Raw genomic sequence first — 72,089 nt, 5'->3', positions numbered from 1 at the left:
TGTGAACGCCCGAGCTCGTTGAGTTGAGTCCGAGTTCGCTTATGGGCGGGTTACATGATTGCTTGATTGCATATATGGCACTTATGTGCAAGTTATCCGTGTATCCGAATTATATTCCGATGTGTTCAACGGGTAAAGTTCTACTCAATGGAGGAATATTCGAGATGTAAAGAGACTTATTGGTGAGTGATGTTAAATGGATATTTTGGACAGGTATGTATTTAACCCTCGGGTTGAGTATTGATACAACCACTATAAGGTAATAAGATGATGAAAAATGATCAGAAATGTGATATGTGTTTTAGTGATGTATGCTAATGTTGATTGGTATAATTGTTTGTTATGTTACTTATTATTGCATATGAACTTACTAAGCATTTATGCTTACTCCCTCCTTCTTACTCATTGTAGCTTTGGACAAGCCAGTTCAGGAGTCGGGATAGGTCGAAGGCTCAGTCACACTATCCGGAAGATTTTTGGTAAATGGCTTGTAAATTTAAGTATGGCATGTATAGTAATATACCTATTTTGTGTAAATGATCTTATGGTATGGTTGTGGAATGGTTGAGGAAATGCTTGATAATGATAAATTATGAAAATGGTTAGTTTAAATTATATTTGATGTTAAGGAAAACTATTAAGATACTTAGTGCATAAAAACTCATAAAAAGGATGAAATTTGTCATAAACAGAATACTGCAGCAACACTGATGCGAGTTTGAAAATTTACTAAAAATCATAGCAATTGAATTTGGTGGTGGAATACATATCCAATTGAAGCTTATTATGTCTAGTTTCACATGAAACAAATGAAACAGGTAAAGGAATTATATGTTAGAAGATATTTGAATTTTAGTGAAACAGGGTCATAGCAGTTTCTGAATCCCCTGTTCCAGATTTAGAAATTCACCATAAATTTTAAAGATATAATTAGGTAGTGTATTTTATATTCTCAGAATCCTTATTGAGTCTAGTTTCAGGATAAATAAACCTCATAGTCATATGGATTTTTTACAGAGAGAAATGTGGTTCGTAGTAAACAGAGGTCAGACCAGTCAAGTCCTGAAACAGGGGTAACTTTAACTAATAAACTGTACTAATTGGCCCAACCAAAAATTCTAGAAAAAAATTAATAGATAGGTATATGAGTCTAGATTTAGGGAAAATTTACGGATCTTGATTTCGAGTTTCGTAACTCGAGATATGATTTTTCTTGTGACTGTGATGCAAGTAGCTTAAAAGCTGTGAATGTAGAAATAAATAATCCAAAGTCCTAAATATGTTAAATTAAGCTTAGTAACACCTCATACTCGGCTCCGGCGATGATCTCGGGCGTGGGGGCGTTACACTTTCACCCCCAAACCGATGGTCAATCCGAACGGATAATTCAAATACTCGAGGATATGTTGAGATGTTGTATCCTTGAGTTTAGTGGTTCATGGGAGCAGTATCGCCTTTGATTGAATTAAACACAACAATAGCTTTCAATCAAGTATTAAGATGGCGCCTTACGAGGCTTTATACGGTCGTAAATGCCGTACCCATTATTCTGGACTGAACTTAGTGAAGGTAAATTCTTGAGGTTGATTTGGTTAAGGACGCCGAGCAAAGAGTTCGAGTAATTCGTGAAAGTTTGAAAGTCGCCGGATCGCCAAAAGTCGTATGCGGATTTGAAAAGAAAAGATATTGAATATCAGGTTGGAGACAAGGTCTTTCTCAAAGTTTCACCTTGGAAGAAGGTGCTTAGATTTGGCCGTAAGGAAAATTGAGCCGAGGTTCATCGGGCCATATGAAATATCTGAACGAGTCGGTCCGATCGCGTATCGTTTGATTTTGCCCCCGAACTTGAAAGGATTCTAACGTCTTCCATGTTTTGATGCTTCGACACTATAGATCCGATCCATCGCACGTGATTAGTCCATCAGAAATTGAAATTCAAGCTAATATGAGTTATGAGGAAGAACCGATTCGTATCCTATCACGAGAAGTGAAAGAGTTGCGAAACAAGCGGGTTCCGCTAGTGAAAGTGTTATGGCTCAAGCACGGGATAGAAGAAGCTACTTGGGAGACCGAGAACTCTATGAAAGAACGATATCCAAACCTATTTACCGGTAAGATTTTCGGGGACGAAAATTTCTTAAGTGGGGGAGAGTTGTAACACCCAAAATTGACCCTAGTCGGAATGTGGTTTCGGGACCACAAAACCGAGGCATAAAAATAATTAAAAATTTATTTTGATGCCTATAATATGTGTGTGCTCATGTATGACATTTTATGATGATTGATTTAGTGTTATAAAGGTGAATTTCACTAGAAAGGACTTGTGTGAGAAAATTTAGAATTGAGATAGGCAAATGTGGAAGTGGTCTATTGATGCACACTAGGAAATGTTGTCCTTGCATGTCAAATTCCCCAAATTTGACTATAGTGGCGGCCAAGGTGGGCATGATGGGCAAGGAAAACATGTTTCCAACATGTTTGGCTAGTGAGTTATGTAGGAAGTATTATAATAAAATAAGCATAAAAAATGAAAAAAAAAGAGAAAGATGAGCTTGGATGCCCTTGTTGCCGTGAGTGTGGAGAAAGAAAGAAGAATTTTTGTTCATCATTTTCATTTCCTTTGGGCTGAAAATTCTAAGGAGGAAGGAAGGAATTCTTGTTTCATGTTGGTTTGGAAGAGGTTTAGGAGGAGGTTTGGCCATACTTGTACCTAGATTAAGGTAAGTTTGATGTTTTGCCATGAGATTCATGTATATTTTAGTTGCTAGCTTGATGTTCTTGTTAGCCCATGGTTCAAATCTTTGTTATGTCATGGGAATGAAATTCGCCAAAGTGAATATGGTGTTAATGCCATTGCATGCTAAATATCAAGCTTGATAATGATTCATGTGATGGTAGATTGAGGATTCTTAGATTTTCTTTTAGCATTTTGAATGAGATACTAAGTTCTTTGTTTAACCATGACCAAATTGAAACGGTATGGTGTTGTGGTATTCGCCATGTTGTATCCATAAGTATGATTCATGCATGTTGCATGGTAAGTAAGATTTAAGCTTTGGATATGTGTGTATATTTGGATATAAGCCACTTGAGAATTGGCCATTGCACCTACATGAATATATGTTTGCACATGATGAATTGGTATGACATGTATACTATTTTAAGGTGTCTATTTGCTTGTGATGTTGTTTGGTTATGAAATAAATGAGAGATGTGTATAGAACTACAATATGTAATCGTTAATTAGGAAAATGTATGCTGTTTTTTTTGTGTAGTATTAAGTGTAAAATTAGCCTCCACATAGACATGCATATTCGGCCAAAGGAAGTAGATTGGTGTGCATGTATTAGGTTAGAGGCAACCATATTGAAGCCTTATCTTGGCTTAGATTGTTGACCAAATGGGTAATAAGTGAGGATGGTTGCGAATATACAAACATACATATGCATGTGTAATTGAATTATGAATGTTTAGCAAGAGGGTTAAACTAGTTGATTTATTGATTAAGCTCAAGGAGTTAAAGAAGGAGAATCAAGCAAGGGAAAGACGAAGGTCATCGAGTAGCCGACTTGGACTGTTTTACCCAACACAAGGTAAGTCATTAAGCGTATATTTGGTGTTGATTTAAATGATCAATATATATATGCAAATGTGTTTAAATGAGTTGGTGTGTAAATGGAAATGTATGTGTATGGAATGATGCCATTGTTGAATGTATAAAGGCAGCAAAATACATAAGGTATTGGTCTCGGCACTAAGTGTGCGGGTATAAATGGACACGGTGACAAGATTGGCACTAAGTGTGCGGGTTTAAAATTGTACAGCACTAAGTGTGCGAGTTTGATTATATAGCACTAAGTGTGCGAGTTGAATACATATAGCACTAAGTGTGCGGATTCACTATATGTTCTTGCATTATAATTGGCACTGAGTGTGCGACATTATCGAGCTAATCCCGGACAGCGGATCGGGTAAGTACCTCGAGCTCTTGACGAATAGAAAATATGTTCATGCTCGGGGTTGAATTTGGTAAGCCTTAAATCTATGTGATGATTGAAATTGTATGGTTGTGCTGGAAATTGAGTTAATGTGTAAAAAATGCTTGATTATCTTGTTGTGTAGAATATGAAATGTGGATGTATGAATTGGTACGAGATTGGACCGAAAGGTCCGAGGTATTATGGTATAGATTCGATATGGACGAGTACCTAGCCTCATTTGTTGTACATGTAGTAGTAACTTTATCGGTGGATTGACGAATGCTTATGACTTACTGAGTTGTAAACTCACTCGGTGTTTTCTTGTCACCCATTTTAGGTCTCTTGGACTCGATTGTTGCGTGCTCGGAACCGTCGTTGAAGTCATCACACGGCTGAAATCTTGTGGTATTGTTTTTTTGTTGTTGAAGAACATTTGGCATGTATAGGCTATTATATTTTGTCGAATTGTGGGTTGTAAACTTTAAGCCATGTGAAAATGGCCTATGTGGTCGTCGAGTGGGATGCTAGAACCTATAGCCACGAGTCTTAGAAACTCAAATTTTGTTAAGGTGGCCATAATTTGTGTCATGTATGATGGATGATTAAGGCCAAGGAAAAATTCATGAAATTGGCATAGTCTACTGCAGTAACTGTTGCGGACAGCAGCAGTGAGATGAGATTGAAAAATCACTAAAATAGTAGAAGTAGAATTAAATAGTGAGTAAATTATGGAACTGAACCTTGATGAATCTATTTTATATGGACGAAACAAAACGACCATATGAGCAGTATACTGGGAAATATTAAAGTTCTCGTGAGACAGGGCCAGAACGATTTCTGGGTCCCCTGTCGCGACTTTGAAAATTTACCATAAATTATCCAGAAAGAATTAGGAGTCATGCCTTATATGTACAGATTCCATTTTGAGTCTAGTTTCATTAGAAACAAACGGCACCAGTATTAAAGCCCTGTACCGAAAGATATTCAAGTTGTAACGTGCGGAGGTCAGAGCAGTCGATCCCTGTAACATGGGTGACTTTAACTAATAAACTGTACCAATTGGCCCAACCAAAAATTATAAAAATAAATCCATGGATGGGTATATGAGTCTAAATTCAGGGAAAATTTACGAAACCAGTTTCTGAGTTTTGGAACTCGAGATATGATTTTTAGGGCGACGGTGACGCAGTTTTCCAGCCTGTCCAGAAATGCCAAATTGGTCGGTACTTTAAGAGGATTTGTCTCGTTAACCCCTCGTGTCCGACACCGGCGTCGACCACGAGTTAGGGGTGTTACACTTCCACTCTGTCTCATTAAGCTTTTGAATCTCGAAAGCAATTAAATGCCTATCTTGCATTAGTACTCCCCCAATGGCATAATCCGATGCATCCGTGTGTACCTCATAAGGCTTCGAATAATCTGGAAAACAAGTACGTGCTCCCTCGTCATCACTTACTTTAATTGATTAAATACCCTCTCACATTGCGGATTCCAATCCCATACCTTCCCCTTTTTCAATATGTCCGTCAAGGGTATGGTAATTCTAGAGTAGCCTTCGATGAAGCATCGATAGTAATTTGCCAACCCAAGGAAAGATCTCAACTCCGTCACCTTGGTTGGAGGCTCCCACTCAACAATAGCCCGAATCTTACTCTCATCCATTTGGATCTTGCCACCTCCCACAATGTGGCCTAGGAATGGCACTTCTTGTTGGGAAAATGAGCACTTCTCCTCTTTGATGAAGAACTCATTTTCCCTCAAATTTTGGAACACTTCCTCAAGTGTCCCACATGCTCCTTGAGAGACTTATTATACACCACAATATCATCCAATTAAACAACCACAAAATGATCAAGGAAAGGTTGAAGTACCTTATTCATGAGGGTACAGAATGTAGCTAGGGCATTCGTAATTCCAAAGGGTATTACAAGGAACTCATACGAACCATATCACGTCACAAAACCTGTCTTTGGCTTGTCCCCCTCAGCTATCTGAACTTGATGGTACCCCTATCTCAAATCCAACTTGGTAAACCATCTAACACTACCAAGATGATCAAACAAATCCACAATAAGAGGAATAGGGTACCTGTTCTTCATAGTGATCTTGTTTAAAGCTCGATAATCGATGCACATTCTCAACGACCCATCATGTTTCTTTTGAAACAACACTGGTGCACCATATGGAGATTTAGATAGCCTAATGAATCCTGTAACACCCCTAACCCATATTCGTCGTCAGAATAGGGTTTCAAAGCATTACTGAAACTTTTAGAACATCTTTCAAATAATTTATGTAAATTATTATTCATTAACTGAGATCATTTAAAACGTCCCTTAAATGGACCTTTGAGGTCCAATACGAGCATTAGAATCGAGTCGGGACTTAATCGGGAACTCTAAGAATTTTTCGTAAATTTTCAAAAAATTTCTAAGTTACAGGGCTCACAAGCCTGTGTGGTCCGAGGGACACGCTTGTGTGACCCTGGGACACTGTGACAGCCCAAAATTGACCCTAGTCGGGAAGTGGATTCGGGATCGCTAAACCGAGTCACCGAAATGTTTGAACGTAATATTTATTGTCTAGAATATGCATTTATGAATGTGTGAAAATTTCAAGCTTCGATTTAGTCGATTGCATGTGAATTCAGTTATTAGGACTTGTATGACACTTTTGAAATGTGATAGGCTAATCTATAAGGACCTAATAGTGCATGTAATCAAAAGGAGGACTTGCATGTCAAATTTCCCCTAATAGCTAGTGGCGGCCATGACAAGGATTATGGGCAAAACATGCCATAGACATGTTATGTTGGTGCATCATGGGAGGAAAAAATAAATTAATGGTTATGGGTAATAAAGAAAGGAAAAGAAAAAAAAAAGGGAATGTGTGAGTGTTACCCCATTGCCGTGAGTTGAAGAAAAAGAAAAGAAAATTTTGTTCATCCTTTTCCTTTCTTTGAGCTGAAAATTCTAAGGAAGAAGGAGGAGTTTTTGCTTCATGCTTGGTTTGGAAGAGGATTAGGAGGAGGTTTGGCCATACTTGTATCTAGATTAAGGTATGTTGAGGTTGTGCCATGAGATTCATGCATGTTTTAGTTGCTAGCTTGAGTTCTAATTAGCCCATGGTTCAAATCTTTGCTATGTCATGGTAATGATATTCGCCATGGTATATCCATAAGAATGATTTATGCTTATTGCATGGTAGGTAAGATTTGTGTTTTGGATATATGTTTATATTTGGTTATAATCAACTTGAGATTCGCCCTTGCACCTATATGTATATATGTTCGCACATGATGTATTGGTATGACATATATACTATCTCAAGGTATATATTTACTTATGATGATGTTTGGTTATGAAGTAAATGATAGATGTGTATTGAACTACAATATGTAATGCATTAGTTAGTAAAATGTATGCCGTTCATGTGTGGTATTAAACATGTAATTGGCCTCAACATCAACATGCATAATCGGCCACATGATTGAGTACATAGGTTGATGTGTTGTTCGGCCATAAGTAAGCATGTTGAAGGCTTTATCTCGACCTAGAAAATTCGGCTAAGGAGAGTACTAACTAATGTGTTGAGTTTGGTGCATGATTTCACATGTATGTGACTTTAATGTCTAATGTATAAGTGTGGGCTAAGTGCCTTGTGTTCCTCTTTTCGATGCTCAAATTATTTAAATCGATTTATTTATTTAATTAAGCTCAAGAGCAAAGGGGATCCAAATCCGATAAAGGGAAGGAAAAAGTGGTCGAATAGCCATCGAAATCGTTCGACAACATCCGAGGTAAGTTCTTGAGTAATAGAGCTTAAATTATGATTGGATTAGATCATGTTTTAAGCAAATCGAAATCATGCTCTTTGTGTGTGGATATTGAGCCGAAATTTGCAAGAGTGATAAGTGTATTGTGTTTGAGTTTTGCTAATGAAAATGAAATGCGAATGTGTCATGATTTAGTGTTAAATGTGCATGGTTATTCGAATGATGTCCGGGCTAAGTCCCGAAGGCTTTGTGCTGAGTGACCATATCCGGACTAAGATCCGAAGGCATTTGTGCGAGTTCCCAAATCCGGGTTAAGTCCCGAAGGCATTTGTGCGAGCTATTATAACCGGGCTATGTCCCGAAGGCTTTTGAGCGAGTCGCTATATCCGGATAAAATCCGAAGGTACGTAATTCGGGAATGAGCAATCTTGCTGTAAAAATTTCAGTTAATACGCTTGCAAAATTCCAGCAATGAGGTATGTTTCGTATGTGCTTTGAATTAGTTGAGCCCTTCCAAATAAGTATTCGCTCAGTTGATAAACGAGCTACCGGCCTTTGGCTAAGTTGATCTTTCGTGTATGAACATAAGGGTTGGTAATGTGAAGTAAGTATGATATTGAGAATGTGTGCATATGAAATTATCCGTTTAGCTATATGAATGCTATGCTTTGTTGTGCTGGAATCCCTTGCTCAAAACTTACTAAGCATAAATTGCTTACTCCGTTTCTTTGTTCTCTGTTTTATAGATTTTGGCTCGTCAACTATCGGACTCGGGATTTTTGGAAGTCGAAGTCTCCCACACTATCAAAGCCCCCTTTGGGTACAATTTTGGTTGAGCTTTGAAATGGCATGTATAGGACTACCCTTTTGTTGTTGGTCATGTACCCATGAATTTTGTGTAAATTTGGATAGCCATGCGAAAATGGCTTATACACGTTTTTAGCATAGTACTATAATCGTTTTGTATGTTGATCATTAAGAGGTATGGAAGTGTTTGGAAACGATTAGCCATTGGAATGGTTAATCATGATCATGCTTTGTGCTATGTATGCAAAAAGGACTAGTGGAATCATGGAAACTATGAAATAGGTAAAGTCTACCTCCAAGGCAGATGCTGTCAGCTGCAATGACGTGAATATGAAAAATCACTAAAAATATCAGGAATGGAATTAAATAGTGAATAAATTATGTAAATGAACCTTGATGAATCTACTTTCATATGGACGAAACGAAACGGTCATATGAGTTGTATATTAAGAGATGTTTAGGTTTTTGTGAAACAGGGCCAGAACGGTTTCTGGAATCCCTGTTCCGACTTTGGAAATTCACTATATATTTACCAGAGATAATTAGGAGTCATGCAATATATGTATAGATTCCTCTTTGAGTCTAGTTTCTATAGAAATAAACAGCATCAGTATTGAAGCCCTGTACAGGGAGATATCCAATTCGTAATGCATGAAGGTCAGTGTAGTCGAACCCTGGAATAGGGGAGACTTTAACTAATAAAATGTACTAATTGGCCCAAGCAAAAATTCTAGAAAAAATTATGTAGATGTACATATGAGTCTAGTTTCAGGGAAAAATTACGAAACTGATTTTTGAGCTTTGAAACTCAAGATATGATTTTTAAGGCGACAGTGATGCAGTAACCAGCTTGTCTGGAAAAGTTTTTTTTTGGACTGTGAAAATAATTAAGTCTGTGTGCACCTTGTGTTCGACTCCGGTAACGGACTCGGGTACGGGGTGTTACAATTTTATTGGTATCAGAGCTATGGTTTAGTCGATTCTAGGACTACCGTAATGCGGTTGGGTCTAGCTATACATGCCATTTTATGTGATTATTTGATAGTGTGGTGATTTCTGACAATTGAAATGTGTTTATTTATAGTAATGGATCCCGATCCCGACCGAGCGGTAGCTGATGATCTTGAGAGTGTAGTGCCTGCTCCCGCACAAGGGATGGCACCGGCGGACTCTCAACCTAATGCTAGTAATCCAAATGATGAAGCTAGACAAGCTTTCTATAGCGTGATGAATGATTGGTTCAACCAAAACATTCGAACTAATATGGCTGTTCCACAACCTCCATTCCCAACAAACACAACCCCCGCACCTACAATGCCGCGATGAATCGACCAAATAAGGTCGAATAAGCCCCAGTTGATGAATCCGAAAACATGAGGCTACTGAATTTAAAGCTACGGATAGTGACAATGCCGAGCAAGCTGAATTTTGGTTGGACAACACTATCAAGATACTCGATGAGCTATCTTGTACACCGATGAATGCCTAAAGTGTACTATCTCCTTGCTACGCGATTACGCCTACTATTGGTGGAGTACTCGACTTACATTGTGCCCGAGAGCAAGTAACTTGGGAGTTTTTCCAAACCGAGTTTGGAAAAAGTATATCATCGAGATTTGTTGATCAAAATGGAAGGAATTTCTTGAGCTTAAGCAAGGTTCTATGTCGGTTACCGATTCTGAGCGAAAATTTGTGAGACTTAGTAGATACGCTCGGAATGTATTTAAATCCGAGGCTATCATGTGTAAACGCAACCGAGGATGGGCTGAATGAAGATATAAAAATGTTCGTTGGCATTCTTGAAATACGAGAGTTCGTAGTACTTGTCGAGCGAGCTTGTAAAGTCGAAGAGCTTAGAAAAGAAAAACAAAAAGTTGATGTGGGAACTGGAGAGTTTCGTAAAAGATCCTCGGGAAAGTCTCTTCAACAGGCATTGAAGAAATTTCGTGATGATGTGGGCCGGTCTAGAAGCACTTCGGGCCTTTTTAGACGAGATCGTGATCGACCCACAATGGGTACACGAGGCACTTGATCGCCGGTGTTGGGAATGAACGTAGAGACGAGCGGAGTGTCGACATTGTGGCAAATGGCATTCGGAAGTTGTAGATTCCATGACCGCTCTGTTACAAGTGCGGATCGGTTGACCACTTCATTAAAGATTGCCCGAGGTTGCTTGAATGAATGTAAATCGAGTGGGAAACCGGCGCTACCACCGCTCGGGGTAGACCATCTAGAAATATGGGCAATGCTAGTGGTGGTCAGAGAGGATCTAAAGATGCTACGACCAGATCCGAGGCTCGCGCTCCTGCTAGGGCTTATGCAATACGCGCACGCGAGGATGCTTCCTCGCCAGATGTTATTACGGGTACTTTCACTCTCTTTGATACTAATGTGATTGCTTTGATTGACCCTGGTTCTACTTATTCTTATATATACGAAACCTTCGCATCCAGTAAGACTTTACCTATTGAGTCTACTGAGTTCGTAATTCGGGTGTCAAATCCCTTGGGTCGTTATGTGCTTGTTGACAAAGTGTGTAAGAAATGCCCCCTAGTAATTCGAGGTTCCTGCTTTCCGGCGGACTTGATGCTTTTGCCGTTCAACGAATTTGATGTTATCCTCGGTTTAGATTAGTTGACCGTGCATGATGCGGTTGTGAATTGCAAAAGCAAGACTATTGATCTGAGGTGCACAAATAACGAGATAATCCGAGTTGAGTCTACGGACCTGAATGGGTTGCCAGCTGTAATATCATCAATGTTGGCCCAGAAATATGTAAGAAAGGGGTGTGAAGCATACCTTGCGTATGTACTTGATGATAAGGAGTTAGAAATAAAACCCGAATCTGTGCCGGTGGTTTGTGAATACCCGGATGTTTTTCCCGAAGAATTACCGGGTTTGCCACCTGTTCGGGAGATGGAGTTTGGTATTGAGCTTGTACTGGATCGCTGCCGATTTCGATAGCTCAGATCGTATGGCACCAACCGAGTTAAAAGAGTTGAAAGCTCGATTGCAAGAATTGACGGATAGAGGTTTCGCTCGACCAAGTTTCTCACCTTGGGGTGCACCAGTATTGTTTGTGAAAAAGAGGACGGAACCATGAGGTTGTGCATTGACTATCTTTCAACTGAATAAAGTGACGATAAAGAATAAATATCCGTTACCGCGTATTGATGATTTGTTTGATCAACTAAAGGGAGCCTTAGTGTTTTCAAAGATAGATTTGAGATCGGGTTACTACCAGTTGCGAGTTCGAGATTCGGATGTACCCAAAATTGCTTTCAGAACGAGGTACGGTCATTATGAATTTTTAGTGATGCCGTTTGGGCTCACTAATGCCCTTACGGTATTTATCGATTTGATGAATCGGATCTTTAGACCGTATTTGGATCGGTTTGTAGTTGTGTTTATTGATGACATCTTGGTCTATTCAAGAGATGAAACCGATCATGCTGAACACCTGAGATTAGTATTGCAAATTTTACGGGATAAGCAATTATATGCTAAGTTCGATGAAGTGTGAGTTCGGTTAAGAGAGGTTAGCTTCTTGGGTCATGTGGTATCTGCATCGAGTATTCGAGTCGACCCGGGCAAAATTTCAGCCATACTTAACTGGAAGCCTCGAGAAATATTCTTGAGGTTCGGATCTTTTGGGACTTGCGGTTACTACCGACGGTTTGTAAAAGGTTTCTCGATGATAGCCACACCCACGACGAAGCTACTTCAAAAGATTTTAAGTTGAATGGACGGAAAAATGTCGAAAAGTTTTGATCAACTGAAAACTTATTTGTGAAAGCTCAATTTTAGTGCGACCGAATCGGGCAAAGAGTTTGTCATCTATAGTGACGCCTCCCTACTTGGGTTAGGTTGTGTATTGATGCAAGAAGGTCGAGTTGTGGCCTATGCGTCGAGACAATTAAAGCCACATGAGAAGAATTATCCGACCCATGATCTCGAATTAGCTGCCATTGTATTCGCCTTGAAAATATGACGACATTACTTATTTGGTGAGAAGTGCCATGTATTTTCGGATCACAAAAGTCTCAAATATTTGATGACTCAAAGAGACTTGAATCTACGACAAAGGCGTTGGCTTGAGTTGTTGAAAGATTATGAGCTGGTCATTGATTATCACCCGGGAAAGGCTAATGTGGTTGCGGACGCCTTAAGCATGAAATCACCGTTAAACTGCGAAGCGATGAATGTACACTTGTCTGTTTCTACCCGACAATGTGTTAGTAGTGAATTAAAAGCCAAACCATTATTGATTCATCAAATTCGTGAAGCTCAAAAAGTCGATGATGAATTGGTTGCAAAAGCGAAATTGAGTGTGTTCCGAGCAAGGAATCGGAGTTTCAAATTGATGATGATGATTGTTTGAGGTTCAGAAGTCGTTTGTGTGTTCCAAGGAATTCGGAACTCATTTCGATGATTCTGAACGAAGCCCATTGTAGCCGAATGTCAATTCACCCGGGGAGTACGAAGATGTACAACGATTTGAAACGTCGGTTTTGGTGGCATGGTATGAAACGAGACATCTCCGACTTTGTTTCGAGATGTTTAATATGTCAACAAGTGAAAGCGGAACATCAAGTGCCCTCAGGATTACTTCAGCCGATCAAGATACCCAAGTGGAAATAGGATCGAGTCACAATGGACTTTGTGTCCGGACTGCCATTGTCCGCAAGTAAGAAGGATGCGATTTGGGTTGTTGTTGATAGACTGACTAAGTCGGCTCACTTTATCCCCGTGCGTACGGATTTTTCATTGGATAAACTAGCTGAATTGTACGTTTCTCAGATTGTGAGATTACACGGGGTACCGATTTCTGTTGTGTCGGATAGAGATCCGAGATTCACCTCGCGATTTTGGAAGAAATTGCATGAAGCTTTGGGTACCAAGCTGCATTTTAGCACCGCTTTTCATCCACAAACCGATGGTCAATCCGAGCGGATAATTCAGATACTTGAGGATATGTTGAGATGTTGCATCCTCGAGTTTAGTGGTTCATGGGAACGGTATTTACCTTTGGTTGAATTAAACACAACAATAGTTTTCAGTCAAGTATTAAGATGGCACCTTACGAGGCTTTATGCGGTCGAAAATGCCCGACGCCATTGCTTTGGACCGAACTCGGTGAAAGTAAAATTTTCGGAGTGGACTTGATTAAAGATCTTTGAACAGAAAGTAAAAGTAATCCGTGAAAGTCTAAAGACAGCCGCAGATCGTCAGAAATCGTACGCGGATTTGAAACGAAAAGACATTGAGTATCAAGTGGGAGATAAAGTGTTTCTTAAAGTTTTTCCTTGGAAAAAGATACTCAGATTTGGCCGTAAAGGCAAATTGAGTCCGAGGTTCATCGGGCCATATGAAGTATCCGAACGAGTCGGTTCAGTTGCATATCGATTGATTTTGCCTCCTGAACTTGAGAAGATTCACGACGTCTTTCATGTTTCGATGCTTCGACGCTATAGATCTGATCCATCGCACATAATTAGTCCATCAGAGGTCGAAATTCTAGCCGATATGAGTTATGAAGAAGAACCAATTCGTATCCTAGCTCGTGAAGTGAAGGAGTTGCGAAACAAAAGGGTTCCGTTAGTAAAAGTGTTATGGCTCAAACACGGATGGAAGAAGCTACTTGGGAACCCGAGAACTCTATGAAAGAGCGTTACCCAAACCTATTTACGGTAAGATTTTCGGGACGAAAATTTCTTAAGTGGGGAGAGTTGTGACACCAAAATTGACCCTAGTCGGAAGTGGTTTGGGACCGCTAAACCGAGTCACCGAAATGTTTGAACATAATATTTATTGTCTAGAATATGCATTTATGAATGTGTGAAAATTTCAAGCTTGATTTAGTCGATTGCATGTGAATTCAGTTATTAGGACTTGTGTGACACTTTTGAAATGTGATAGGCTAATCTATAAGGACCTAATAGTGCATGTAATCAAAAGGAGGACTTGCATGTCAAATTTCCCCCTAATAGCTAGTGGCCGCCATGACAAGGATTATGGGCAAAACATGTCATAGACATGTTATGTTGGTGCATCATGGGAGGAAAAAATAAATTAATGGTTATGGGTAATAAAGAAAGGAAAAGAAAAAAAAGGGAATGTGTGAGTGTTACCCCCATTGCCGTGAGTTGAAGAAAAAGAAAAGAAAATTTTGTTCATCCTTTTTCCTTTCTTTGAGCTGAAAATTCTAAGGAAGAAGGGAGGAGTTTTTGCTTCATGCTTGGTTTGGAAGAGGATTAGGAGGAGGTTTGGCCATACTTGTATCTAGATTAAGGTATGTTGAGGTTGTGCCATGAGATTCATGCATGTTTTTAGCTGCTAGCTTGAGTTCTAATTAGCCCATGGTTCAAATCTTTGCTATGTCATGGTAATGATATTCGGCCATGGTATATCCATAAGAATGATTTATGCTTATTGCATGGTAGGTAAGATTTGTGTTTTGGATATATGTTTATATTTGGTTATAATCAACTTGAGATTCGGCCCTTGCACCTATATGTATATATGTTACACATGATGTATTGGTATGACATATATACTATCTCAAGGTATATATTTACTTATGATGATGTTTGGTTATGAAGTAAATGATAATGTGTATTGAACTACAATATGTAATGCATTAGTTAGTAAAATGTATGCCGTTCATGTGTGGTATTAAACATGTAATTGGCCTCAACATCAACATGCATAATCGGCCACATGATTGAGTACATAGGTTGATGTGTTGTTCGGCCATAAGTAAGCATGTTGAAGGCTTTATCTCGACCTAGAAAATTCGGCTAAGGAGAGTACTAACTAAGGTGTTGAGTTTGGTGCATGATTTCACATGTATGTGACTTTAATGTCTAATGTATAAGTGTGGGCTAAGTGCCTTGTGTTCCTCTTTTCGATGCTCAAATGATTTAAATCGATTTATTTATTTAATTAAGCTCAAGAGTAAAGGGGATCCAAATCCGATAAAGGGAAGGAAAAAGTGGTCGAATAGCCATCGAAATCGTTTGACAACATCCGAGGTAAGTTCTTGAGTAATAGAGCTTAAATTATGATTGGATTAGATCATGTTTTAAGCAAATCGAAATCATGCTCTTTGTGTGTGGATATTGAGCCGAAATTTGCAAGAGTGATAGGTGTATTGTGTTTGAGTTTTCCTAATGAAAATGAAATGCGAATGTGTCATGATTTAGTGTTAAATGTGCATGGTTATTGAATGATGTCCGGCTAAGTCCCGAAGGCTTTGTGCTAAGTGACCATATCCGGACTAAGATCCGAAGGCATTTGTGCGAGTTCCCAAATCCGGGTTAAGTCCGAAGGCATTTGTGCGAGCTATTATAACCGGCTATGTCCCAAGGCTTTTGAGCGAAGTCGCTATATCCGGATAAAATCCGAAGGTACGTAATTCGGGAATGAGCAATCTTGCTGTAAAAATTTCAGTTAATACGCTTGCAAAATTCCAGCAATGAGGTATGTTTCGTAAGTGCTTTGAATTAGTTGAGCCCTTACAAATAAGTATTATTTCGGTTGATAAACGAGCTACCGCCTTTGGCTAAGTTGATCTTTCGTGTATGAACATAAGGGTTGGTAATGTGAAGTAAGTATGATATTGAGAATGTGTGCATATGAAATTATCCGTTTAGCTATATGAATGCTATGCTTTGTTGTCTGGAATCCTTGCTCAAAACTTACTAAGCATAAATTGCTTACTCCGTTTCTTTGTTCTCTGTTTTATAGATTTTGGCTCGTCACCATCGGACTCGGATTTTTGGAAGTCGAAGTCTCCCACACTATCAAAGCCCCTTTTGGTACAATTTTGGTTGAGCTTTGAAATGGCATGTATAGGACTACCCTTTTGTTGTTGGTCATGTACCAATGAATTTTGTGTAAATTTGGATAGCCATGCGAAAATGGCTTATACACGTTTTTAGCATAGTACTATAATCGTTTTGTATGTTGATCATTAAGAGGTATGGAAGTGTTTGGAAACGATTAGCCATTGGAATGGTTAATCATGATCATGCTTTGTGCTATGTATGCAAAAAGGACTAGTGGAATCATGGAAACTATGAAATAGGTAAAGTCTAACTCAAAGGCAGATGCTGTCAGCTGCAGTGACGTGAATATGAAAAATCACTAAAAAAATCAGGAATGGAATTAAATAGTGAATAAATTATGTAAATGAACCTTGATGAATCTACTTTCATATGGAAGAAACGAAACGGTCATATGAGTTGTATATTAAGAGATCTTTAGGTTTTCGTGAAACAGGGCCAGAACGGTTTCTGGAATCCCTGTTCCGACTTTGGAAATTCACTATATATTAACCAGAGATAATTAGGAGTCATTCCATATATTTATAGATTCCTCTTTGAGTCTAGTTTCTACAGAAATAAACGGCATCAGTATTGAAGCCCTGTACAAGGAGATATCCAATTCGTAATGCATGAAGGTCAGTGTAGTCGAACCCTGGAATAGGGGAGACTTTAACTAATAAACTGTACTAATTGGCCCAACCAAAAATTATATAAAAAAATATGTAGATGAACATATGAGTCTAGTTTCAGGGAAAAATTACGAAACTGATTTTTGAGCTTTGAAACTCAAGATATGATTTTTAAGGCGACAGTGATGCAGTAACCAGCTTGTCTGGAAATTTTTTTTTTTGGACTGTGAAAATAATTAAGTTAAGTCTGTGTGCACCTTGTGTTCGACTCCGGTAACGGACTCGGGTACGGGGTGTTACAGACATGCCTGTGCTATAGGCCATGTTTGACCTCGTGTAACTCTCTGACTTGTGCATAGGCCGTGCCATACGCCCATGTGCTAGGCCGTGTGGTCAATTAATTCAATTCAAAATTAGGTGCAGGTTTCACACGGCCAAGACACATGCCCGTGTTCTGGCCCGTGTAGCACACATGGAGAGACAGACGTCCGTATCTCTGCCCATGCGCTCAATTCTGAGCATTCTGTTTCTCAAAATTTAGGTGCAGCCGTACGGCCTAACCCATGTGATACGTGATATTTGTGACAAGTTTTAAAGATTTATTAATGAATCGTTCTTGAGGCTAACTTATTATCACGATTAAGGCAAGTGTACCTATCGATCAGTAGTATAGTTCAGCAAGACTGGATTGTCGAACCCAAAGGAACCACGAGTACTAGTATTTACTTCCTTTTTATTATCTAGCCTAAAAATTAAGAGGTTTGGTTATCTAAACTAATTACTAAACTAAGAATGCACAGAAAGAAAATTAGGAAAATACTTTTGGGAAAATTCAATTGATTAAGACAATACCTAAGGAAAACTCCACCTAGACTTCACTTGTTATTTGACTCTAAATCAGACGATTTATTCATTTGACTTGATCCGTAGAAATCCCTAAGTTATATTATTATCTCTCTCGAGACTAATAACGTCTAACCCTAGGTTGAATAATTGAAATCTGTTTCTAATTAACACCCTAGAATTGCATTAACTTGATCTATGAATTCCCTTATTAGGTTTTACCCTCATCTGACAAAATCTTATAACCTTATTTCTAGGCGAGCAATCAACTCCACTTAATTATGAAAAATTTACTCTTAAACAGGGTCTATTCCTCCTCTGAATAAGAGCTTAACTTGAATAAATATCCTGGAATATCAAAACAAGAATTGAGAACACACAATTATGAACAAGTCAAATATTTATCATACAATTCAGATAATAATAACAAGATCCATCTTAGGTTTCATTCCTCTTAGGTATTTAGGGGGTTTAGTTCATACTTATGAAAGAAAACATCTCAAAAGCATAAAGATAACAAAACATAAGAAAACCCAAAACTCTTGAAGGAACTTGAAGGGAGAACTTGAATTTTGATGATGAATATGGCTTCTGAGATGGATCAATCGGCTTTCTTTGAGTAATCCTTGCTTCCTACTCTGCGTTCCCCTCTTAAGTGCCTACTCAGGTATTTAAATAGGCTTTTGGATGCCTAAGAGCCCTAAAAATTGGCCTTTTCTGAATAGGACTATACTTGGGCTCGGCAGGGACACGCCCCTGTGCGATTACTCTAGCCCATTTTCAAGGCTGTTGAATAGGCATGGGCGTGTAGTCTACCCGTGTAAGTCGTGCTTCAATCCTGCCAAATAGACACGGTCATGTGACACGCCCGTGTGAGGAAGTCCAGGCTATGTTGATTTCCCACGTGGGTCCATTTTCTCCGTTTTCGACCCGTTTCTCGCTCTTTTTACTCTCTTATGCTCTCCTAAGTATAAAACATGAAATTAAAGGATTAGGAACATTGAATTCATCAAATCTAAAGTGAAACCATTCATAAATGGGTTAAGCATGGGATAAAAATATGTATAAATTACGGTTTATCAAATACCCTCACACTTAAGAATTTGCTTATCCTTAAGCAAAAATCCTCAACTCATAATCAAAATAAATTCTTCTCAATTTATAATCCCTATCAATAATATCTCAAAATAATCCATAAGTACTCATACATTCAAAATTCAACTAAATGTACATCAAAGTTTCAAACATTCCAAGTTGAGCATTTTATCACGATAACACAGGTGTCTCCCCTCATGTAAGTGATTATCTTTGATCAAAATATCACAGAGTTTAACATCCTCACTAAAGATTCACTCAAATCTCTCAAGGTGTTTAAAGACATCAATTAAAGCACTTATTAGTCAATATGAAAAGCTATTGCCATAGGCTTGCTTGAAAATCAAATCTCCACCACTATATATTGAGCTGATATTCAATCAAAAATGTCTTTTACAGGATTGTAACGTGGCTTTGGCTAGGGGGAGTGGTCACAAGCTGAAAGAAGATGTTAGAATCGAGATTGAATTGAAAAATTACCTAGCTAGAAAAATAACTAGTCATCAGTTGAATACAAGTAAGTTTCTTCTCAGAATATGGAACTAACACTGAAGCTCAAAAATGACGAATTACTACTAATATGTATGTCAGTATTGTTATTTTTTTAAGAACAAGTCATATATTTAGAAGAACAAAACATAACTAAGCAATTTGTTCAAATCAAATCTCGAGAAATATAGGGATCAAATTAGGGGATTTCAACAATAATGGGTTATGGGTTAATATTGAGGTTAAATCAATTAATGGCTTGTTAGGCTAAAAAATGGTTCACTAAGGGTTAATTATGGAGGTAGGCTATTGTGGAGTGAGTGAGTTAAACCTAAGTGCCTTTATCATCTTGACATATCAAATCAAATGGTGTGGTCTTGACATGCATAATCAAGCAAGTTCTAGAATAACAAATCAAAACTGACGCACTTATAACAAAAGTGAGCATAAATGGAATAAAATATGCTCTAAAGGCCCAAGATCTCACAAAAATTATGGCTTTTTTATATTTAAACTTGTGAATTTCAACTCAAGATAATACCTAAACTTAGGGAAACAACCTAAAAGTTTTTAATTCTTCAAAAATCAACTCATCATGCTTGATTCCCTAATGTCTTAAAGTTTAAACAATCAATGTATAATTGCCTATGTTTTAATTCAAGACATATCAATAAAAATCATAAATTAATTAAAATTCATTCTAATAGTGATATAAGTGATTCACGTGAGAAAAAGACAAAATTCAGGGATTTCTAATGATGATATGAAAGACCCCCCCACACTTAAGATGTACATTGCCCTCAATGTACAAAGATAGATATATTGAAAGGTATAGATATAGAATCATAAAAGAGGGAGAGAAGTGAAACTTCGTGAATGATGAATGGACTCCTTGAATTGGAGTTATAGAGAATAATCGGCCAAGGCAATGATGAGAGTGGAGGAGGACACTCCGTTGGTGGTAGAGCTTTGGAGCTCTTTATGACTGTGATAAAATCAGGAACTCTTTAGGAAATATAATGAAGCATATTTACAAGTAATGAAATAGCCAAAAATAAAAATTGTAAAAACTCAAGATATAATAGCATTAGCAGGAAATAAAAAGTAATTTCAAAATCTAAAGATAAAGCTAAAATAGATAACAGGTGTTTATAGAGAAATTGGGGCACACGGCCGTGGGGCACGCCTGTGTGCCTTTGTTTCAGCCCTTGCATTTTGTGGTTTTCAAAATTGGGTGCATTAGTGTACAGGCCATGTTGCACGGCCATGTCAATCTTCGTTCGCTTCTCCCACGCCTGTGTATGCAGGCACATGCCCGTGTTATTGTGACAGTGTCGACCACGGGGACTGGGCACGGGCGTGTCGAACGCCTGTGCTAAATTGACAGGTTTGCCCACGATTTCAAAGCACGAGTTTGTTGCACGCCCATGTTATTTTGGCAGTTTTGCCCAGGGCCATGTCGCATGGCCGTGGCAACTTATCTCATCCCGTGTTGGGGAAAAAAATTTTGCCCTATTTTCACACGGCCGTAGTGCACGGCCGTGTTGAATCCCGTGGTATGTGCACGGCCTACGACATGCCCGTGTGCCTGGCCATATGGTTCTAAAAATCTTGTGTTCAGTGACTCAGTTAGTGAATTAAATGTTAAAGACTAAAATTTAAAGAAGTTAGCACCGTTAGTGCTCGGGGTGCCTCCCGGGAAGCGCTTGTTTATAGTCTAAGCTCGACTCTACGTTGTGGGTGTATTTAGGAAACTACATGGAGTCGTAGCTCCTCTTTATCGTCTTTGAAATTCTCACCGTTATACATTTTGAGACGATGTCCATTCACCTTAAAAGTGCCTTGTGATGGATGACTTACCTCTATTGTACCATATGGAAATATAGTTTGAACTATGAAAGGACTTGACCATCTTGATTTAAGCTTTCCAGGAAACAATTTGAGCCTCAAGTTATATAACAGGACAAGATCTCTAATTTTAAATTGCCTTCGTTCCTTCAAATGGGCATCGTGGTGGGGCTTCGTCGCTTCTTTATATAGGCGCGAATTTTCATATGCATTGGCTCGTGACTCATCTAACTCATTCAACTACATCAACCTGTTTTCACTTGCAAGTTTGGGGTCAAGGTTTAGAAATTTTCTAGCCCAGAATGCCTTGTGTTCCAACTCAAATGGTAAGTGACAACTTTTCCCATAAACAAGTCTGTAAGGTGATGTTCCTATGGGACTCTTAAAGGCAGTTCTATAAGCCCATAAAGCATCATCTACTTTTATCGCCCAATCCTTCTTGTTTAATTCTACTGTCTTTTCTAGGATACGTTTAAGCTCTCGGTTCATTACTTCGACTTGGCCACTAGTCTAAGGGTGATAAGGGGTAGTTGTTCTATGATGAACTCCGTATTTCTTGAGGGTCTTGTCAAATTGGGCGGTACAAAAATGAGTACCCCTATCACTGATAATTGCTCTAGGTGTACCAAATCGAGAGAAAAGTTTCTTAAGGAATCGTACTACTACTCTAGCATCATTAGTAGGTAAAGCTTAGGCTTCAACCCATTTGGACATATAATCAACAGCTACTAAGATGTATTTATTCCCGAATGAACTAGGGAATGGACCTATGAAGTCAATACCCCAAACGTCAAATATTTTTCATGAGAGCATATATGTCTAAGGCATTTCATCATGTTTGGATATATTACCTGTCCTTTGACATTTGTCGCAAAAAGTAACATACATGTTGGCATCTTTGAATAGAGTGGGCCAATAAAAACCTGATTTGAGGACTTTATGTGCGGTCTTATTTCCACCGTAATGTCCTCTAGCCGGTCCTGAGTGGAAATGTTCCAAGATTTTCAATGCTTCTATCCTTGTAACGGATCTCCTAATGATTTGATCTGCACATTTACGGAAAAGAAAAGGGTCTTCCAAGAAGTAGTTTTTCACATCAGTGAAGAATCGCTTCTTTTGCTGATGTGTCAAACCTTTTGGGATAATGTTAGCTGCTAAAAAATTTGCAATATCTGCAAACCAAGGTACCTCAGAATCAGATATAGCAAAAAATTGTTCTTCAAGGAATGAATCATTTATTTCAATGTCATCTGGTTTTTGGGTACTTGAGTTTTCAAGCCTGGAGAGATGGTCAATCGCAAGATTTTCAGCTCCTTTCTTATCCTTAATCTCCAAGTCAAATTCCTGCAATAATAAGATCCATCGAATGAGTCGAGGTTTTGCATCAGTTTTAGTCAAAAGGTTGCGAAGAGCAGAATGGTCAGTATATACGACAACTTTAGACAATATTAAATATGGCCTAAATTTATCGAATGAAAAAACCATAGCTAGCAGCTCTTTCTTTGTGGTGTAGTTTTCTTCTGCGGCTGTCAAAGTCTTGCTAGCATAATAGATAGGTTGAAAATGTTTATCTCTTTGCTGTCCCAAAACTGCACCTATTCCAAAATCACTCGCATCGCACATTAGTTCAAAAGGTAAATTCCAATCAGGTGCAATTATAATTGGAGCTTTAGTCAGATTATCCTTTAAAGTATTAAATGCTTCTAAACAATCATGATCGAAATTAAAAGGCACATCTTTTTCTAGTAATTTAGTCAAAGGCTTAGCTATTTTAGAAAAGCCTTTAATAAACCTTCTATAAAACCCATCATGTCTTAAGAAGCTTCTAATAGCCTTAATCCAATTAAGGGGGTAGTTTTTCAATGGTTTCAATTTTGGATTTATCAACCTCAATCCCTCTACTAGAAATTTTATGTCCTAACACAATACCTTCTTGAACCATAAAGTGACATTTGTCCCAGTTAAGTACAAGGTTTGTTTGCTCACATCTTATTAACACTCGTTTTAAATTTTTAGGCAAAGATGGAAAGAGTTACCAAAAATTGAAAAATCATCCATAAATACCTCCATGATGTCTTCTACGAGTTCGTCAAAAATGGCCACCAAAAGGCATTTTATGATAAGCAAACATATCGTATGGACATGTAAATGTCGTCTTTTCTTGATCTTCAAGAGCTATTGGGATTTGGAAATAGGCAAAGAGTCCTTCTAAAAAGCAGTAGTACATGTGTCCTGACAATCTTTCCAACATTTGGTCAATGAATGGAAGGGGGAAGTGCTCTTTTCTCGCCTCATCATTTAGCTTCCTATAATCAATGCACACTCTCCAACCTGTGACTGTTCTTGTTGGGATTATTTCATTCTTCTCATTGGCTACAACAGTCATGCATCCTTTCTTAGGAACAACCTGCACTAGACTCACCTAAGAACTATCAGAAATAGGATAAATAATTCCAGCATCTAGGAGTTTAATTACCTCAGCTTTAACAACTTCCTTCATGTTGGGATTCAATCGTCTTTGGGCTTGCACGCATGGTTTATATTCATCTTCCATTAAAATTTTGTGGGTACAAAAAAAAGGGTTGATCCCTTTAATGTTAGAAATTTTCCAAGCTATGGCCCTTTTATGCTCTTTTAATACTTGGAGTAATTTCTCTTTCTCCTTAGGTTGTAAGTTGGATGCAATAATTACTGGTAATGTGGAATTATTTCCAAAGGAATGCATATTCCAAGTGATTCAGCAATTGTTTAAATTCCAGTTTGGGAGGTTCGTCAATAGAGGATTTTTGCTTAAGTTCATCTTTTACCTAATTACCTCATCTTCTGCTAGTTTTGGGGAGGTTTCATTGGAGTTTAGTTCGGTTCCTATTTCATATCATCATCCATCCCCTCTCCCTGGGCGAGACACAGTTCCATGGTGTCCTTGTATACGATTTCCTAAAAAGAATCTTGAGTAGCATGATCAATAGAGTCGATAAAATAACATGAGTCATCCTGTTCTCTAGAAAATCTCATGACATCAGAAATTTTAAAAATAATCTCTTCGTCACCTACTCTAAGTACCAATTTACCATCACTCACATCAATTACAGCTCTAGCAATGGCTAAAAATGGTCGACCCAAAATTAAAGGCACCTCAACATCTTCATCCATGTCAAGCACAACAAAATCAACAGGGAATATAAATTTATCTACTTTTACAACTACGTCTTCTATAATTCCCCTAGGATATTTAACAGATCTATCAGCTAATTGAATACTCAACCTAGTGGGTTTCGGTTCCCCAAGACCAAGTTATTTAAACATTTTATATGGCATCAAATTAATGCTGGCGCCTAAATCAGCTAGTGCTTTATCAACATTCAAACTACCAATTAAGCAGGGAATAGTAAAACTTTTTGGGTCTTTCAGTTTGGCTAGCAGTTTGTTTTGGAGTATGGTTGAGCACTCCTCATTAAGTTCCACTGTAGATAAGTCTTCAGACTTCCTTTTGTTTGTTAGAAGCTCCTTTAAGAATTTTACATATGTAGGCATCTGTGATATAGCTTCAACAAAAGGTAAGTTAATATGCAATTGTTTAAAAAGTTCAAGAAATTTACCGAATTGTGCATCCATGCGATCTTTCTTCAACTTTGCTGGGTATCAGATTGGTGGTTTATATTCATTTGGCATTAAGTTTTCATTATTTTCATGTTCGACCTCCTTTCTGTCAGCTTCTTGTGGTGGATTCCTTTCAGATTTAGCTAACACTTTCCCACTCCTTAGTGTAACTGCTTTCACGTGCTCTTTTGGGTTGGGTTCAGTGTTACTAGGTAGACTTCTTGGTGGTCTTTCAGATATCAATTTAGCGATCTGACCTATCTGAGTTTCGAGCCCTTGGATCGACGCTTGTTGATTTTAAGTCTTTGTCTCGGTGATTCGAAAACGAGTTTCGTTAATCGAGATGAATTTTGTTACCATCTCCTCAAGGTTTGACTTTTTCTCTAGTTGGTAGGGTGGTTGTTGAAAGCCTGGAGGTAGTGGTCTCTGATTCCCTTGGCCTCCCCATGAGAAATTTGGGTGGTTCCTTCAACCTGCATTGTAAGTATTACTATAAGGATTATTTTGAGATCGAGGATTATTACCCATGTAATTTAACTGCTCGTTCTCCATGTTGTAGCCATAGGATGGGTATTCTGAATTGCTTGATCCATCTCCACTTGCTTCGCACTGCATTATTGGGTGAACCTGTGAAGAACTAAGAAAACCATCTATTTTCTTATTTAAGAGTTCTACCTAATTAGAGAGCTTGGTGACCGAATCGAAGTTATAAACGCCGGATGTTTTCGTTGGCTTTGTCCTCATGACTTGCCACTGATAGTTATTCAGTGACATTTCCGCTATAAAATCATAGGCATCTTCAGGTGTCTTATTATTGATGGTTCCGCCAGCAACTGCGTCAACCATTTGTCGAGTCGAAGGATTCAGGCCATTATGAAAGATTCGAACCTGTAGCCAGAGTGGTAACCCATGGTGAGGGCATCTTCTCAAGAGGTCCTTGTATCTATCCCATGCATCGTAGAGTGTTTCTAAATCCATCTGTACAAAAGAAGAGATATCATTACGTAATTTAACCGTTTTAGCCGGCAAAAAATATTTTAATAAAAACTTTTCGGTCATTTGTTCCCGAGTAGTGATTGACCCCTATGGTAACGAATTCAACCACTATTTAGCTTTGTTTCTCAATGAAAAAGGGAATAACCGAAGGCGAATGGCGTCATAAAAAATGCCATTGATTTTTAAAGTGTCACAAAACTCTAAGAAATTTGCTAGGTGAGCGTTGGGATCCTCGTCCTGAAACCATCAAACTGAACCAACTGTTGTATCATTTGAATTGTGTTAGGTTTCAGTTCAAAATTATTTGCAGCAATAGCAGGTCTAACTATACTTGACTTAGTTCCTGTTAAATTAGATTTATCATAATCATACATAGTATGTGGAGCAGGATTCTAATTTACTGGATCAGCAGCAATCGCAGGAGGTAGTGGATTTTCTTGGTTTTTAGCCATCTCCTTGGTTGTGGTTGAAGTATTGTCCTCTTGCTCATCCTCTTTGTATCTTACGCTTCGCCTTATTTCTCTTCGGTTTTCGTGAACTGTGCAGTCGATCTCATTGTCAAAAAGTAGTTGTCCTGACGAGTTTCTTCTGGTCATAAACTAGAAAAACTTGTCAGAAGAAAATAAATGAAGAATTAGAAAAGAAAAAAAAATTTAATTGCAATAAAAGTAAAATGGCTAAAGTAATAAAAATCGAGTGTTCCTAATATCCTAATTCCCCGGCAACGGTGCCAAAAACTTGATACGTGATATTCGTGACAGGTTTTAAAGATTTATGAATGAATCGTTCTTGAGACTAACTTATTATCATGATTAAGCCAAGTGTACCCATCGATTAGTAGTATAGTTCAGCAAGACCGGATTGTCGAACCCAAAAGAACCACGAGTACTAGTATTTACTTCCTTTTTATTATCTAGCCTAAAAATTAAGAGGTTTGGTTATCTAAACTAATTACTAAACTAATTATCTAGACTTCACTTGTTATTTGACTTTGAATCAGACGATTTATTCATTTGACTTGATCCGTAGAAATCCCTAAGTTATATTATTATCTCTCTCGAGACTAATAACGTCTAACCCTAGGTTGAATAATTGAAATCTCTTTCTAATTAACACCCTAGAATTGCATTAACCTGATCTATGGATTCCTTTATTAGGTTTCACCCTAATCCGACAAAATCTTATCACCCTATCTTTAGGCATTCAATCAAATCCGCTTAATTATGACAAATTTACTCTTAGACAGGGTCTATTCCTCCTTTGAATAAGAGCTTAACTTGAATCAATATCCTGGAATATCAAAACAAGAATTAAGAACACACAATTAAGAACAAGTCAAAAATTTATCATACAATTCAGATAATAATAACAAGATCCGTCTTAGGTTTCATTCCCCTTAGTTATTTAGGGGGTTTAGTTCATACTTATGAAAGAAAACATCTCAAAAGCATAAAGATAACAAAACATAAGAAAACCCAAAACTCTTGAAGGAACTTGAAGGGAGATCTTCAGTCTTGATGATGAATCCGGTTTCTAAAATGGATCAATCGACTTTCCTTGAGTAATCCTTGCTTCCTACTCTACGTTCCCCTCTTAATTTCCTCCGCAGGTGTTTAAATAGGCTTTTGGATGCCTAAGAGCCCTAAAAATTGGCCTTTTCCGAATAGAACTATACTTGGGCTTGGCAGGGACACGCCCATGTGCAATTACTCCAGCCCGTGGTCAAGGCTGTTGAATAGGCATGGTCATGTAGTCTATCCGTGTAAGTCGTGCTTCAATGCTTCCAAATGGACACGGTCATGTGACACGCCCGTGTGAGGAAGTCTAGGCCGTGTTGATTTCCCACGTGGGTCCATTTTCTTCGTTTTCGGCCCGTTTCTTGCTCTTTTTACTCTCCTATGCTCTCCTAAGTATAAAACATGAAATTGAAGGATTAAGAGCATCGAATTCACCAAATCTAAGGAGAAACCATTCATAAATGGGCTAATCATGGGATAAAAATATGTATAAATTGCGGTTTATCACCATGTCCATGTACCAGGCCGTGTGTCACACACAGTCTAGACACACGCCTATCTGTCTGTCCATGTGGACAACATAAAGCCATTTCTAGCTTTATTTCTCACCCAAAATCGCACCAATGACCTGCACTTAAACTCACTTCCAAATACCAACCAATTCAAGCATTCAAATTAAACAAATTCCATCATTCAACAAGGCATATCATTGCATGCATACATATTTATAATCTTACCTTGGTATATTCCATATGTTAAACATAAATTGATCAACTACTTAACAGATATTTGGCTACCATAGCATGACATTACAAGTATATCGAAACAACCATTACTAGCCATTCTAATGGCTAGATTACAAGTATCATTACCAAGCCACTAATGGTCAAGTTGTCCTATACATGCCATTATACCAAAATGATTTTTCTATGTATACCTAAAATAAGCTAGTTGATAGTATGACAATGCTCCAATGATCTCCAACCTTCGAGAGCTTTCGAGCACTATAAAACAGATAAATTAAAACAAAGTATGCATAAGAAGTTTGTATAACAATACTAAACTTACCAATCCCGTTTATTAAATCTAAGCATACAATATCATGTTTTCCATCCATTAGCAAAATTGCCTAAACATATGCATTCAATAAAACATGTTAGTCACCAAAATCTTCATATCAATCTAGTAAACATAGATGAGCTCATCATGCAATATTCTTTCAAAGCGTTATCATTTCATCTCATAATTCTCATACCATGTCAAGAGCTCTGTCCGTTGAATTATTGAAATTTTCGATGGATGCTAAAGTAGTACATTCGAACTGTACGATTCAAAAACCCGTCAATTCTTTTTCAAGAGTTCCTATTAGGGCACTTAGCCAAGGAACACACTCTCGAGCCACATATTGTATAACAGGATTACCAATCCAGGCTAAATCCTTTATATAACGTATGCTCGGAAGAGCTCAATTAGGATTACCAGTCCAGGCTAAACCCTAATCGTAATGTATACTTGAGAGGCATTAAAATAGATTACACGTCCAAGCTAAATTCTTTCTATAATGAGGTCAATAGGATTACTCGTCCAAGCTAAATCCATCAGCAACAAATGCAGGACCTCATCCATTTCAGGAAAGCACATATATTCATCAGAATTTAATATTCAATCGGAACTTAACCCTTTTTCCACCATTACAAGCACGTATTCAATTTTTCATTATACCAATTAAATAATTCAAGTCCATATAGGTCACATTACATACAAACACAATATTCAATTATTCATATTTACATGTTCGATTAAGTTACACGAACTTCCCTCGACAGTTGTTCGCGTAAGTAATCTACTAATCCGAAACTTTTTCTTTTCCTCGATCTAACCTCGAATTTTTTTTCTCTGAATCTATATAAATAGCTTTAATCATCAATTTATCATATTTCATACTCATTTGTACTCAATTCATGTTCTATGAAAAATTACCATTTTGCCCCTAACTTTTCCATAAATTTCAATTTCGTCCCTAGACTCGTAAAATGAAACTTGTGCAATTTACTCCCTACTCCAAGCCTAACCAAAATCCCATTACAAACTTTTCAGCACATGTATTCATAAAAATGAAAAATTTTTCATCAAATTTCACAACTTTACATTTTAGTCCCTAAATCATGTTTTCATCAAAAATCACTTTGTAAAAGTTGTTTATCTATCAACCTTTCATTTTTTACCATAAATTTCTAGTTTTCAGCATATTCATCCATGGCCCAAATTTCATACCTTGATAACTTTTCAAATTAATCCCCCAAATAGATAGATTAAACTATCTCGATTCCAAAAATATAAAAATTACTAAAAACGAGACTTGATTTCATATCTTTTTAAGCTTGGAAAGATTTGTTCCTATCTCCTAGGGTTTCCATAGATATTTTGGGGAAGAAGACATGAAAATAAGATGATAATTTCTTTTTAATTAATTATCATCTTTTAATTTTTGTAATTTCCAATTTAGCCCCTACTCTTTTCCAATTTTTCCATGGATGAGTCACCAAAAATCTACATACTTTTCTTAAATGGTCTAATTACCATATAAGGAATTCTAGTTTTGAATTCCATAACTATTTAATCCTTATAGCTACTAGAACTAAACTTTTACATTTTATGAGATTTAGTCCTTCTCGTAATTAAACACTTAATCGATAAAATTTTCGTATCAAAATTTTCACACGACATATCTATCATAATTTAGACCATATAATAAAATAAAGATGAACTTAATTTTCGGATCGGATTTGTGGTCCGAAAACCACTGTTCCGATTTCACTGAAAAATGGGCAGTTACAAATCCCGCATCTAAAAGCTCCTTCAATTGTTTTTGCAACTCTTCTAATTCTGGTAGAGACATACGATATGGGGCCCTTGCTGGCGGCACCATGTTGGCCACTAGCTCGATCTTGTGGTCCACCTCCCTCTTGGGTGGCAAACTTTCGGGCAACTGGGCAGCCATCATATCTCAAAAAGTTTTCAACAATTGGCTCACTTCTTTTGGGATCTCACCAACGGACTTAACAGTTTCCTCGATTTTCAAGGTGGCTAAGTTAGAGACTTTATCTCTATGTACTCTTTTAGCAAATTGGATTGCCGATCAGGTCTTTCCTTCTATGCTTCCCTTCCTTGGCATTCTTACCATGCATTGATGGTTCGAATTTGAAATCACCATGTAATTACCAAAAGATACAGTAGACACATTAACTCGGTCAAGGAAACTTAATCCAACCATAAAATTATAGTAATCAAGTGGTATTACTTTATTAGATGCCTTACCGGTCTAATTGCCAAATTGGAGACCTACTCCCTTTGCAAACCCCTTGATTGAAACACTTTCTGAGTTTACATTTTTGATCCATCCTGACTTGTTTTTTATCTTGAGGCCAAGTTTATGAGCAGCCTCTTCGGACATAAACAAATTAGATGCATCTGTGTCGACAAGCGCATTCAATTTTCTGCTTGCCACCATGATGTCTACAAACATCAGCCCATGACCCTTCTTGTCTTCGACACACCTTAGTATCGAACCAAGATTATTATCATCCTCATCTGACTCCTCTTTTGCTTCCATAGCAGAGAGTATGGCCTTCTTCAAATAGTTATTGATCATATGTGGACCATCACAATGGAAGCAACTTATATGCTCATTATTCTTTTTGTCCTAAGGCTTATTACCGTTTCCATTCCTAGTGGGCCTTTCTTTGTTTCCCCCACCATTGCATTTGGTTTGAATTTGGGCTTGGAAGACTCAGACTTGTCTTTTTTCCCACCGAAGTCAATAAATGATTCTGCCACAGACATGGCCTTAGTAAGCTTTTGTACTCCTCGGCGTTGCAACTCTTGCTTCGCCCATGGTTTCAACCCATCCATAAAGGAAAAGAATGCCTCTTTCTCACTCATATCTGAGATTTGAAGCATGAGTTCGCTAAACTCCTGTACATACTCCCTCATAATGTCTTGTTGCCCGAGCTTCATCATCGACATACTCTGGATAAAACTGTGCTTTAAACTCACTTTGGAACTCCTCTCAAGTCCCAATTTTGATCCGACAACATCTTACATCGGTAGACCTACGACGCTGCCATAACAAAGCAATATCAGTAAGATACATAGTAGTAGTAATTACCTTAACGGCATCATTCTTGATGCCTTTGGCACAGAAGTATTACAAGATTCCCCTTGAACTCCCTGGGCTTGGAAACATCCACACTGTATTTGGGTATGACAGCGACTAACCCTCCATTGCCCAAAGTAGCCTTATAGATTGTGAGCTCACCCGTGAGCTCCGTAATCTCCTCTTTCAAGGCTATCATTATAGCCTAAATGGCATCATCCCTACCAATCAGCTTTTCAACAAAGTCCAACATAAAATCTCTAAGTTGCTCATTCATGTACAGTAACCCATCATTAATCCTATTATCGATATCATCAATCTTCTTATTGACATCCCTCACAAATTCCTCTAGAGTGACGACTTGATCTTCCAAAGCCGACAGTATGTCCCTCGAGCAACTAGCTTTCCTAGCCCTCCCATAGGTATCCATTCCCTCAACATTCTTAACAACTTCTTTCAACATCTTTCAATGGTGCCTTCAAATGCTAGCTCTGACACCAACTGTCACGGGCTTAGATTTTTCCCACACGATCTGTGTGGCCATAGATAGTTTCTGTGACAGTCCTAATTAGACCCTAGTCGAAAAGTGGTTTCGGGACCACAAAAACTGAGTTTTATAAATAATTAAAAGTTATATTCTATGTTCATGATGTGAGTAAATGCATGTGTGAAAGTTTAAAGCATTAATTTGGTCATTTTTAAGTGAATTTATTAAAATGGACTTATATGAAACACTTTAGAAATGTGATAGGTTAATTTTATAATGGTCTATTAGTGCATGTATTAAAAGAGTGGTTTTGCATGTCAATTTACCCATAATATATATAGTGGCGGCCAAGAAATGATGATGCTCCACTAATTCTAATTTAATATAATTTTTAAGTTAACAAATGATTTAAATAATTCTAATAAAATGAATTAAAAAAAAGAAATGATAGGGATGAATAATAGAAGAAAGAGAAGAGAGAGAGGGTGTTCATCTTCTTCTTCTTCTCTCAAAGCCGAAACAAAGATGAAGGAATAAGGGGAAATTTACCCCAAAGCAATTCGGCATTTTTCTTTAGCTTGTAAGAGGTAAGTTTTGAATTGTTGATTTGGTTTTATGATATGTTAAGTTAATAATTGGATGTACTCTTATTAATGTCAAGAAAGTTGAAACTTTTATGGTGGTTTAGGCATCATGCCGTGAATCTAAGTGTTAGAATTAGAGGTTATTTTCATGTTGTATGGAATAAAAGGGGGATGATAGTATGGAATGAAGATTTTTGAATAAGTAGTTTAGTAGCACCTTGTACATTCGGTTATATTGAGTCTAATTGGAATGTTAATTTCTTTCTCTATGATTATTTTCCTTGTATGTTAAATGGTTCTTTGATAGGGCCAAATGAATTATGAAGGTCATAATAAGAATGTATGAAGTTTAAGGTACGAATTTTAGTCTTGGTGATATGGATAATTCAGTTGAAATATCGAGTATGGGAGTTTCCGTTTTAGGTAAAGATCAAAAAAATGATTAATAGGCATTAAAAGGTTAAATGTATGAAATTTGAAGTATAAGAACTTATAGGTAATTACATAGGTAATGTTAAATTTAATTTGGTATATTCGGCCATATAGGTGTATATGTTTGTGATATTATTTTTAACTCTCTATAATCGATTAAAGGAGTAATATTGGCTTATAAGGTTGAGTTGATTCATGATTTTGTATATTAGAATTAAATTACCTGAGATTAAGTTATCTTAGTAGTGGTAGTACATTCGGCCTTGAAGCATTAATCGAACATTAGTTAAGGTTTTAATGTTTTGAACAAGGATAGTTGTGAAATGAAGTGAAAATCATTAAATTATACATATAAGTATCCAGCAAGGTAATTAAACTACTAAATGTATTTATTCTAGATCTAGAAATCAAAGGGGGAGAATCAAACAAGGGCAAAGCAAAGACAATTGAGTAGTCCATTGGGAATCATTTTCATCCAATATAAGGTAAGTCCTTAAGCATTTTTGTAAGGTTGATTAGTTTGTATATAAATAATACTAGTGAATCATAAAAGAATTCCTTTTGATAGGTATTCTTTTGGAATGATTTTCCTATTTATTAATGTGACCATATGTGCTATTTGAATTAAGTAAATTGCCTTAGCATAATGAGTTAACATATGGCACTATGTGTGCGGAATTAAGTGGCACTATATGTGCCGATTTGGATGTTGAAGCATGAGAAAAAAAAATCCAATGCACTATGTGTGCGGTTTACTATGGCACTATGTGTGCGAGTGTAATAAGCACTATGTGTGCAAATTCGGTTGATAATATAAAATGTGCATGAAAGAACGAAGTAATAGAACTATTAACTAAAATATCGAATTTGAGACATGTGCTGTGTATGTATAAATTTATCTAGTGCATCATTGTTCCATGCTTTGAGGAAATGGATCTAAATCAATTGGGTTGTTTTGGTATTTGATTTGATTGTAGGACTTGGCATGAGATTGAACCGAAAATCTAAGAAATTATAGCATAGTTCGGTATGGTTGGAGTAATTGATTTTGCATTATTTGTTTTCTCTTATGATCTTTTATTAATGGACGGTAGTGTAATGCTTATGACTTACTGAGTTATATACTCATTTGGTGTGTTTACTTGTTACTTATTTAGGTTTCTTTGATCCATTTTGTGTACTCGGGACCATCGTCGAAGTCATCACACCAGCTTGCAACTTTTTGGTATCCTGTTCTTAGTTGGTCTAAGAGAACATTTCGGCATGTATAGGCTATTATGTTTTTGTTTGAACTTTGTTATGTATACTTTTAGCCATGCGAATATGGCTTAAATGTTAAGTTTGGATTTGGCTATATTTAATCATACTATAACTTGTCTTGGCTTTAATGTTTAATTCTTTTAATGAATGATATATATATATATATAAATTATACATATGTTTGAGGGATTGAACATGCTATTAAAATCTTGACTATGTATTTTTGAGTGATTCGATTAAGACATGTTTATCTAAGTGATTAACTGTGATATGCCTATTGTATATGATCTTTGTTTTTAAATTGAATTAGCATAATGGATCGTTCGATTATGTCTGAATATAACATGCTATCGTATGATATGGTTGTTATATGATATAAACTCATGTAATGATTTTGATTGAACTTGATAATGATTAATTATGTGTGCTGGCCATATATGAATAAGAATCGTATAGAGTGGTAAAAATGGATTATGCGATATTAAAGATGAATTTAACGAAATGAAGATGATGGAAGTAATCTCATAGAAACTTTACGATTAAGTATTTGATTCGGTAATATCTCGTAACTCGTTCCAGCAATGGAAACGGGTTAGGGGTGTTATATTTTATTGGAATCAGAGCTATGGTTTAGTCGGTTCTAGGACTACCATAGCGCGTATGAGTCTAGATATACATGCCTTAATGTTAGTATTTGATAGTGTGATGACTTCTGACGGTCGAAATTATTGTTTTGATTAGTAAATGGAACCCATCTAGAGAGAACCTTAGCGGATGACGTTGAAAGTGTAGCGCTGCTCCTGCACAAGGGACACCGCCTGTTGAGCCTCAATCATCCGCGAATAATCAAGATGATGGGGCAAAACAAGCCTTCTTTACCATGATGAATGAGTGGGTCGCACAATATGCCTGAACTAACCCGGCTGCTCAACCATTCCCGAATTTAAATAATCTGCCTTAGGTGCCTATAATACCATCAATTCTTGATCCTGTAAGGTGAGTAAACCTCCGTGGATTTGATTAGGAAGCGGGCCGAGGAATTTCGAGCCATAGCTACCGATGATCTTTGAAAGGGCCGAGTTTTGGCTTGATAACACCATCCGGGTTTTGATGAGTGTCTTACACACGATGAGTGTTTAAAGTGTGCCATATCTTTGTTACGAGACTCACCTACTATTGGTGGAGAACCTTGATTACTATAGTCCCGAAGGAACGAGTTACTTGGGATTTCTTCCAGACGAAATTTTGAAAAAAGTATATTAGTCAACGGTTCGTCGATCAAAAGCGTAAAGAATTTTTGGAACTTAAGCAAGGCCGTATGACAGTATCTGAATACGAACGTGAGTTTGTAAGACTCAGTCGATATGCTCGGGAGTGTGTAGCTGATGAAATTGCCATGTGTAAAAGATTTGAAGAAGGATTGGATGAATATTTAAAGCTACTAGTGGGTATTTTAGAGATAAAAGAATTTGTAACACTAGTTGAACGAGCTTACAAGGTAGAAAAACTTGGAAAGGAGAAAAAGAAGGCTAAATTTGAAGCTAGAGACTTTCGTAAAAGATCAGTGGGTAAAACTTCATTCTCGGCTGTAAAGAAGTTCAGGAAAGATACTAATAAATCGAAGACGACTGCAGGAATTTCTATTAGAGAGCGTAATCAACGGACTCTCGAGTTACTTGATTGCTAGTGTGGGTAACAATCGCCAAGAAAACACGAATGTCCACAATGTGGAAGGCGACACGTAGGTGAATGTTGGGGTAAGTCTACTAACAGGGCCTGTTACAGATGCGGTTCGAAGGATCACTTCATTAGAGATTGCACGGAACTTTATGAGAAAAATAAGATGCAAGGTGCAAGACCTAGTGGAACAACGACTAGAGGTAGACCACCGAGAATTTCAGGAGGTAGGGGTGGTAGTCAGAGAGGGACTTCTGATATGGCTGTTTGATCTGAGGCTCGTGCTCCTACCACAGCTTATGCCATCCGCGCATGAGAGGAGGCATCCTCTCCTGATGTTATCACTGGTACTTTCACTCTCTTTGATACTGATGTAATTGCATTGATTGACCTTGGCTCTACTCATTCATATGTATGTGAGACTTTAGCATCCAGTAAGACTCTACCTGTTGAGTCTACTGAGTTCGTAATTTGAGTGTCAAATCCTTTGGGCCGATATGTACTTGTTGACAAAGTGTGTAAGAAATGCCCTCTAATAATCCGAGATTCCTGTTTTCTGGCCGATTTGATGCTTTTACCGTTTGATGAATTTGATGTCATTCTTGGTACAGATTGGTTGACCGTACATGATGCAGTGGTGAGTTGCAAAAGAAAGACCATTGATTTGAGGTGTGCAAATAATGAGATAGTCCAAGTTGAGTCTACTGACTTAAAGGGAGTGCCAGCAATAATATCCTCGATGATCGCTCAGAGATATGTGAGAAAGAGGTGTGAAGCATATCTTGCGTACATATTTGATAGCAAAGAGACGGAAAGGAAACTTGAATCAGTACCAGTGGTTTGTGAGTATTCAGATGTTTTTCCTGAGGAGTTAACGGGATTACCACCTGTTCGAGAGATAGAATTTGGCATCGAACTTGTACCTGGTGCCACACCAATCTCAATAGCTCTGTATTGTATGACACCAACGGAATTGAAAGAATTGAAAACTCAATTACAAGAGTTGACGGATAGAGGCTTTGCTCGACCGAGTTTCTCACCTTGGGGTGCACCAGTATTATTCGTGAAAAAGAAAGATGGAACCATGAGAATGTGCATCGACTATCGTCAATTGAACCAAGCAACAATAAAGAATAAATATCCGTTACCACATATTGATGATTTGTTTGACCAGCTAAAGGGTTATTATCAATAAAGATAGATTTGAGATCGGGTTATTATCAATTGCGAGTTCGAGACTCAGACATACCTAAAACTGCTTTTAGAACAAGATACGGTCACTACGAGTTCTTGGTGATGCCGTTTGGACTCACTAACGCCCCTGCGGTATTTATGGACTTAATGAATCAAATTTTCAGACAATATCTGGATCAGTTTGTGGTTGTGTTTATAGATGACATCTTGATTTATTCACGAGATGAAACTGAACATGCTGAGCATTTGAGATTGGTATTACAGATGTTACGAGACAAGCAGTTATACGCAAAATTCAGTAAATGTGAGTTTTGGTTGAGAGAGGTTAGCTTTTTGGGGCACGTGGTATCCGCATCGGGTATTAGAGTTGATCCGAACAAAATTTCGGCCATACTCGATTGGAAGCCTCCAAGGAATGTTACTGAAGTTAGGAGCTTTTTGGGACTTGCTGGTTATTACCGAAGGATTGTAAAGGGTTTTTCGATAATAGCTACACCGCTGACAAAACTACTTCAAAAAGATGTTGAGTTTGAATGGTCAGAAAAATGTTAGGAAAGTTTCGATCGATTAAAAACCTGTTTAACTGAAGCTCCAGTGCTAGTATAGCCGGAATCCGGTAAAGAATTTGTTATTTACAGTGATGCATCCTTGCTTGGGCTAGGTTGTATGTTGCTGCAAGAAGGTCGAGTTGTGAAATGAAGTGAAAATCATTAAATTATACATATAAGTATCCAGCAAGGTAATTAAACTACTAAATGTATTTATTCTAGATCTAGAAATCAAAGGGGGAGAATCAAACAAGGGCAAAGCAAAGACAATTGAGTAGTCGATTGGGAATCATTTTCATCCAATATAAGGTAAGTCCTTAAGCATTTTTGTAAGGTTGATTAGTTTGTATATAAATAATACTAGTGAATCATAAAAGAATTCCTTTTGATAGGTATTCTTTTTGAGTGATTTTCCTATTTATTAATGTGACCATATGTGCTATTTGAATTAAGTAAATTGCCTTAGCATAATGAGTTAACATATGGCACTATGTGTGCGGAATTAAGTGGCACTATGTGTGCCGATTTGGATGTTGAAGCATGAGAAAAAAAAAACCCAATGCACTATGTGTGCGGTTTACTATGGCACTATGTGTGCGAGTGTAATAAGCACTATGTGTGCAAATTTGGTTGATAATATAAAATGTGCATGAAAGAACGAAGTAATAGAACAATTAACTAAAATATCGAATTTGAGTCATGTGTTGTGTATGTATAAATTTATCTAGTGCATCATTGTTCCATTCTTTGAGGAAATGGATCTAAATCAATTGGGTTGTTTTGGTATTTGATTTGATTGTAGGACTTGGCATGAGATTGAACCGAAAATCTAAGAAATTATAGCATAGTTCGGTATGGTTGGAGTAATTGATTTTGCATTATTTGTTTTCTCTTATGATCTTTTATTAATGGACGGTAGTGTAATGCTTATGACTTACTGAGTTATATACTCATTTGGTGTGTTTACTTGTTACTTATTTAGGTTTCTTTGATCCATTTTGTGTACTCGGGACCATCGTCGAAGTCATCACACCAGCTTGCAACTTTTTGGTATCCTGTTCTTAGTTGGTCTAAGAGAACATTTCGGCATGTATAGGCTATTATGTTTTTGTTTGAACTTTGTTATGTATACTTTTAGCCATGCGAATATGGCTTAAATGTTAAGTTTGGATTTGGCTATATTTAATCATACTATAACTTGTCTTGGCTTTAATGTTTAATGCCTTTAATGAATGATATATATATATATATAAATTATACATATGTTTGATGGATTGAAAATGCTATTAAAATCTTGACTATGTATTTTTGAGTGATTCGATTAGGACATGTTTATATAAGTGATTAACTGTGATATGGCTATTGTATATGATCTTAGTTTTTAAATTGAATTAGCATAATGGATCGTTCGGTTATGTCTGAATATAACAAGCTATAGTATGATATGGTTGTTATATGATATAAACTCATGTAATGATTTTGATTGAACTTGATAATGATTAATTATGTGTACTGGCCATATATGAATAAGAATCGTATAGAGTGGTAAAAATGGATTATGCGATATTAAAGATGAATTTAACGAAATGAAGATGATGGAAGTAATCTCATAGAAACTTTACGATTAAGTATTTGATTCGGTAATATCTCATAACTCGGTAATATCTCATAACTCGTTCCAGCGATGGAAACGGGTTAGGGGTGTTACAGTTTCTTTGCTAAAAAAACATGTTTAAGTGAGCCTAACTCGAAACAATTGAGGATTCAACAGAATTCCTCTAAGGCACCATCAAAGAACAGTAGAAGAACAAACTTGAAAGATGAACAAAAGCCACAGAAAAGTAAGACCACTTGAGAGAAAAGTTTGAGTGAATGCTCTCAAAATTCTATTAATAACTGAATGAATTACAATGAGGGGGAGAGGCCTCTATTTATAGCTAAGCCTCCCCAAAATCAACGGTATAGATCAAAGTACATCAATGGCTAAGATTAAAAGCTATCTAGATATCAAATCTCTAAGATTACAAAATTGTATCTTCTAAAGATTACTTTTAATGTCTAGGGTCACATATATTTGAAGATCACCTTTCATATTTGCCACCTTCGGAGATGGGCTTTCAATCTCTCCAAGCAAAGGACAAGGCTGATTGGGCCAAATGACCTCCTTCGAATATGATGGATCATACAAGTTTGTCATGGTCATCATCGTTGCGGGCTGCCATGTGCAACCCATGACACTAGAACCTTGGCTTGGATTGGACAACTTTTCTGATGTATTGAATCTACACTTGAAAAATGTGTTAGCTTATTACAATTCACTAGTTTAGATTTTACCTCTTTAGAATTTGTAGAACCTGGCTCTTCTAGTGCAGGAATTTCAATTGCCAGATGATTCTCCTTTTCCTTGGTAGGTTCATCTTCAACCTCAACTAACTTAGGTTCCAAAGTCATTCCACTTCATAAAGCAACTACTTTCCAGTGTTCCTTACCCAAATCCCTTAGATTTTTTGTGTCACTCGGCAAGGCTCCTTGCAGTCTATTACTAAACTCTATAGCTAACTGACCCATTTGGTTTTCCAAATTTTTCAGTGTTGTTGCTTGGCTTTGGATTAAGGCGTCATTCTTCGCAGTGCATGCCTTCAAAAAATTCTTGAAACTATTAGATGATTTAGCTTGTGGTGGTTTCTAATTTTGTTAATTGAACCATTGAGGTTGATTTGATCTATGCTACATATAACTATTGTTCGGTCTAGCTCCTTTGTTACTCCAAGAAAAGTTTAGACAATTTTTCCATGAAGGATTATAGAAGTTGGACTGTAATCCTTATCCACTTCTACTCTAGTTTTGATTTCCTACATAGTAAACAAACTCGGGATTTGATGGAAAAATCTTAAAAGAATGTTCGTCCCCACAATATATGCAAGAAACAATGTCGAATTGACTTGGTGGTAGGATTACAACATCATTTAAAACCATTAGTACTAAACTATTTCAACATTGAAGAGATAAAGTATTCCTGAGCTAGAGTTAGAATATTCCTGAGCTAGACTGAAGCAAAGGCATCTACTTCATGAACTCCTACTCGTCTTCTTGAAGCTACTCAATTTGTCAACCATTGGTAATTATTACTGACTATTTTCTCGATGATTATGTAAGCCTCATTATAAGGCTTTGATAAGAGAGCACCATTCACAGAAGCATCTACCACCATTTTAGTATGCGCATTGGGACCATTATAAAATGTCTCCAACTAAATGCAATGTGGAATTCCATAGTGAGGGCATTTGCAATGTAGCTCTTTGAATCTTTCTCATGCCTTGGATAGGGACTCATCATCCATTTGCTGAAAAGTGGTGATCTCATTCCGCAGCTTATCATTTTTGCTAGGTGAGAAATACTTTACCAAGAAACGTTTTGCTAATTCTTGCCATGTAGAAATTGAGTTTGGTGGCAATAAATTAAGTCATGCTTGTGCTGTATCTCACAACAAGTATGGAAACAACTTCAACCTCAATGCATCTTTGGTTACACCGGCTGTCTTAAAGGAATCATTCACCTCCGTGAATAGTTCAATGTGAAGGTGTGAATCTTCTATGGGCATTCCACTATACTAACCCACTATTTAAAGCATCTAAACCATCATAGTCTTTAATTCAAACTGTGGTGTCACACCCCTAACCTGTACCAGTTACCGAGACAGCGTTTCAGACCATTACCAGAATATTCAAAACATTTTCAATTAATTCATGCAAGTCACTATTCATTAATCGAGATTATTCACAACGTCCCTTAATTGGACCCTCAAAGTCCAAGACGAGGTTTAGAAATGAGTCGGGGCTTAATTGGGACCTCTAAGAATTTTTCGTGAATTTTTAAAATATTTCCAAGGTGCAGGGCTCACACGCCCGTGTGGTTTAAGGGACACGCCTGTGTTAGAGGCCGTGTTTGACCCCGTTGATCATGATTTTTGTGTGATAGGTTTTAAATATTTATAAAGAATCGTTCTCGGAATTAACTATTATCACGATGTATGCAAGTGTACCTATCGCACAGTAGTATAGTTTTAGCAAGACTAAATTGTCGAACCCGAAGGAACTAAAAATACTAGTAATGACTATCTTTTTATTATCTAGCCTATGAATAAGGGTGTTTTATTTTAACTAACTAATTATCTAAACTAAGCATTCACAGAAAATAGAATTGGGGGATTACTTTTCGAAAATGATTGAATTAAGACAATACCTAAGGAAAAATTTACATAGACTTCACTTGTTATTCTAACTCCGAATCGGAAGATTTATTCATTTAACTTGTTCCATAGAGATCCGTAAGTTATGTTATTATCTCTATTCAAGACTAATAATGTCTAATCCCTAAATTGAATAATTGAGACTTTTCTCTAATTAACACCCTAGGGTTGCATTAACTCGATCTATGATCCCCTTATTAGGTTTCACCCCGGTAAAATCTTGTCACCCTATTTCTAGGCGCGCGATCAACTCTGCTTAATTATGACAAATGTACTCTTAGATAGGGTCTATTCCTCCTCCGAATAAGAGTTTATCTTGAATCAGTATCCTGGGATATCAAAACAAGAATTAAGAACACATAATTAAGAACAAGTTAAATATTTATCATACAATTCAGAAAATAATAACAAGATTCGTCTTAGGTTTCATTCCCCTTAGGTATTTAAGGGATTTAGTTTAGAACTAAAAAGGAAAATATCTCAGAAGAATAATGAATACAAAACATAAAGAAAACCCCAAACTCCTAAAGGGAAATTGAGGGGAGATCTTCAGTCTTGATGGTGAATCCGGCTTCTGAGATGGATCAATCGGCTTCCTTTGAGCAGTTCCCTGCCTCCTTCTCCCTGTGTCCGTTCCTCTTCCTTTAGGGCATATTTATAAGCTTGAGAACACCTAAAAACCCTCAAAATTAGCCTTTTTCCAAATTGGACTCAACTTGGGCTCGACAGGGACACGCCCGTGTGAGTCGTGCTTCAATTCTGCCAAATTGACACGGCCGTGTGGTCTACCCGTGTGAGGATGTCCAAGCCTTGTTGATTTCATACTTTGGCCTATTTTCTCCATTTTTGGCCCGTTTCTCGTTCCTTTCGCTCTCCTATGCTCACCTAAGTATAAAACATGAAATTAAGGTATTAGGAGCATCGAATTCACCAATTCTAAGGAAAAATCATCCAAAAAATGCATTAAGCATGGGGTAAAAATATGTATAGATTACAGTTTATCAAATACCCCCACACTTAAGCATTTGCTTTTCTTTAAGCAAAATCCTCAACTCATAATCAAAATAAATTCTTCTCAACTTATAATTTCTATCGATAATATCTCAAAGTAATCCACAAGTAATCATACGTTGAGAATTCAACTAAAAGAATATCAAAGTTTCAAACATTCGAAGTAGAGTATTTAAGCATGCAAAACTTAGCCATCTCCCATTGTCTAAGTGGTTATGTCGATTCCAAATCTCACGGAGTTTAACATCCTCACTAAAGATTCACTCAAATCACTTAAAGTGTTTAAGGACAATGAATGTAGCTCTCATCAGTCAATTTGAAAAATTATTACCATAGGCTTACATGAAAATCACATCTCCACCACTATAAATTGAGATGATACATCAATCAAAAGGTCTTTAGAAGGTTGTAACAAGGCTTGGTTAGGGGGTGTGGTCACAAGCTGAAAGAAAAATTTAGAATCGAGATTGAAGTGAAAAATTACCTAACTAGAAAAATGACTAGTCATTAATCATGTACAACAGAGCTTCTTCTCAAAAAATGGAATTTAAATTCTTTAACTCAGAAGATTACTACTACTAATATGTATACATGTTTTTTTTTTAAGAACAAGTTAACTTACAAAATAGAATAAGACATAGTTACGCAACTATTTCAATTCAAATCTCGACAAAAATGGGGATCAAATTAATTTAGAGGATTTCCACAATAATGGGTTAAGGGTTAATATTAAGGGTAATAAAAGAAATGGCTTGTTAGCTCAACGGGGTTTACCAAGGGTTAATCGTGGAGGTAGGCTTTCCATGGCATGAGTGGGTTAATCCTAGGTGCCTTTCTCATTTTGACATATCAAATCAAATAGTATGGTCTTGACATGCATAATCAAGCAAGTTCTAGAATAATAGTTCAATATTGACGCACTTAAAGCAATAATAAAAGTGAGCATGAAAGAATTAATAGATGCTCAAAAGGCTCAAAAATCTCACAAAAATTATGGCTTTTTGATGTTTAAAACTTGTGAATTCCAACTCAAAGTAATACCTAAACTTTTGGTAAACAACCTAAAATTTTAAATTCTTAAAAAATAACTTATCATGCTTGATTCTCTAATGTCTTAAAGTTTAAACAATCAATCCATAAATGCCTATGTTGTAATTCAAGTTATATCAATCAAAATCATAAATCAGTCAAAATTTATCCTAAATATGATATGAGAGTTTTTCAAGGGAACAAGGCAGTCATTCAGGGATATTTTTGATAATGAAATGAACACCCCCCACACTTAAGATGTACATTGCCGTCAATGTAAAAAGATAGATATATAGAAAATAATATAAAAAAAAGTTAGGGAGAGAAGTGAAACTTCCTGAGTGATGAATGAATTTCCTTGAACTGGAGTTTTGGAGAATAATCGGCTTGAGGGTGGAGTAGGATACTCTGGCAGTGGTAGAGGTTCATTAGTCCATAAGTCCTACACCAAAAGAATATTATATCTAGTGGTGGCTATGGTCGTAGTCTAGCAGGACATGGCAGTCGTAAAGAACCTTTCCCGGTAGGGTTTTGAGTTCCTATGTGATGATGAGCTTCAGAGCTGTTTATAACCGTGATAGCATTAGGAACTCTTTTAGAAAATTTATAAGGAATAATGATTACTCGGTAGGAAATAGCCAGAATTCAAAATTGTTAAATAAAAATTATAAATCCTAATAAAAATAAGATGAAAGAAAAATAAAAAGTAGTCTTAAAATAAAATAAAAGTAAAAACATGAAATATAAAATAAAAGTTTTTAAACATCTTCATCACTAAATGGTTCGTGAGGTAGGGGTGGATATGAGATGTGGAGGTGCTGACAGATCTGCTGTAGAGTAGCATCAATGTTTTCAAATCTTTGAAAACACTGCTGCTCGAATCGAGTGAAGCGCTCAGAATTGTCATCATATGAAGCCGCCGCATGAACTGGACGAGAGGGTGGTGATGGCTGAGACGATGGGTCCTCGTGCTGTGGGGGGACATCATCATTAATGTCCTCGAGGGCCTCCTCCTCGGTAGATTGGGTGAGACAATATTGATGAGGGTAGGTTCCTCAGTGCTTTTCAATCATCCTCATGCTAAGCATGCTCGAGATGCCTTATGGAGACATCTAGCCAATGAGGGTAAAGGATGATTCTTGGGCCACGGTGCTGAGGAGCCCGAAGTGTCGGGCCAATCGCGTCACATAGGGGCCAATGGAGATGACCCCCTTCCTATGGCACTCCATCTGGTGTTGAATGGCGAGGGCAATGAAATAGGCAAGGTCGATGATGTGCTCGTGCGACATACACCATAGAAAATAGGCGTCCTGAGTATTGATGACACCAGTGCTCTCTCACCTTCCTGTTATCATTTGAGACAAAATGGCGTGTAGGTACCTCGAAGATGAAGGGAGAGCTGATGCCTTGGAGCGGCTGGGATTGTAGGTGGCCGCGCCTGGTACTAGTGCATCCCAGTACCGTGAAGAAGAACGATGGATATGGCGGTTGAGAGTATCTAAGTCATTCTCCTCCTTGAACTCCTTTGTATATAAACCTAGTGCCGTACAGAATTCTGGGACGCTAAGTTAGCAGACTAATCCGCCTAGGCGAAATTGCACCGTGCCGGGATCATCGTAGTTTGTCATCACAGTCTGAAGATGAAATGTGGAGCATAATTCCATCGTGAGCTCAAGATATGTCGGCTCGATGATCCCAAAGAAAAGCTCCCAAGGGTTGGCGGTTAGGAGGGCCCGAATCGCATCAGCCAACTTAACTTGTTCTACTGTAGCCTAGTTGATGCAGCGGCTCGCAATTATAGGTTGGGCCTGGAGTATTTGGAAAAGTTCTTCTTGGGGCCTGATGGGGAATCTCAGGAAAGGGTGATGGACTTCCGCAGTAGGACCCGAAGAAGATGACGCTCCCTTCTTTTTCTTTGAAGCAGGGACAGCGGCCTTTTTACCATGTGAAGAAGACATTGTATGCCTGCAATTGGAAACATTAATTCGTCTTGATGAGTAGACAGGGGAAAATGTGACTATAATTCAAAGAGGAAAATCCATAAATATGTTTAGCCACAACTACTAAGTTTAGCTAAAACAATAAGTTCAATGGCCTATGTTTGTGGCATTAGTATGGTGATATAAGTAAAAATGGCAATGAATGGAATGCATCATACTATACGAATGAACATAAATGTCAACACAAGAGGCATGAATATTTCAACTATCCTAACCATGAATATGCACTTCTAAGTAATCAAGTGGAGTAGAGAAATCATGTAATGAGTAAGAATTTGAATAGGAAAAAGATGATAACATGTTCTATAAATGACACTTGAGTGATAGAAAGATGAAAATAATATGAAAATATAGATTACTATGATAAATAACATTATAAATCAGTGAAATAAAAGAAAAAGGAGTAAACATACGCTAAAGGAGAGAGGTTGGGTGTCGAAAATGTAGTTGTAAGCGGCGCACAGGCATGCTGAGGAGGCGTGTGGACTTGCAGTGGCTAGGCTTGGGGTTTTTAGGTGAAGAAGACAATGAATAGTGCAGCTTATTTATAGATTTTGGGGCACACTGCCAGCGAACACGCCCGTGTTCCCCAATTTCTGCCCATGTGACTCGCGAATTTTGAATTTGGGCATGTTTGACATTTAGTCCATGTCTGTGTTTCTTGGGCATGTGGGTGCACACGGCCTAGCTTCATTCGCTTCTCCCACGCCCGTGTTAGTTTAACAACTTCGACCGTGGGTTCTAGACACGGGCACGTCGCACGCCCGTGTTGTTTTGGCAGGTTCGTCCACGGCCATGTCGCACGGTCGTGTCGATTTATCGTAACCTGTGTTGGGGAAATCTTTGCCCTGTTTTCACACGGCCTTAAGCACGCTCGTGTGCTTGGCCATGTCTGTGTGGAAAAACCTGTATTCAAGATCTTTGTTAGTAAGTTAGGTGTTAAATACTAAAATTTAAAGAAATTAATATTGGTAGTGCTCGGTTTGCCTCCCGAGAAGTGCTTATTTATAGTCTAAGCTCGACTTACCTCTCCATTGAATGGTCATAGTGGTTCGAGGAGTTTATACTCCTTATTCCTGCTATCATTCTCATCAAAATAAGGTTTTAGACGAGTGTTGTTTACCTTAAAAGTGCCGAACTTGGGATGACTTACCTCGATTGTACCGAATGGGAAAATGCTAAGTACCGTAAGAGGGATTTCTTCATTCGGTTTGGTAGTGAAAATGTGAGGATGTGGGGTATCTAATAAAACCTTATCTCCAACCTTAAGTTGATGTGGAAAGGTGTTGAGCTCGTTTTGGCATAGTTTTTGTTTATCATGTGTTCTCGATTTATGCGTTCGCCATTCATCTAGTTCCTCGATTTGTAGCCTTCGATCTTCATGAATAGGTCCTCTGCTACTGCTTGAGAATGACTCATGTACTTCCTTCAGACTCATTTCCTGCAAAGTAGGTTGTACCATATTGTCAGTTTTAGTAGAATGGTTTAGACGATCACCTTCAATTTCCGATGTGATGCCAAAATTGTGAGCTTGAAGGGTGATTGTTTCATCTCGCACACGGAGTGTGAGCTCACCTGTGCCAACATCAATAATCATTTTAGCAGTCACTAAAAAGGGTCGTCCCAAAATCAAAGGAGTGTTGCTATCCTCCTCTATGTCTAGAACAATGAAGTCAACAGGAAATATAAATTTATCGATTTTAACTAGCACATCTTCAATAATACCCCTAGGAAATCTTATACTTTTATCTGCTAATTGAATGCTCATCCTAGTCTATTTGTGTTTCCCAAGACCTAATTGTTTAAACATTTTGTAAGGCATGACGTTAATACTAGCCCTTAAATCAGCTAATGCATTATTAACATCTAAACTACCAATTAAGCAAGGAATTGTAAAACTCCCTGGATCTTTTAGTTTGTTGGGTAGTTTATTCTGTAGAATATCTGGCCAAACTATGTTTAGCCCCACATGCGATGCCTCGTCCAACTTCCGCTTATTTGCTAAAAGCTCCTTTAAAAATTTCATTGCGTTTGGCATCTGTGATACAGCTTCAATAAATGGTAAGTTAATATGTAATTTTTTTAAGAGTTTAAGGAATTTACCAAAATTGTTCATCTGAGTAGTCTTTCCTTGTCACGTTAGGGTATGGCACATGAGGTTTATAATCGACATTCACTGATTTGTTTTTATTATGACCTACCTCACCTTGATCTCTACTCACCATAGTTTCTTGCCTTGGTTCTGGCTCAGGCTCAACGAATCCTTCTTCATCTTGAACATTAACTGCATTGAGCTGTTCCCTTGGGTTGGGTTCAGTATTACTTGGCAAGCTACCTTGTGGTCGTTCAGAGATTAGTTTGGAGAGCTGGCCTATCTGAGTTTCGAGCCCTTGAATCGACACTTGTTGATTTTGAAGTGTCGTCTCGGTGTTCTGGAAACAGGTTTCTAATACCTAGATAAATTTAGACAGCATCTCTTCAAGGTTCAGTTTCTTTTCCTGCTGATAGGGTGGTTGTTGAAAACCAGGAGGATGTTGTGGTCTTTGATTCCCTTGACCCCCCCACGAGAAATTGGGGTGGTTCCTCCAACTTGCATTATAAGTGTTACTATATGGGTTATTTTGGGATCTAGAGTTATTGTTATCCATATATTGGACTTGTTCCTCCTCGATGCTAGGGTTGAAGGGTTGATACTCTGTGCATGCTCCTCCTCCATTCGTCTCGCACCTCATTACTGGATGTACCTAAGTAGAACCAAGTAAACCATCAATCTTTTTATTTAGAAGTTCTACCTGGTTTGACAGCATAGTAACCGAATCGATGTTATAAACGCCTGCTGTTTTAGTTGGCTTAGTCCTCATGACTTGCCACTAATAGTTATTCAGTGACATTTCTTCAATAAATTCGTAAGCCTCTTCAGGTGTTTTGTTGTTGATGGTCCCCCCGGCTGCTGCATCAATCATTTGCCTTGTCGAGGGGTTCACACCATTGTAGAATGTTTGACCTTGCAACTATAGAGGTAATCCATGGTGAGAAAAACCTTCGCAGTAGGTCCTTGTATCTCTCCCATGCATCGTAAAGAGTTTCTAAGTCCATCTGTACAAACGAAGAGATATCATTACGTAATTTGGCCGTTTTAGCCGCCGAAAAATATTTTAATAGAATTTTTTTGGTCATTTGTTCCCAAGTAGTAATTGACCCTCTTGGTAACGAGTTCAACCACTGTTTAGCTTTGTTCCTTAATGAAAAAGGGAATAACCAAAGACAAATGGAATCGTCAGAAACGCCATTAATTTTAAATGTATTGCAGAATTTTAAGAAATTTGTCAAGTGAGTGTTTGGATCCTTATCCTGCAAACCATCAAACTGAACAAATTGCTGTATCATTTGAATAGTGTTAGGTTTTAGTTCAAAATTATTTGCAGCAATAGCAGGCCTAACTATATTTGACTCAGTTCCTGTTAAATTAGGTTTAGCATAATCATGCATAGTACGAGGAGCAGGATTCTAATTTGCTAGTTTAGCGGGTATCGCAGGAGGTAGCTGATTGTCTTGGTTTTTAGCCATCTTCTCGGTTGGGGTTTGACTATCGTCCTCTTGCTCGTTCTCTGTGTATCTTACGCTTCGCCTTATTTCTCTTTGGTTTCTGCGAACTGTACGATCGATTTCTTCGTCAAAAAGTGGTAGTCTTGATGGGTTTCTTCTAGTCATAAACTATAAAAACCTGCCAAGAAAAAATAAAAAAAATTAAATTAATAAATAAAATAAAATAGAATTAGCTTGCAAGAAAAATAAATGGTTAAAGTAATAAAAATTGAGCGTTCCTAATATCTTAGTTCCTCGGCAACGGCGCCAAAAACTTGATCGTGATTTTCATGTGACAGGTTTTAAATATTTATAAAGAATCATTCTTGGAACCAACTATTATCACGATGTAGGCAAGTGTACCTATCGCACAGTAGTATAGTTTTAGCAAGACCGGATTGTCGAACCCGAAGGAACTAAAAGTACTAATAATGATTGTCTTTTTATTATCTAGCCTACGAATAAGGGGGTTTTATTTTAACTAACTAATTATCTAAACTAAACATTCACAGAAAATAGAATTGGGGGATTACTTTTGGAAAACAATTGAATTAAGGCAATACCTAAGGAACAATCCACTTAGACTTCACTTGTTATTCTGACTCTGAATTGGACGATTTATTCATTTAACTTGTTCCGTAGAGATCCCTAAGTTATGTTATTATCCCTATTCAAGACTAATAACATCTAATCCCTAGATTGAATAATTGAGACTTTTCTCTAATTAACACCCTAGGGTTGCATTAACTCGATCTATGGATCCCCTTATTAGGTTTCACCCTAATCCGGAAAAATCTTGTCACCCTATGTCTAGGCGCGCAATCAACTTCGCTTAATTATGACAAATGTACTCTTAGACAGGGTCTATTCCTCCTCCGAATAAGAGTTTATCTTGAATCAGTATCCAAGGGTATCAAAACCAGAATTAAGAACACATAATTAAGAACAAGTTAAACATTTATCATACAATTCAGAAAATAATAACAAGATTCGTCTTAGGTTTCATTCTCCTTAGGTATTTAGGGGATTTAGTTCATAACTAAAAAGGAAAACATCTCATAAGAATAATGAATACAAAACATAAAGGAAAACCCAAAACTCTTGAAGGGAAATTGAGGGGAGATCTTCAGTCTTGATGGTGAATCCGGCTTCTGAGATGGATCAATCGGCTTCCTTTGAGCAATTCCCTACCTCCTTCTCCCTGTGTCCTTTCCTCTTCCTTTAGGGCGTATTTATAGGCTTTAGAATGCCTAAAAACCCTCAAAATTAGCCTTTTCCAAATTGGACTCAACTTGGGCTCGGCATGACACGTCCGTGTGAGTCGTGCTTCAATTCTGCCAAATTGACACGGCCGTGTGGTCTACCCGTGTAAGGAAGTCCAGGCCTTGTTGATTTTGTACTTTGGCCCATTTTCTCCGTTTTTGGCTTGTTTCTCGTTCCTTTCGCTCTCCTATGCTCACCTAAGTATAAAACATGAAATTAAGGTATTAGGAGCATCGAACTCACCAATTCTAAGGAAAAATCATCCAAAAAATGCATTAAGCATGGGGTAAAAATATGTATAGATTACGATTTATCACCCATGTAACTCTCTGAATTGCACACACGGCTATACAACACACCCGTGCTAGGCTATGTGGTTAATTAATTCAATTCGAATTAGGTGCAGATTTCACATGGCCAAGACACAAGCCCGTGTTCTAGGCCATGTGGCACACATAGCTGAGACACACGCCCGTGTCTATGCCCGTGTGCTCAATTTTGAGCATTATGTTTCTAAAAATTAAGGTGCAAGGGACACACAACCTAACCACATGCCGGTGTTACCAGTCCGTGTATCACACATGGTCTAGACACACGTTCGTGTGTCTACCTGTATGGACAAAATAAAGCCATTTCCAGCTTCATTTCTCACCCCAATCTTTTCCATAATCCTACACCACATGTTCATTCATAACCCAACAAATCCAAGCATTTTATTCAAGTTAATTCTATCATTTAACATGATATATCATCACATACAATTACTAACCATTTCAAGCATTCTAATCAAGCATGTTCCATCCATCATCATGGCATAACATTTCATGCATACATGTTTACAATCTTACCTTGTTATGTTCTCATGTTAGATATAATTTGATCACTGCTTAACATATATGTGGCTAACATAATATGACATTGCAAGTATATCAAAACAATCATTACTAGCCATTCCAATGGCTAGATTACAAGCATCATTTACGTTTGCATGCCAATATGGCTAACATGTCCTATACTTGCCATTACAACCGCAATTGAATTACCCTACTATACCGACATGGGCCGATGATAGTGTGAGTGATCTCCGCCAAGCTTCCAATCCAACGAGCTTTCGATTACTCTAAAATAGGGGAAATAAACAGAGTAAGCATAAAATACTTAGTAAGTTCATATAACACAGTACTTAACTTACCATTCATCCTATTTAAGGTAACTAAGGAAGGTATAATCAACCACTTTGATCTCAAGCCCTACACACATCCTCATTGCCCTTATTAGTCATATATTCCATAGTAATATCAAGATATGTATGGGCTCAACAATAATAAAGTTTCCAAGCACATATGCTTTCCACATCATGTATTTATTCAACGTACATAATTCATCTCATTATTTTGAGTATAATTTCATAATAGTTCATTTCTAGTTCAGATCATTTCGCGTCAGAACTTTACACATATTACTCGGAATATCAAGGTCACGATTAGTACATTCTAGGTGTACAAGTCTATAATCAAGAATGAACGTTCTCATCAAATAGTTTCCATGTACAAATATCAACATCTCATATTTCATATATCACTTGTCATGTATCATTATTTTCTTTCATTTCATGTAATATTCTTTCATGTCATATTTCCATATCATATACACCATTCTATGTCAATTTGTCTTAAATTTATATTTGCCCTGTCAGAACCTTGCCCGTTGAATTTATTTGAATTATTGATGGATACATAAGTAGTACACGCAAGGCGTACAAATCAGGATCCGTTAATTCATATTCAATGGCACCCATAAGGTACTATTTCAAAGAGTACACTCTCAAGCCACATATATATACTACAGGATTACCAGTCCAGGCTAGATCCTTTTTATAGCGTATGCTTAAAGGCTTGATTAGGATTACCCGTCCGGGCTAAATCCAATCTATAATATATGCTCGAGAGGACTTATATCAGGATTTCCCATCTGGGCTAAATCCTATCAGAATTGAGGTTGAAGGATTACTCATTCGAGCTAAATCCTATCCGTAACAAATGTAGTACCTCTTTCATTTTGAGAAATCACATATCCATCGATTTTCCATTTATTCAACCGGGGTTTAAACACTTTTCAAGCATTATCGGGATATATTGAGTAGGTGATCATTTCACATATTTATGACATTGATAAAATTCATAAACATAACAGTTAAATCAAGCATAAGAATATATACAATTTAGTTACACAAACTTACCTCGACAAAGTTCCGTGTACGTAAAATCTACTAATCCGACATTTTCCTCATTACTCGTTCTAACTCTGAATTTGATCTATCAGGATCTATACGAGTAAATTTAACATCAATTTATCATATTTTACATTCATATAGACTAAATTCTCATCCTACTCAAAATTACTATTTTGCCCCTAACTTTTCCATAAATTCCATTTTCATCCTTAGGCTTGGAAATTGAAACTTGTGAAAATTACTCCCTATTCCAAGCTTAACCAAAGCCCCATTACAAATTTTACAACACATGTATTCATAAAATTTCAAAATTTTTCATCAAATTTTACAACTTTTGATTTTAGTCCCTAAATCATGTTTTCATCAAAAAATCACTTTGTAAAAGTTGTTTATCTTTCATCAATTTTTCATTTTCTACCATAAATTTCAAATTTCCAACATATACATCCTTGACCCAAATTTTATACCATGATAACTTTTCAAATTAATCCCCAAAATAGAGAGATTAAACTATCCCAATTCTAAAAATATCAAAATTACTAAAAACTGGACAAGGAAACTTACCCAATTTGGCCATGAAAGTCTCTTCTCTCTCTCCTAGGGTTTCCATGTTTATTTTGGGGAACAAGATGAGAAAATATGATTTTTATTTTTCTTTTCATCTTTTTAATTAATTAATATTTTCACTTTCCAATTTAGTCCCTAGCCTTTTTCTCATTTTTCATAGGTGAATCATCCAAAAATATCTACATACTTTTTATTAATGGTATAAGTATCATATAAAGACCTTAATTTTTGAGTCCCATAGCTATTTCATCCTTCTAGCTACTAGAATCTAACTTTTTCATTTTATGCGATTTGGTCCTTTTGGTAATTAAGCACATAATTGGTAAAATTTTCTTTTCAAATTTTTCACACGACATCTCTAGTATAATATTAATTCTATAATAAAATAAAAATAAATTTTATTTTTTAGCTCAAATTTGTGGTCTCGAGGCCACTGTTTTGATTTCACTAAAATTGGGTTGTTACATGTGGTGCCTCAATCTCCGGTCTCCTAATTCTCAGATTAAGCATATTAAAATGGGGCACAACTTACTGCCTTATAGCTCAATTAAGGATTGGATTACGAGTATTAATGGCTCCATTCCCTTAAACTTCGTTTTGAGCCATTTTTCTCACCCTTTTCAACATGTACCTATAATTCCTTTTGCACATATACATATGCCCTCAAAAAGCACTAAAATCAAGTATAATGAAGCCAAACACATATAGTATAATAACATCCAACCAATATGCCTAAAGGCACCTCAAATGACAACATTAAAACATGTATTATCATGTACTCAATTTGGCCAAAATAATTGATTAACTTCTAACTAAGTTTGCATCATTACACAACATGTAAATCACTTATCCATACCATTTGGTACCAACTGTACCACAATATGATTAGCATCAAAATACATATATGCTTACTATGGCAAAACTCCAATTCACAACAAGTTATATGACCTATATAATATGCACATTCAACTACTTTTCTATCTACCATCATTCAACCATAACAAGTCATATATCAACCATTACAAGCTATTTATATACACCTTATAATATATATCATTTTACCAACACAAGGCCAAAATGCAAACTAACCAAATGGTCATTTGCACTACCAAAACACATAGGCTAGCATTAGCCAAAATACCTATTCATGCCATTATAACCTTAACTAAGATATCAAAATCTACTAATATAATTGATCGCAGTGATTCGTAACAAGTAATAAATATTTATAAAGATCAAACCTAGACTAACTATTATCACAACGAAAAGGCAAGCGAACCTATCGAACAATAGTATAGTAATGGCAAAACCGGGATATCGTACCCAAGGGAACCAAAAGTACTAGTAATAATATCTTTTTATTATTTAACCTAAGAATAAAAGGGTTTTTGTTTTAATTAACTAATTATCAAAACTAAGAATGCACAGAGAAAAGAATTGGGGAATTACTTTTGGGAAAAATCGATTGACTTGAGACAATACCTAAGGAAAAATCCACCTAGACTTTACTTGTTATTCTGGCTCCAAACTGGATGATTTATTCATTCAACTTGTTCCGTAGAGATCCCTAAGTTATGTTATTATCCATATTCAAGACTAATAACGTCTAATCCCTAGATTGAATAACCCAGACTTTTCTCTAATTAACACTCTAGGGTTGCATTAACTCAATCTATGGATCCCCTTATTAGGTTTCACCCTAATCTGGCAAAATCTTGTCACCCTATTTCTAGGCGCGCAATCAACTCTGCTTAATTATGACAAATGTACTCTTAGACAAGGTCTATTCCTCCTCCGAATAAGAGTTTATCTTGAATCAGTATCCTGGGATATCAAAACAAGAATTAAGAACACAATTAAGAACAAGTTAAATATTTATCATATAATTCAGAAAATAATAACAAGATTCATCTTAGGTTTCATTCCCCTTATGTATTTAAGGGATTTAGTTCATAACTAAAAAGGAAAGCATCTTAGAAGAATAATGAATACAAAATATAAAGAAAACCCAAAACTCCTGAAGGGAAATTGAGGGGAGATCTTCAGTCTTGATGGTGACTCCGGCTTCTGAGATGGATCAATCGGCTTCCTTTGAGCAATTCCCTGCCTCCTTCTCCCTGTGTCCTTTCCTCTTCCTTCAGGGGGTATTTATAGGCTTTAGAACGCCTAAAAACCCTTAAAATTTTAGTAGGGGATTTCAACTTAAATCTTGAAAAAAATAAGGATTAATTTAAGGGATTTCAACAATAATGGGTTAAGGGTTAATATTAAGAGTAATACAAAGAATGGTTTGTTAGGCTCAAGGGGGTTTACTAGGGGTTAATCATGGAGGTAGGCTTTTCATGGCATGCGTGGGTTAATCTTAAGTACCTTAATCATTTTGACATATCAAATCAAATGGTGTGGTATCGACATGCATAATCAAGCAAGTTCTAGAATAACAGTTCAATACTGACACACTCAAAGCAATAATAAGAGTGAGCATGAAAAAAAATGAATAGATGCTCAAAAGGCTCAAAAATCTCACAAAAAATTATGGCTTTTTGATGATAAAAACTTGTGAATTCTGATTCGAAAGAATACCTAAACTTTGGGGAAACAGCCTAAGATTTTAAATTCTTAAAAATCAACTTATCATGCTTGATTCTCTAATGTCTTAAAGTTTAAACAATCAATGCATAATTGCCTATGTTTTAATCCGAGATATATCAATCAAAATCATAAATCAATCAAAATTTATCCTAAATATGATATGAGAGGTTTTCAATAGAACAAGGCAATCATTCAGGGATTTTCTGATAATGAAATATATACCCCCCACACTTAAGATGTACATAGCCCTCAATGTACAAAGATAGATATTAAAGTATATAAAAAAATAGGGGGAGATGTGAAACTTCCTGTATTAAGAATGGATGATATTCTTGGATTGGCGAGATCGAGTATTGGAGATAACTCTGGCAAGCTTGATTCTGAAGGTAAGCCGTTTCTAACAGGAAAACAAGTGAATAAAAGAAAAATAAGATAATTATTCTATATATATTTTTTTAAATGGCACGGCCGGTACGCACGCCCGTGTGGTTCGTGTCCCGTCCATATTCGTCGCGAATTGTGATGTCGTCACATGGCCTTATTGCACGCCCTTGTGTATAGGCCGTGTGGCTGCATGATCGTGTCCATGGCCATGTATGGCGTGGTTCGCTTCTCCCACGCCTGTGTTCACATATCAAGTTCACCCACGGCTATGTTGCACGGCCATGGGGATTTATCGCATCCCGTGTTTTGGGAAAATCATGTCTTGCTTCCACACAGCTGTATCGCACGGTCGTGTCTCTTCCCTTGTTTGGCCACGACTTTAGGCACGCCCGTGTGCTTGGCCGTGTGGGCTGAAAACCTTGCAATTCAAAGATAAATTTAATTATTTAAATGTTAGAAATAAGAAATCAAAATATGTTATTGCTCGGGTTACCTCCCGAGAAGTGCTTATTTATAGTCTAAGCTCGACTTACCTCTTTAGTGAAGGGTTAGGGTGGTTCGAGGAGTTCATACTCCTTATTCTTGCTATCAATCTCATCAAAATAAGGTTTTAATCGGGTGTTGTTTACCTTAAAAATGCTGAACTTAGGATGACTCACCTCCACCATACCGAATGGAGAAATACTGAGTACCGTAAGAGGGATTTCCTCATTTGGTGTGGTAGTGACAATGTGAAGATCTGCGGCTTCTAGTAAGAATTTATCGCCAACCTTAAGTTGACTTGGAGAGGTATCAAACTCATTCCGGCATAATTTCGGTTTATCGTGTGTTCTTGGTTTATGTGCTCGCCATTCGTCTAGCTCCTCTATTTGAAGCCTTCGTTCTTCATAGGTGTCTTTGTTCTCCACACGATAATAGTGCACTGTCTTCGTTGTCTTGGTCCGAGGAGGTTTCTGCAAGGATGATTGAATATTAGTTTTATCATTGACAAGTTTTATAGCATTATCTTGAGTTTAGAGGTTTTGACTGAGTCGCGTGCTTGTAGTGTTACTGCATCGTCACCTGCACGAAGTGTTAACTCTGCTGTACCTACATTAATAATGGTTCTGGAAGTTGCTAAAAAAGGTCAACCCAAAATTAAAGGTACCTCATTATCCTCATCTATATCTAAGACGACAAAGTCTACTGGGTAAATAAATTTATCAATTTTAACGAGAACATCTTCAATAATACCCTTAGGAAATCGAACTGTTTTGTCAGCCAATTGTATGCTCATCCTAGCCTGTTTGGGTTTACTGAGACCTAGTCATTTAAACATTTTATACGGCATAACATTTATACTTTCCCCTAGATCAGCTAAAGCATTATTCACAGATAAACTACCAATTAAGCAAGGAATTGTAAAATTCCCTGGATCTTTCAATTTGTTAGGTAGCTTATTCTTCAGAATAGCTGAGCAGACTGCATTGAGTTCCACATGCGATGTAGCGTCTAATTTCATTTTATTAGCTAGAAGTTCCTTTAAGAATTTTGTTGAGTTGGGCATTTGCGAAAGAACTTGGTTTCGAGTCCTTGGATCAATGCTTGTTAATTCTTACGTGCTGTCTCAGTATTTTGGAAACGTGTTTTTGACACCGAGATGAATTTTGAAAGCATCTCTTCAAGGTTCTGCTTCTTCTCTTGTTGATAAGGTGGCTGCTGAAAACCCTGAGGATTTTGTGGCTTTTGATTCTGTAACAGCCCTATTCTGACCCTAGTCGGGAAGTGGTTTCGGGACCGCTAAATCGAGTTGCAGAAATAATTGAATATAATATTTTATGTCTAAAATATGTGATCATGCATGTGTGAAATTTGAATGCTTTGATTTTTGTCAAATTGAATGTGTTTCTAAATAAAAAGGACTTATGTGAGAAGCTTTGAATATATGTGTGGCTTATTTTCAGTGATTAATTATTGAATGATGCAAATAAGTAGGTTTGCATGCCAATTTGCTACTTTTAATGCTAGTGGTCGGCCAAGCTCATAAGTATGGACATTATATGCATGATTTAATATTATTATATTAATTAGTGGTGAGAAATATGTAATAAAAATGTATTAAATGAATTAAAGATGAATAAAAGAGTATGGGTAATAAAATAATGTGTTAGTGGGAGGAGAAACCAATGTTGGTTTATTCCTCCATTGTAAATAACTAGGAAAGGGGAGAAGAAATTTCCTTGGGTTGTTAAATTTTTCGGCTAAGGAGATTGCTAGATGAAGGGGCTATTTGAATAGAGAGGGAAGAAGAGGGCTGCTGCATGTTTAATTTTGAGCTCACTTAGGAGCTGGTTCCTTAAGAAACTCATTGAAGGTGGTCAGTAAGAAGGGGAAAGAAAGCGCTCAAGAGTAGGTTCACCATTATTCAAGAAGTCCTTGCAATGAAACTTTGAAAAATTTCCATGTTTATACTGTGTTTAATACATGTTAGTTGTTACCAAAATATTGGTGTTAGAAGTGAAGAAGAGTTGATAAATAAATGTATAAGTTGGTATTGAAACCTGCTGTTGAAGGTTGATAGTTTAAGCATGTAATTCTGTAGTTTATCGTGCAATAAATCCGTGTAATTGATCTGCGATGCTCTAATTAAGGTAAAATGTTGGTTAATCAATGTCCTGTTTTGTGGTAATAAGCAAAATATAAAGATGGTTGAAATTAACATGCATTATTTTTCGGTTTATGTTTGAAGAGTTATTAACTTTTGGAGGTTAAAACAGTTTAATTTGGGATTTACATTTTCAAATTTCAGTTTTAGTAATGTCCCATTATTATTGGTTGAAGCTAAGGAAATAAGCATTTGTTGAAAGGATGTAGGAACTAAATTGTCGAAAATTATTTGTTTGTCACTAGTGAAATTTTAATGTTCGAATGTATGCTGAATTTTTAAGTGTCCGAATGCATGCGAATTTAACGTGTTCAAATGCACTGGAGTGTTTTGTTTAGGTAGGTTAAATGTGTCGATATTCAAACTGTCTATACACTAGAGTCGTTGTACCGTTTCAAACAGGACAAGAACTCATGTACTTAAAATTGAGCTATCATGTTGCATGATCTTGTATGGTAAATTAAATGAAAATCGGTGACATTGATATCAAATTTTAATACAAAATATAGGTGAGTACTGGATATAAGAAATTATGTAAATATTTAAATTATGATGCATGATTTATGTGTATAGAAATGAAATGTCTTTAGTGAGAACTCGATGATGTGTATTTGTGAGCATGCATGTGCATTAGATGCTAAGTGGGAAAATCGGTTAACATGTTATGTGTATTATGGCCGAATGTGAATCTAGATAATATTGAGTAATGTTTGTGTTTAAAAATGATGAAACGAAGTTTATGCTTAAGTGAAATTATAGGTATGTGATGATTGATTTGTGATATGCATGTTTAAATAACATGCATGCAAGGTATGTGTGAAAGAGTGAATTGGTAATAAATCTGCTTGGGACAGCAGCAGTAACATGATTTTGGAAAATCACCATAAATTTTGGGAGATGAGTTATAAGTTGAATAAATTATGTAATTAAAGCTTAATGAGTCTAGTTTCTTATAAAATAAACCATGTAAGCAAAAGAATTACCTATAATAAGATATTTGAAGTGATGTGGGACAGGGTCAAAATGACTTCTAGATCCCCTATTCTGTATTTATAAAATCATTATAAATTGTACAAAAATGGTTATAAGATGAAGTTTATATGCTTAGACTCCTTAATGAGTCTAGTTTCAAATGAAATAAACAATAATATATTTTGAATTCTTAAGAATGAGAATTTTGATTCGTAGTGAAGAATGGTCAGACTAGTCAAACAGTGAAACAAGGGAAAACTTTAAGAAAAATCTGGTATTTATTTGCCAAACTAAAAATTCTGAAAATTTTATGGATAAAATATATATGAGTCTATTTTCAGGAAAATTAACGGCACTTGATTTGGAGTTTCTTAGCTCCAATTAAATGATTTAGTGACTGTTGCTCGAGAAAAACAGCTTGTAATGAATTTGTGATTAAGTAGTAAACATTGATAAAACTGTTTGAGTTGCTTATAAACTATCAATTAAAATTTTAAGCAAAGTACCGGATCCGTATTAAAATGAGGCTATAAGCCGTAAATGACTAGTATACCTAGTCAATTTTGTTATGATGAAATTGATGTACAAGATATATATATGTGGTAAAGCCGAATGGCTAATGTAAAATATGTATGAGATATATATATGTGGTAAAGCCGAATGGCTAATGTAAAATATGTATGAGATATATATATGTGGTAAAGTCGAAAGGCTAATGTGAAATATGTATGAGCCATGCATATGTGGTAAAGCCAAATGGATAATGTGAAATATGTATGAGATGTGTATATATATTGTGGCCGAATAACAAATTGTGAAAGGTGTGTATTAGTAGATATTTGATGAGGCAAATGAATTACAAATATGATAGTCGATGTGAATGTTGTAACAAGGGATTAAATGTACATGAAACTTGGAAATATATTTCTGGTACGACCCGATGACTACGTTTGGGGATTATCCGAGCTAAAGGTCTCGCTGATGATTCGAGTAAAGCGTAAGATTATATGACTTCACAGTAACAATTGTTAATAAATATGTTCAATGCGTTAATTTGGACAGGTATGTATTCTGAGCTTGTATTTAAGCTTGATTTGAATTAAATCACAAGGTTGTTATGTGATGCATATGTGAGTAAAACAATAAGACTGTTTCTATGATTATTGCGCATTTGCTCAATGTGAAAAGTTAGGTGAAAATATGTAATGTACCTATGTTTATAAGAGATCACTATCAAGTGAGAATTTATCTGCTTTTTGTGTATTAAGTAATTGTGTATATTCGGCCAAAAAAAGGGCAGTATACCTAGAAAGAGGTTATATGAGAATTCGTATGATCGACTTTAATTTGGTTGGTCAGGTATGTGATAAATACTTGTACGTGTTAGACCCATCAGAATTAAATCATGATTGTAAAGTGGAAAGCAAATATGAAAATGCCATATGAATATGTGGGTATACAGTTATAGAGAAATATTATAGGATATTGGGAGATATACATTTTGACTTGACCGATGAGGGTAACTATAGATATGAAATGAAATGATATATATATGAATCAAATAAACAAATTGGTTATATTTGAGTTCAAGAGTTTTTTTTAATTTTCTTAAGACTTACTAAGCTTATAAAAGCTTACTCTGTTGTTATGTTTCTCTATTTTATAGATTGTTGAATTTGGCCTTTTGCTCGAGGATCGTCAGCAACTTGTCACACTATCACTATCCACTACTTGGTACTGCTATGTTTTGGATTATCTTATGGCATGTATAGAATAGACTAGTGGCGGAAGAATATTTTGGTTAATGTATATAAGCCATGCGAAAATGGCATCTTTTGAATGTTTACTTAGAGAAGTTTAAATTTTATCCCTGGTTGTGCTTAGTACTTATTTGAATGAATGATCTTTATTTCAAGAAAAATTTCAAAATTTTACTGTTCTGACATGAGTTACAAGTCCGGTAATGCCCCTTACCTATTCCGGCGACGGTTACGGGATAGGGGTGTTACAGATTCCCTTGACCTCCCTAGGAAAATTTGGGTGGTTCCTCCAACCTGCATTATAGGTATTACTGTATGGGTTATTTTGAGATCGAAAGTTATTGTTACCCATATAGTTGACTTGTTCTTCTTCAGTTTGTAGGATTGAAGGATTGATATTCTGTATGAACACCTCATCTGCTTGAGTAACACCTCATTACTGGATGTACCTGCGTAGAACCAAGAAAACTATCAATCTTTTTATTGAGAAGTTCTACCTGATTAGAGAGCATGGTGACTGAATTGATGTTATAAACGCCAGCTGTTTTTGTTGGGTTAGTCCTCATAACTTGCCACTGATAGTTGTTCTGTGACAGCCCAAAATTGACCCTAGTCGGGAAGTGGTTTCGGGACCACTAAACCGAGTCACCGAAATGTTTGAACGTAATATTTATTGTCTAGAATATGTAATTATGAATGTGTGAAAATTTCAAGCTTCGATTTAGCCGATAGCATGTGAATTCAGTTAGTAGGACTTGTGTGACACTTTTGAAAAGTGATAGGCTAATCTATAAGGACCTAATAGTGCATGTAGTCAAAGGGGAGGACTTGCATGTCAAATTTCCCCCCCTAATAGTTAGTGGCCGGCCATGACAAGAGATTATGGGTAAAAAACATGTCATAAAACATGTTGGGACAATGGTGTATGTAAGAAAAAATAAAATAGTGAGCATGGGAATTTAATAATGAAAGGAACAAAAAAAAAAAAAAGAAAAAATGGTCTCATGCATGCCCATTGCCGTGAGTGTGGAGAAGGAAAGAAGAATTTTTGTTCACCATTTTCATTTCCTTTGGGCTGAAAATTCTAAGGAAGAAGGAAGGAATTCTTGTTTCATGTTGGTTTGGAAGAGGTTTAGGAGGAGGTTTGGCCATACTTGTACCTAGATTAAGGTAAGTTTGATGTTTTGCCATGAGATTCATGTATATTTTAGTTGCTAGCTTGATGTTCTTGTTAGCCCATGGTTCAAATCTTTGTTATGTCATGGGAATGAAATTCGCCAAAGTGAATATGGTGTTAATGCCATTGCATGCTAAATATCAAGCTTGATAATGATTCATGTGATGGTGGATTGAGGATTCTTAGATTTTCTTTTAGCATTTTTGAATGAGATACTAAGTTCTTTGTTTAACCATGACCAAATTGAAACGGTATGGTGTTGTGGTATTCGCCATGTTATATCCATAAGTATGATTCATGCATGTTGCATGGTAAGTAAGATTTAAGCTTTGGATAGGTGTGTATATTTGGATATAAGCCACTTGAGAATTCGCCATTGCACCTACATGAATATATGTTTGCACATGATGAATTGGTATGACATGTATACTATTTTAAGGTGTCTATTTGCTTGTGATGTTGTTTTGGTTATGAAATAAATGAGAGATGTGTATAGAACTACAATATGTAATGCGTTAATTAGGAAAATGTATGCTGTTTTTTTGTGTAGTATTAAGTGTAAAATTGGCCTCCACATAGACATGCATATTCGGCCAAAGGAAGTAGATTGGTGTGCATGTATTCGGTTAGAGGCAACCATATTGAAGCCTTATCTTGGCTTAGATTGTTGACCAAATGGGTAATAAGTGAGGATGGTTGCGAATATACAAACATACATATGCATGTGTAATTGAATTATGAATGTTTAGCAAGAGGGTTAAACTAGTTGATTTATTGATTAAGCTCAAGGAGTTAAAGAAGGAGAATCAAGCAAGGGAAAGACGAAGGTCATCGAGTAGCCGACTTGGACTGTTTTACCCAACACAAGGTAAGTCATTAAGCGTATATTTGGTGTTGATTTAAATGATCAATATATATATGCAAATGTGTTTAAATGAGTTGGTGTGTAAATGGAAATGTATGTGTATGGAATGATGCCATTGTTGAATGTATAAAGGCAGCAAAATACATAAGGTATTGGTCTCGGCACTAAGTGTGCGGGTATAAATGGACACGGTGACAAGATTGGCACTAAGTGTGCGGGTTTAAAATTGTACAGCACTAAGTGTGCGAGTTTGATTATATAGCACTAAGTGTGCGAGTTGAATACATATAGCACTAAGTGTGCGGATTCACTATATGCTCTTGCATTACAATTGGCACTGAGTGTGCGACATCATCGAGCTAATCCCGGACAGCGGATCGGGTAAGTACCTCGAGCTCATGACGAATAGAAAATATGTTCATGCTCGGGGTTGAATTTGGTAAGCCTTAAATCTATGTGATGATTGAAATTGTATGATTGTGGTGGAAATGAGTTAGTGTGTGAAAATGCCTCAAATATCTTGTTGTGTAGAATATGAAATGTGGATGTATGACTTGGTATGAGATTGGACCGAAAGGTCCGAGGAATTATGGTATAGATTCGATATGGATGAGTACCTAGCCTCGTTTATTGTTTCATGTTGTAGTAACTTTATCGGTGGATTGATGAATGCTTATGACTTACTGAGTTGTAAACTCACTCGGTGTTTTCTTGTCACCCATTTTAGGTCTCTCGGACTCGTATTGTTTGCGTGATCGGGACCGTCGTTGAAGTCATCACACCGCTGAAATCTTGTGGTATTGTTTTTGTTGTTGAAGAACATTTGGCATGTATAGGCTATTATATTTTGTCGAATTGTGGGTTGTAAACTTTAAGCCATGTGAAAATGGCCTATGTGGTCGTCGAGTGGGATGCTAGAACCTATAGCCACGAGTCTTAGAAACTCAAATTTTGATAAGGTGGCCATAATTTGTGTCATGTATGGTGGATGATTAAGGCCAAGGAAAAATTCATGAAATTGGCATAGTCTCTGCAGTAACTGTTGCGGACAGCAGCAGTGAGATGAGATTGAAAAATCACTAAAAATAGTAGAAGTAGAATTAAATAGTGAGTAAATTATGGAACTGAACCTTGATGAATCTATTTTTATATGGACGAAACGAAACGACCATATGAGCGGTATACTGAGAAATATTAAGGTTCTTGTGAGACAGGGCCAGAACGGTTTCTGTGTCCCCTGTCGCAACTTTGAAAATTTACCATAAATTATCCAGAAAGAATTAGGAGTCATGCCTTATATGTAAAGATTCCATTTTGAGTCTAGTTTCATTAGAAACAAACAGCACCAGTATTAAAGCCCTGTACAGGGAGATATTCAAGTTGTAACGCGCGAAGGTCAGAGCAGTTGGTCCCTGTAACATGGGTGACTTTAACTAATAAACTGTACCAATTGGCCCAACCAAAAATTCTAAAAATAAATCCATGGATGGTTATATGAGTCTAAATTCAGGGAAAATTTACGAAACCAGTTTCTGAGTTTTGAAACTCGAGATATGATTTTTAAGGCGACGGTGATGCAGTTTTCCAGCCTGACTGGTAACGTCAAATTGGTTGGTATCTAGAGAGGGTTTGGCCGTTAACCCCTCGTGTCCGACACCGGCGTCGGTCACGAGTTAGGGGTGTTACATGTTCAGTGACATCTCCTCTATGAATTCGTAGGCATCTTCCAGTGTTTTATTGTTGATGGTTTCGCCAGCAGCTGCGTCAATCATTTGCTGAGTCGAGGGATTCACACCATTGTAGAACGTTTTAACTTGCAGCCATAGCGGTAACCCATGGTGAGGGCACCTTCTCAATAAATCCTTGTATCTCTCCCATGCATCGTAAAGTGTTTCTAAGTCCATCTGCACAAAAGAAGAGATATCATTGCGTGATTTAGCCATTTTAGCCAGTGGAAAATATTTTAGTAAAAATTTCTCGGTCATTTGCTGCCAAGTAGTGATACACCCTCGTGGTAACGAGTTTAACCACTGTTTAGCTTTGTTTCTCAGTAAGAATGGAAATAACCGAAGACGGATGGTATTCTCAGAAATGCCATTGATTTTGAATGTATCGCAAAATTCCAGGAAATTTGCTAAGTGAGTGTTGGGATCGTCATCCTGCAAACCATCAAACTGAACAAACTGCTGTATCATCTAAATAGTGTTAGGTTTTAATTCAAAATTATTCGCAGCAATAGCAAGTCTAACTATACTTGATTCAGTTCCTGTTAAAGAGGGTTTAGCCTAGTCATACATAGTACGTGGAGCAGGATTTTGATTAGCTACAATTGTAGGAGGCAGCTGATCGTCTTGGTTTTCAGCCATCTCGTCAGTTGGAGGTTGAGTATTGTCTTCTTGTTCGTTTTCTGTGTATCGTAAACTACGCCTTATTTCTCTTTGATTTCTACGAACTATTCGATCGATTTCTTCGTCAAAAAGTAAGGGTCCTGATGGGTTTCTTTTAGTCATAAACTATAAAAACCTGTTAAGAGAAAGAAAAAGTAAATTAATAAATAACAATAATAATTAAATTAAATTAAATCGCAAGAAAAATAAATGGCTAAAGTAATAAAAATTTAGCGTTCCTAATATTTCAGTTCCCTGGCAACGGCACAAAAAACTTGATCGCAGTGATTCGTAACAAGTAATAAATATTTATAAAGATCAAACCTAGACTAACTATTATCACAATGAAAAGGCAAGCGCACCTATCGAACAATAGTATAGTAATGGCAAGACCTGGATATCGTACCCAAGGGAACCAAAAGTATTAGTAATAACTATCTTTTTATTATTTAACCTAAGAATAAAGGGGTTTTTGTTTTAATTAACTAATTATCTAAACCAAGAATACACAGAGAAAAGAATTGGGGAATTGCTTTTGGGAAAAATCGATTGACTTGAGACAATACCTAAGGAAAAATACATCTAGACTTTACTTGTTATTCTGGCTCCAAACCGGATGATTTATTCATTCAACTTGTTCTGTAGAGATCCCTAAGTTATGTTATTATCCCTATTCAAGACTAATAACGTCTAATCCCTAGATTGAATAACCCAGACTTTTCTCTAATTAACACTCTAGGGTCACATTAACTCGATCTATGGATCCCCTTATTAGGTTTCACCCTAATCCAGCAAAATCTTGTCACCCTATTTCTAGGTGCGCAATCAACTCCACTTAATTATGAAAAAAGTACTCTTAGACAGGGTCTATTCCTCCTCTGAATAAGAGCATTTCTTGAATCGGTATCCTAGGATATCAAAACAAGAATTAAGAACACATAATTAAGAACAAGTTAAATATTTCTCATACGATTCAGAAAATAATAACAAGATTCGTCTTAGGTTTCATTCCCCTTAGGTATTTGGGGGATTTAGTTCATGACTAAATAAGAAAACATCTCAGAAGAATAAAGAATACAAAACATAAAGAAAACCCAAAACTCCTGAAGGGAATTTGAGGAGAGATCTTCAGTCTTGATGATGAATCCGGCTTCTGAGATGGATCAATCAGCTTTCTTGGAGTAATTCTTTACTCCCTATTCTCCATGTCCTCTTTTTCTCCTCTTCTAGGGTATATTTATAGGTTTGGAATGCCTAGAAGCCCTCAAAAGTGGCCTTTTTCAAATTGGACTTAACTTGGGCTCGGCAGGGACATGCTCATGTGACACGCCCGTGTGCGATTACTTCAGGCCGTGCTCCAATTCTGCCAGATTGACACAACCGTGTGGTCTGCCCGTGTGGGGAGGCCCAAGTCGTATTGATTTCCTACTTTGGCCTATTTTCTCCGTTTTTGGCCCGTTTCTCATTCCTTTTGCTCTCCTATGCTCTCCTAAGTATAAAACATGAAATTAAAGCATTAGGAGCATCGAATTCACCAACTCTAATGAGAAATCATCCATAAAATGCATTAAACATGGGGTAAAAATATGTATAATTTATGGTTTATCAATAATTGTTGGATGGAGTGATAAATCTCTAACAAGCTTCCAACCTAATCGAGTTTCTGATAGTATGAAAAGTAAAGAAAAATAACTACGTAAGCAACGAATGCTTAGTAAGCTCGTATAAACTTTAATCGGATAAATCCATTTCCAATATGAAATTTATACATATCAAGAATAATCATATACCGATACCACACGATTCATGAAACCAAATTCAACAACTCACAAATTGAATAATTCCACAATATCACTTATACCTACCACTCCTAACAAACTAGGATTTTAAACAACTTTAAACTTTTCCAAATTTCTTTATTTTCATTTGCATTTCATTACTTTCCACACATGTTCCATATGCATAACACACAAGACATAAGTATATCATCAACCATAGCCACAAACTAGTGCATTTAAACATAGCTCTTTTGAAATTGATCACATGATAAACCATTTCATAAGAAATTACATAATTTAAACCTTTGCACTCTTTCATAAACACAAGCATATTTCCATTTGGACACTCACCATTACAATACATAACCTATAAATTAACATGACATGATCCAACTAAAGCTTGGCAAAACCTAAGCATTCACACCAAACATGTTAGCATACATGATACAAATCATAAGCACATTAACATGAATAGCCACTTAATCTCAACATGTATCACTTGAATCTATTACTCATCTTAACTTACATAGTTCCCATGTATCACCATATCAAGGATATTCATATAGTTTCATGTCTTAATTCATATCGTTCTCTTTACCATTTCATTTGCATAACACATAAGGCATAAACCACAACTTGTGATTTATCAAATATGAGAAAAAAGAAAGATTGGCATAATTGCCTGTTAAAACAGTTATGAGAATATATGGGCTTTAAACAATTGAAAGATGTTAGAATATATGCTTGAAAAGTGAACACTCATAATTAATGTACATGTTTATCATGAGGTTTGAAATGATTGGTTGCTTGTGGTAAAAAGTTATAATGGAGAGATTTCGGTTATTAAGCTAATGTCAAGACATGTTAAATTATGCTTGCAAATTGATAGAACATACAATGTGACTGAATAAGTTGTAACTGTGAGTTTTAAAGCAATTTATATTATATTGTGTTTATATCATTGGATTTGGTAAATGATTGGTAAGAGTTGCTTATTATGTTCATACAGACTTACTAAGCTATATAGCTTACCCCTTTCCATTCCCATGTTTCATAGTGCCGTCAAGCTAGCTTGGGTTGGAGATTGTTGGAGATCCTATCAAACTATCAAGCTATCAAGCTATCATATTAGGTATTGATGAATTTAAGTATTTTCAGTTTATGGCATGTATAGGGACCTGGTCATTTCGTTATATGTGTCATTGTGTTTTGGCCAAAAGTAATTGTTAAGGGTTTGCTTTGATATTTGGCCTTGTAAATTGGTTTATTTTGGCTAACATGGATGTGATCCTAAGTATATTCATATATGTGTCAATGTCTATGGTGATATGATCATGGTGTGCTTGGTGAACGTGAAATATTTGGAAATGTGATTTATGGCATGATAAATGTTGTGTGTATGATAGATGTTGATATGGTACTGGTATGTGAATGGCTCCTGGTTCATTTTGTATATAGCCTTGGAAGTTGGCTAATGTTGGTTATGAGTATATTTGTATTAATGTCATTTATGAATGTGGAAACTTGCATAATTTGATGTGGAAAGATTGATGTTTTAAGCATGTTTAAAAAATGGTATGAGAATGACATGTTATTGTCTTGGTTGTGATTATTTGGTTGCTCTTCATGCTTGAGTTTGTGCCATGTGATGTTGAGTAGATACGTGCAAGTGAGGGTGGCAAAATGGCTTGGTGAATAGCCTTGTTTTTGTCCACACGAGTAGACACATGGGCGTGAGTCTAGGCTATGTGAGACACATGGTCAGCCTCAGGAGCATGTGATCCGGCCGTGTGTCCCCTCCACCTAAATTGTTGCAAAACAGAATGCTCAGTATTGAGCACACGGGCATGAGACACAGCCGTGTGTCTCAACCGTGTGAAGAACACGGCCTCTGGACATAAGCGTGTGTCTTGGCCATGTAATTTCAATTTATTCTTGGGTGATAAACAAAGAGTTACACGGGTTAGGGACATAGGCGTGTATGGTCACACGACCTGCCCACACGGGCATGTCCCAAGCCATACAGGCGTGTGAACCCTATTTTAGCAAAAAAAATTTAAGTGTTGTAAAAAAAAATTCTAAAGTTCTCAGTTTAGTCTCGAACAACTTCCAAAGCATTTTTTGAGCCTCGTAGGCTCGTATTAGGGACTTTATGAGTATTTGTAAAAAGTTTTAATTTGGACAAAAATTTGTGACTCGAAAAACTGTGTTTGCTTGTATTTAAGTCCGGTAATGCCCCGTAGCCTGTTTTGACATCGGATATGGGTAAGGGGTGTTACATTTAGTGGTATCAGAGCTATGGTTTAGTCGATTCTCAGACTAACCTAGCATGTGTGAGAGTCTAGCTATACATGCCATATATAATCTGTGATAGTGTGATATCTCTCGACTCTAATGAAATTATTTTGTTGAGACAGAAATGCTTTCCAACCAAGCTATTTTCCAAAAATGCTGAAAGTGATACTAAGATATTTGAAAATGTGTTTTTGATGAGTCAAAACTTGGAAAGGTATGAATAAGAGTTCATGATATGTATGTGACGATGTATAAAATGAAGTAACCATAAGTTGAGAAATATGGGTAAAATGTCATTGTTTCGGTTGAACGTTGTATTTCGATGGATTATGGTGATTTTATGAAACGAAATGAAAGTTTTTATTGTGATAAGTTCATTCATATTTGTTTGACATTCATATGATGTTATGTGCCTGACTTATTTGATTAAGTGAATGCGATAAGTAAACTTACTCAAAATTTATAGAATGTATGTATGAGTGCACATATTTGAATAAGATGATTGGAAAGTTCGTGTAACATAAATATGTATGTTAATTTGCCTGAAGTAAATTGTATAACTGTGAAATATTATGATGACGATGAATGTTAAGTCACGTATGTGTATATATAAGAGTCGAGTTAAAGGCTTTACGACCTCATCCCCTTACCAATGTGGTATTTTATAACGAAATTTCACGAGATTTATGTTGAATGAGATCACAAGTGAGAGACTAAAGAGTTCAGTAGCAAAATAACTAATAATGTGGTCAGAGTTGAGAATAGTGTGGCAAGTGAAAATAGTTCAGAAAATCTGCCAGGTTATTCTAAAGATCATCCGGATTTCGCAATGTCACGGTTAAAGAAAAAGTTAATTTCAACTAATCGACTCATTTAGGTATGATGTCTAAAGTATGTATTTGCTAGAATTTCTTCCAAATTGATTTTCGTTAGTGAATGGAATAATATGGGATTAGTAATGACAGAATTATTTAGAGAAATGATATTTGAATCATAAAGATGTTTGAGTGTAACAGTTGAAATTGAATAGATTATGATGCTCTCTCCTGGGTATTTTATATATTCACTTATCCTCAGAGATATATGTGATTGTTCATTTTCTGATGAAATTCTTATCGTATGGGAATGCTAGCTTATTACAATGTTAGATGAAAGCACTATTGGTCTGGTTAGTTGTAACGCCCCGTACCCGAGACCGTCACCGGAGTCGAACACGAGGTATTAACAGACTTAATTCATTACTTAAACAGCTCATACAATTCATTTTAAAATTTCCAGACAAGTTGGCTAACTACATCACAGTCTCTTTAAAAATCATATCTCAAGTTCCGAAACTCGAAATCCAATTCCGTAAATTTTTCCTGAAACTAGACTCATATATATATCTACTAATTTTTTTCTAGAATTTTTAGTTAGGCCAATTAGTACAGTTTATTAGTTAAAGTCTCCCCTGTTTTAGGGTTTGACTACTCTGACCTCTGTGTATTACGAATCAGATATCTCCCTGTACAGAGATTCAATGACTATTCCGTTTGTCTCTAATAAAACTAAA

General features: G+C 36.7%; 4 non-coding genes across 4 annotated transcripts; all 4 read left to right on the top strand.

Annotated features, from left to right (window-relative positions):
- The first annotated feature begins 25,799 nt into the window (after nucleotides 1–25,799).
- LOC128294842 (small nucleolar RNA R71) lies at nucleotides 25,800–25,906 on the top strand. Its single transcript, XR_008285149.1, has one exon. It is a non-coding gene; the product is annotated as a small nucleolar RNA R71 (small nucleolar RNA).
- A 15,106-nt stretch (nucleotides 25,907–41,012) lies between these two features.
- LOC128294236 (small nucleolar RNA R71) lies at nucleotides 41,013–41,119 on the top strand. The gene has a single exon (XR_008284550.1). It is a non-coding gene; the product is annotated as a small nucleolar RNA R71 (small nucleolar RNA).
- A 7,937-nt stretch (nucleotides 41,120–49,056) lies between these two features.
- On the top strand, nucleotides 49,057–49,163 carry LOC128294568 (small nucleolar RNA R71). Its single transcript, XR_008284878.1, has one exon. It is a non-coding gene; the product is annotated as a small nucleolar RNA R71 (small nucleolar RNA).
- A 16,744-nt stretch (nucleotides 49,164–65,907) lies between these two features.
- On the top strand, nucleotides 65,908–66,013 carry LOC128294746 (small nucleolar RNA R71). Its single transcript, XR_008285053.1, has one exon. It is a non-coding gene; the product is annotated as a small nucleolar RNA R71 (small nucleolar RNA).
- The last annotated feature ends 6,076 nt before the right edge of the window (nucleotides 66,014–72,089 follow it).

The sequence above is a fragment of the Gossypium arboreum genome, chromosome 6, assembly GCF_025698485.1.
Source record: "Gossypium arboreum isolate Shixiya-1 chromosome 6, ASM2569848v2, whole genome shotgun sequence".
NCBI lineage: Eukaryota > Viridiplantae > Streptophyta > Magnoliopsida > Malvales > Malvaceae > Gossypium > Gossypium arboreum.
Note: the sequence above shows the minus strand (reverse complement) of the source record. Positions and strands in the feature narration are given on the sequence as shown.